Consider the following 60,948-nt stretch of genomic DNA (forward strand, 5'->3'; position numbering starts at 1 on the left):
ATAAAGCCGATCTAAAACAATATATTCATGGCAGTTATGGAGCTCTTGATTTTCAGAGAAGATAAGACTGTCATCTAAAGAGATGACCACAAATTGATCAAAAATATTCCTAAAGGCATCACTCAAAATGCTGGAAGGTAGAGGAAGAGTTACAGAGGATAAACAGTATAACTAAATATTCTAAATGGCCATACCAAGATCATAATGCCACCTTCCACTTGTTGGCTTCTGACTAAATTATATGCTCCATGCAGATCTAATTGTGTGATGATCTGGGCTGAGCAGAGACTCTCCAGGAGCTCATTAATAAGGGGAAGAGAATATCAACTGCATACCATGGTTTGATTTAGTTCCTGGTAATCGATTTTGGGTTGGAGAGAGCCATCCTTCTTGGCTACAAAGGGTGCCAGCTGGAGAGGTGGAGGGACAAATAAATCCCTTCTGCAGGTTTTCTTCCAAATATTCCTGGAGGGCTTGTACCTCTGGCTCAGAGAGCACGTAAATGTTTCTGAAGGGAAACTCCATTCTTGGGGACAATTCAATCTGTCAGTTATATCTGAGATGCAGTGTCTGCCTTCTTTTATCAAACATCTTGGAAAATTTCAGGTATTTGACAGGAACGTTTGGTGTGTCTGGGCCCGCTGCTTGCCTCTCTGGGAGTCTCAGAAGCTGGAGTACACCACAGAGTGTTGTCAACTGTAGACAAGAGATAGGGATGCATTCTCATTGGCACCACAGGGAGCATAAGAGCACCATTCTTGATTGCCAGCTGATTAGAGTGTCATGGGCAACAAGCCAAAGGGCATTAAGGACAACTAGTAACATGGGGCACAAATCACCCTGAATTGCATGATTTCTGGGTGATGGCTTCCAGGGGTGCTGTTCGATACGTTACAGGTCTTGAAGACAGGGGTGACCTGTCAATGGTCTTGACGAGCTTGGGGAAGTCGTTGTGGAGAGTGGGACTCAGATGATCCTTGACAACTTCTTGGTCAATGAAGCTAACAGTGACACCCGAGTCGACCAGTGTCTCAAAGCAGAGCTTGGGCATTGCAGGGTGCCTGACATGGAGGGGAACACAAAGGGGGTGTGGGGTGCTGGTTAGCAGTTGTCAGGATTCCAGCAGAGTGGTGACAAAGCAGCTCACAGTGGGGCAGAGCCAAGTACGGACCCAGCTCTGGCCCTGCTGCTGAGGCTGGGTCCTGGGGTTTCCCAACTCAGGTGGGCAGCACTTCTTGGCTAGGCAACCTGCCACAAAATGCCTGGATTCCCCACAGTACAAGCAGAGTCACAGAGCCCACAGCTGGTTCCTTTAGTTAGCAGAAGGCAGGGTTGAACTTTGTCCATATGCATTGGCTCAGGGCCTGGTAAATTACTTGGAGTTGCCGAGGCCAGAAGGGTCCAGTTCAGTGAGGATTGGGGGATGTGCTTCTTTTCCTGGCCTCATTCTGTTAGTCGGTCATCAGTCTTGATGCACAGATTCAATCAGGGCTAGGCAAGGTTTCCACCTGAGCTAATTCATCTTGAATAGTAGCATTGAGTCCTTGCTGGAAGTGGTGTCATTGTTCTGCCTCATTCCAATGGATATCAGCTGCAAGGCATGAAAACTTGATTGCATATCTGGCAACAGGCTGGGACCCTTGTTGGTGTGGAGGGGGGTGGGAGGGATGATGAGCAACCTATGCAATGCGCTGTTAGGACCATCAAAAATACCTGCCACTGCCTGGACAAACTCCTCAAAACATTCGAGAAGAGGGCTAGATGTCTCCAATAGTGTGGAAACCCATTCCAGGTCCTCTTTGGTAAGCAGGCTAATCATGAGCCCTGCTTGGGACTGGTCTGTGGGTCTGATAGGAGTCACAGTATGCACACCAGGATACACTGATTCAAGAAATCCTTGAATTTGGTCCAGTTCCCACAGATCTTGTCCAGTAAGGGAACTTTGGGCTTGCAGACAGTCGGTGTGCAGGTTGTGGGCAGGGGGGGGGCATAGGCACTGCCTGGGCTTGCACCTGGGACTGGAGGGCAGTTGCATGGGCCTGCATTTCATGGGCATGCACTTGGGCCTTCAGGACTGCATTCTGCTATCAAAATGCAGCAGTCTGGGTCTGCAGTTCCTGTAAGGCACCCTACTAAGTGCACAAGGCTGAGCTGTGCTCCCATAGTGGTCGTTCCAGAAGAAAGCTCCCTGTCATTAAGCCCATTACGCCTACATCTGATCTTTTGTGGGCTGCCTATCTAGTGGGTGGAGCAGGACTTGCCTGGTGATTGTGGTGGCAATTTGGGTAATGACAAGCATAGGGATTAGGCACCAGTCCAAGGGTAGAACCAGAGTGAGGGTCAAGGAGCCAAGTTGGAGGTCAGAACCAGAGTCAGAAGTCAAAACCCCAGATGAAGGGTAAGCCAGAGAAGTAGTCAGAGACATAGCCAGGGGATCAGAGCCAGGAGTCGGAAGTCAAAGTCTAAGCCAGAGTCATAGTCAGGGATGTAGCCCAGAGGCAGGAGTCAGAAACCAGAGCGAAGCAGGGAGGTTGGGGTTGGGGCTAGGGCAGGAGCAGGATGGAGACCAAGGCAGAAGTAGGGCTTGGAGCAAGTACTGGAAGCAGGCTGGAGCAGGAAACAGACCTGGGAGCAGGGTAAGCTCAGCTGTGAGCATGGCATGCACTGAGCAGCCACTGTGCTGTGGCTGCTGCAAGACTCAAATAGTAGATGGCTGGCTGCCCTGCCCAATCAGGAAGCCCAACCATTTGGAGGGGGCTCATTGGGCCCAGCTGAGCTTGCTGGGTTGCTTAGCAACCAGGCTGGAGCCAACTGTGCCCCTGACATACACATACCCAACCACACTGACCATGCAAATGCTGCTTTTTGCGAGTGCAGCACATACATTATAGTTTTCATCTTTAACATGCTTTAACTAACCAATTTTCATTATATCCCTGTGAGCTAGGTATCTAAGCATTATTATCCCCATTTTACTGATGAAGAAACTGGAACAGAGCTAAGTGACTTGCCCTAATCCACAGAGTCAGTGTCACAGCCAGGATTAAAACAGGATTGGATCTAATTGCTCAGATTAGTAGAAAATGTTGCTTGTATACTTTCTTCCATAAAAATGAATTGCATCATTGGCATTTTTAATATGAATGTTAAATACCTATTAAAACGCTATCCCAATTTGCCATGAATGTAGGGAGAGACCTAAGACTCTCTTGAACACATTATATTTTGATTGTGACTCACCTAAACTATAGATTTGAAAGTTGTTCGGGAACAAAAAACTCACCCTTTTGTTTCACAGAGATGCCTTACTTGGGCTTTCCTTTCAAATCATGAGAACAGAGGCTGAGGCTGAAACCCCAATAATCCTTTGGAGGAGAGTGATAGATAGATTTTACTACTGATGAGAAGCACTAGATGGACAACCTGGAGAATTAAGTCTTTCAGTAATTCACACAACAGGTGCAATGGGACTGTGAAGACAAGGAGGGCTCCTGGTCTCCTTGCTAACACCAAGCATTCACATAGTAGCATTTACCACCTCTGGTTGGCTAGGAGACTAGGAGACTCCATCCCATCCTCATAGACCTGGCCTCAGTTATACACACCTTTGTTACCTCCCATCTGAACTACAGCAATGCACTACACCTGGGCATGAAGCCTTCAATGCTTAGGAAACTCCAACTACTACAGAATGATATAGCATGTGTCCTGAGCAGCACAGGCTACCACAAGGATATCAGACCTGTCCTCTGATCTCTACACTGGCTTTCCAGAGGATATAGAGTCAAATGTGAGGTCTTGGTCCTTATCTTCAAGGCACCCAATGGCTTAACCCCACAATATCTGAAAGATTAACTAAAGCTTCAGGATGAGGACCATGGTCAATAACTCCACTCCTCAAGCACAATAGAACTTTCTTGTCAAAAGGGTAAAGCTTATCTGTGTAGGGGTCAGTCCTGGGGGTCAGTCTGAGACTCTGGAACAAACTGCTCAGGAGCTAAGAACCATCGCAAATCTCAGCACCCTCCTCTCTAAGTGCAAAGCACACTTCTTCAACCAGGAATTTTCTATCATAAATGCATAGCGATGTGTTAAACAAAAATAAATAATCCCAAATCCTCCCAAAACAAAACACTGCACTGCAAACAGAGTTTTTCCCCCAAGGGGATGCGATGACAGAAAACACAAACCACACATGACAAATATTAGACATGTCACTTAACATACTACTGGTAGGCAGTTGGATGAGGTGACAAAAGGTGGTATTAGAACCTGAATAGAGCAGAATAGAATGGAACAGAATCCAGACAGTGAGGGACAAGCTTTCCCACAATGCCCAGCAATGTATTTTAACACTTTGCTGAGGGGACTACCATCGAGGCAGAGAAGATAATTTTATCTCTGTGAATAGTCTTCAACCTCTTCTCAGACTGCCCCCAAAGGTATCAATTTGAGTATTGTTCTTTATTATGTAAACATCTGTCTGTTAAGAACCAGAATGAGACAACCAATTCATTTCACAAAGGCCACTGAAGAGTCTTTAGATGGTCTACGACTATTGACATGGGTTGGAAAAGAATCATAACCTAATGAGAGACTCTTTATGACATTGCTAATCCCTTGTGCCCTTCACTCCCCCAGACCTGATCATTTTAACACTTCCAACGAGGAAGGAGGTTAATGAAAAAAAGATGGCTCTTGGTACAGTAATTTTATTTCCCATCAAAGAGGATTGTAATATTTCGTAAAAGTTCAGTTTTAACCATATTTTGCATCTAACATTCATACCCCAAATTATTTATTGCTCAAGCAGCGGCTTAAGTCATTTGAACAAATTTGTGAGCAATAACCTTTACCTCATTTCTTCAGATCTTTGCAGTAATTTCATAGGTGCTAGTTCTTTTCATTATTTTCTAGCTCATCACCTTTAGTATCATTTTGACTCAGAGCTCATTTCTTTGATGTATAATAATTTGTTGTAAGAACGTAGAGCACCAAGAGACAGGAAAACCTTCATCATTCAACATGAATGTGAATTGGATTTGATGATCAGAAGGAAACCGAAAAGAATTATTTATGCTTCCTCTCAACCATTTCTCTTGCACGTAAGTCAGATTGCTACCATTTAAATTACAATGCTGGATTTATTTCACTCCAAAGAAATGCCATTTTGTTTAATACCAAAGGAGGACAAGTACAGAGGGCTCCCATTCCAGTTCCATTGATGACAATGGGAGTTTTAGGCACTGTTGGAAGCAGGATTGGGCCACATGTGTTTTAAAGCTATCTAGATGTGGTGCACATATGTGGATGTGTGTACTCATGCCTAGTGTGAAGAAGGTTATTTGTATTTTGTTACTGTTTAAAAGTAATCTTATTTCCATATTGTCTTAGCACCAACATGTGCTATGCCTACTTACATAACCTGTGACAGATTTGATGGTAAAAAACTCAGTCTTTCTATAATTATGCAACATCAAAGACCCATTTGTCCATTTCTTTCATTCCCATCTCCATGCCTGTCTCCACCCCATGCCCATACCTGTTATGTCCTCCTATTTTCAGTCTGTCAAAGCACTGTAGTTTCTTTATTCAAACCCATCTTTCCTTAAGACTAATTTATTCCTCAGTGCTCTCAAAAAGTTATTCAGTTTTCTTAGTGTCTACTCTTCACAGGATGATTAAAATAACCGAAGAGGTATTTGTCAACATGAAACACACAGCAGTGCTTCTCAGCTTGCCCTCGGAGTTTTTAGGTTGGGATATTGGTTTTGACTAAAAAACCTCAACTGAGCTGGGACTTTCCTACTTGAGACTCTCTCTCTCTCTCTCTCTCTCTTTCTCTGCATAACTTATTTCTCTGTCACAGCTGAGATCAATGGATGCACTCAGGGTGGAGCTGTTTAAAAGAAAGGGAATCTTTGTGTAATGTCATCATCATTGTCAGATATTTTGTATGGTTAAAAAAACATGCAAATCCCAATACTGAGTAATTGCTTGATCTTCCTGTGGTAACCCTTGTCCTCCCCCAACTTGTTTTGTTCCCCTCTCAACTGTCTGTTACCATCTCTTTCTCATCACATCTAAAAGAAAATTGCAAGACCATTAGAAGAGTGACCACAATTTTCTGTGGCTTCTGCAAAGTGTGTAGCACACTTTAGGGTCTGCAAAATAAGAAGTAATAATAATAATTAATAATATCATCCAGACCCACAATAACCTGTAGGTTTCTATTCTGAACTGTCATCCCCACATGCACCCACAATTAGGCACCCAGATATGATAGTAAAGGGTGAAATGTAAAAACCTAGATAAACATGGAGAGACAGATATGGAATTCTTCAGGAGCATGGAGCCATCTTTTAGGGAGTTCACATCTATTAAGTGCCTTTTAAACTATTTGGTGTGCTTTTGCATAAAATTGTATGTTATCCAAAGTCTATTAAAATAATTTTTAAAAAAATGAAATTTTGGGCCACATACTGCCTCTATCATGGACAGAGTGCAAAAACTATGGCCCTCTGTGAGCCTATAGAGACAGATGTATAGATATGTGTTTCAAGTGTAACGATATTCCAAACTGTTCTTAATATATTATACAGGCTAAAGAAGTGAAAACGAACACAATTCTGGCTCATGAAACACAAAGGAAAGAACTCAGTGTACCTAAATACCAACTCCAATGTAAAAGTTACTTGTTGCGGCATCAGAATTCTGGAGCTAAGTGAAGCACAAGATGTGCTTATTTGCATATCACTATGCAGCATGCTCATCCAGGGCAGAGCTGTTTCACAGTGCTGGCATGTGAGCTTGGAAACAAATTAAAAGGTTTGGATATTGTTAAAAACAATGAAACTCAGATAATTTGCATGTTACCATTTATAGGACTGCATTGGTAAGGACACATAGAAACAGCTAATTTTAACAGCAATCATCAAACATTAAGGTTGAGCTCATGTATAACTCAGCCAAGTCCAGTGCTACTTTAGATTCAGAACAAATAGCCCTGAAAAATAATTCTTTGTAATATACTTTGCAATGATGTGACACTTTCCATCCAGGTCTTAAAGCATTTTGAAGACTATTCTCACCACACCCATGTAAGGTAGGTTAGTAATATTATTCCTATTTTAAAGACTAGCAAACTGAGCACAGAGAAATCAAGGGTATGTCTATACTACGCGCTGGATCCGCGGGCAGCGATCGATCCAGCAGGGGTCGATTTATCGCGTCTACTCTAGAAGTGATAAATCGACCCCCGAGCACTCTCCCGTCGACTCCGGTACTCCACCTCAAAGAGAGGCGCAGATGGAGTCAATGGGAGAGCGTCAGCAGTCTACTCACCGCAGTGAAGACACTGCAGTGAGTAGATCTAAGTATTTCGACATAGCCGAAGTTGCATAACTTAGATCGATCCCCCCTCCCCCCCCCCCCCCCCCAGTGTAGACAAGTAACTTTCTCAAGGTCATACAGGAAGCCTGTGGGACAGCTGGAAATAGAGCCCAGATGCTCTGATTCCCTCATGTATTTTACCTATAAGATCATTCCTTTTAGATCCCCTGGGAAGTGGGGGGACTTTTTATACTTCTCATAGGTCAATTAAGTAAATAATTGTGTCATAAGAAATACCAAGCTGCCAAATATTATGAGGGAAAACAATAGTCCTACCATACAGGAAGTTTCAAGGAATCAAAATCTTTGCCAAATTAATATATTTCTCAGGGCTTCACTCTGTCCAGCAGCTACTACTGAAAATGAACAGCCTGTTCTCTGTATACTTCACAATGACCTAAAAAGGAAAGTGAGTGGATGTGTCAACATTTTTAAAACAAAGAACATTTCAAATCACTTCTTCTAGCTAAGAGCAAACTGACAATTTTTAAACTTGGATCTTCAGCTATATATAATGAGGTCATTATTGCACATGAATATTACTCCTCAATCAAATTGCTTGCAACCTCTGCCATAATAATTTGATTTAGATTGAAAAGAAACAATTGTAACCTACTTTTCAATTAACAGTGATTCTTTATTCTCCCATCCCCACTTTCCCTCCCAATTCTCTTTTCCTTTAATATTTATTACGGGCAAAAATAATCATATTCAGAAATTAAACATCTGGAAAGGCCTTCAGAGGTTGCTTGTCAATTTGCTACAAGTTGAATTTTGTCTCTTCGCACAAATTCAAAGGAAAAAACCAAACTCTACTTCCCTCCCTCTCTTTTCTTTAAAGCAATAAATCTTCAAAGAAAATAGAAACTGAGAATATATCTTGTCATTCTGCAGCAGCAGAATAGTGGTGATGCAGTACCATAGTGCAGTTATAATTCAAGAATGCAAAACCTTACATGGCTAGTGTACTAAATGCTATTGTCTAGTGAAAGTGGAATACCAAGGGAATATTGAAGAGGAATCACCTATTGTCAGAAATACTTGTTTACCTTTTCCCTTTCCAAGAAGGATAACTAGATACTAAAAGAAGTTTCTCTACTTGGCAATATCTAGCACTATTTTTTGGTATTTTATAGGAATTAAGATATGTAATTCATATCTGTGCTTCTATATTACTATTACTTATCTAAACATCACTGTTAATAATCACTGATCATTATTATTTATTCACGTACTTCCATAATAACACTTTACAGATAAATAAAATGGCACATCTCCCCCCCATGAAGATTTCAGTCTAAATGTTATTGATTTAACAGAAGATAAGGAGATACATATATATCTAATCTCTCTATGAGTTCATTCCCAAAAGTAAACAGATCAGAAGGTAGGCCACTAAGTAGAACTGTATATTATGGTTAATGCTCCTCTACCAGGATCCATGAAGAAATCTGGGCCAGGAGAAAAAAACCTCCCTGTTGGGGAGGAAATATGGTGTTTTCTGTACATGCTATCCTCTCTGTATCCAACTTCTACCTATATGGATGCTGTAAGCAGAGCCTGCAGCCCTGCCTGGGGTGAGCAACAGTTCTCCTTCCATGGCAGATCAGGAGAAGGGGGAGAAAGGCAACACCACATGCTATGGTGATGAGCATGGTATAAATGAAAGATTAGTTAGATTAGACAGAAGATGAACATTAGGAAGCGCTGAAGAGGATTAGATACTGCACAGGGAGGGTGGAGAGTCAAGAGCCAGATCACACTAGCATTCAGAACTGGCCGTATGGAGAAGTTGGTGGGTTGCAGAAACAGGAGCTGACGCAGGGCATACCAAAGGTTGGGCTGGATTCTGGACAGGGAATCAGGGTGAACTGGAGAAGGTCTTGAAGCCAAAGCAGGAAAGTGCCCTGCTAGGATAAGGGCTGACAGAGCAGATGAGCAGAGGAAGATGGCTGAGTCAGAAAAGGGACAGTGTAGGCTAGTGGGATGTTTCACCCTCCAGGGAAGTGAAGGAAACTCCATACCAAACTCTTTTTTAAAGCCCTTTTTGCAAGTCACTGTTTCTTATTTACAACAAGCAGAAAAAAATAAAACTTAGCTGAAAACACTGGTCATAATTCCCAACGGCTTCCCAGTCTCAACCAGTCAAGGAAAAAGAAAACATCTTCCTCCCCACTAACCCCACTGGACCCAGCTTCCTCTTTATATATGCTGCCTAGCCCTGTGATTGACAGGGATCTCATAACTCTTTTCAGGCTGTAGCTTTTACCTTGTCACAAGTGATCTCCAGTCCGCATAAGGGATTGGGACCTGACAGGCATCATTGGCTGCTGATGAGGAAAGCATGATGGGAACAATTAAGGATAAGTGGTTAAGTCACCTTTATGGCTGTTTTGCATTGCAGGAGCCATGCAAAGCAACTCCAGCATACCAGTGAATCTGGCCCTTCAAAACAGTCCAGTGTCAGATACACCTTTGAAACCAATGAAGAAATACAACTTTACATGCTGTAACACACACTTATGACAGAAATTATCAAGTTGATATAGCATTCATAACTGAGAGCAGTCAGTTAGGAGAGAAATAAATGGGTCAACAGGTATTTCACATTTGAGTGTCTCGCACTAGAGAGCACAGACCTGAAATTAAAAATCAGAAATACAACTACAGTCCCAGAAATAATGATCAAATGTGCTTCTGCTTAAAGTTCTCTAGTTTATGACCTTGGAAGGACACATGGAAATAATTCCCCTTTTAAGTCGTTCCTTCACTGCTGATGCTGCATCTGACAAAAAGAAACCATTCTGCTTGACAGAAAATGTACAAAATTAACAACTTTAAGGATGGGGTTTTCAAAGGATCCTAAGGGAGTTGGATGCCCAAATCCTATTGGAATGCAATAGATATTTGAGTACCTAAGTCCAAAGAGATCATTGAAAATCCCAACCTAACATCTCACATGGTAACTGATAATATATGAAAGAGCTGAGACCTGTTAGAATACATTGCACTGTCCTTCACATAATAATGGTTGACACATATTCAGAAATTTATTTTACTTCAAGAATAGATTATCGCATAACTGTTATCTGCACCTTCCTCTGATGCAACTGACACTGGGCACAGTCGGAGACAAGATACTGGAGTAAATGAACTAGTGGTCTGAGCTTGTGTGGTTATTCCATTATTCCTATTTGCACAGAGCACAGATGAGTATGGCCAGGTCTACACTACAAACTCAAATCGGTTATAACTATGTCACTTAGGGGTGTGAAAAATCCACACGCGTGAGTAATGTAGATATACCTAATCCCTAACCTAATCCCTGGTGTAGACAGTGCACCTCCCATCAACATAGCTACCATCTCTTGAGGAAGTGGATTAACTACGCCAATGGGAGAATCTCTCCCATCAGTGTAATGGTATCTTCACATGAAGACGAGCCCTATTTGTGTACAAGATGCATAATGCTCTCCTTTGCACTCTCTTGGTCCTAGTGCTGCTTTGACTCAGCAAGACCAGTCTCGTGAGCCAGGTTAATCTTATATGAGGTACAAATGTCTCCAAAGCACTTAGTATCTGCAGAAAGTTCCCTCCTGCATGTTGGATTATACTGTCTATGACACTGGCAAACCAAGTGCCAGCTCTTGCCAAGGCTTTAGGCCTCAGGCGAGCACTGACAAATTCATTGCTAGAAACCAGTCTGTTTCACCTCTGTGTTAGTATGGTTAAAATGAGCATTCAATTTATAACAATGTGTTTAGTTTTTAGACTTCATGAAATGCTTGTAAATTGCTGCATACATTAATCTCACTTATAATACCTTTATCACATGTTATAAAGCAATATTTAAGTTTTTGCTTTATAACTGTAAAAGATGTTTGCTCTGAAACTGTGAACCTGGGATCATCTCCTGCTCATCAGGAAGGCTACCAAAATGAAATGGACCATTGTGGGACATCACAATGCAAAGACTTTTTAATTGCCCCTTCACACTAATAAAAAGGCTACGTGCAAAAGGGCTGGTCCCATCAGCTTGAATTCTGGAAGAAGGAAATAAAAATAGTTGAAAAGAAAAATTTTCATCTCTTTGCTGTTTGGACTCTCACAGGGCCAGAGCTACAAAACAGAAGCTCAGATCCCCAGGGTCAACCTCGGTTAGCTCTAAAACACATTCAGAGATGACAGACTACTACAACTCTGTTGCCTTTTAAAAGCATAGACCATAACTCATTTGTGTATATATGTCTGCCTGCTTTAACCTTGTAATAACTCTCATTTCTTTTTCCTAGTTAATAAATCTTTAGTTAGAATAGGCTACAAGTGTTGTCTTTGGTGAGAGATCTAAGATACAAATTGACATGGGGTAAGTGACTGGTCTCTTGGGACTAGGAGCAACCTGAATATTTTGTGATCTTTGGTGTATAGCAACCAACTATCACTAAGTCCAGTTTGCCTGGGTGGCAAGATAGACTGGAATATCTGTGACTCTGTGGTAAGACTGTTATAGTGCTTTAGGAGTTCATATTTGTTACTGGGTTGGTGAAATCTAACTATAGAACACACAACCAGTTTGGGGTCCTGACCAGCTTCTTGACAGTCTGCCCTGAGGTTCATGGTCATGAACCACTCCACAAAACGTGACACTGTCCAATCTACTTTTGAACGTGCCCATGGTAGATGTAAGCAGGGTCTGAATGAGCTCTCCCCTGACATCTAGGGATGAGCTGAGGAAGAGGACTTCAGAGGCCAACCTTATTTGCATGGACACACTCACCCTGCCTGGGTTCTAAGCATGATGAGGCTGCTTTGCCCAAATGATCACTTTTGGCTGGTGTTAGATCACAAGTCACTTTATTATTGGGGCAGGGGTAAAAAAGGGTTGTTATCTTTATTGTGTGAATCAAGGGAGTCAGAACTGTGCTTGGCATGCCCTGATTGAGGGGTTCACTCAACTAAACTGCACTCACTAGGCAGGGGACAGGGATGCCAAAGCCCAGTAGAGTTGAGAGAGGGTGAAGACAGGTATTTGTATCTGGTGGTGTAGGCCTTGCCTAAGAGTCTTAGACATCATTTGACACTTCCTCTCTCTAGTGTGTAATGACAAAGTTGATTAAGACTCAATTGAGAGTCTTTTGTTGCAGGCCAATAGAGCTGAAATCACTAATAACCAGGTCTAAGCATTAGAGCTGCTTTGGGACAGAGTATCTGATGCAAAAGGCCACCCATTCTGCACGAGCAGGGAGCAGTAGCGCTGGAACCGGAGGGGCCAGGGCCTTCCCACTTTTTGAAAGTGGACAGGCCTGGCCCATCCACTTTGCACCAGGGTGGACCCTTCCCCTCATCTCACCCCCGAGGCCCCACCCCTTGGCCAGGCCAGCGTGGAGCCCGGGCAGTTGTGGGAGCTGTGCGGACCCTTCACCTGCCTGTGGTGCAGGAGGGACTAAAAGCAGCACCCGGCTTGTGTCCCCCCCCCCCCGAGCTCCCTGCCCAGCCCAGAGCAGGTGGAGGTGGAAGGTCCGTGACCCTTGCGCTGGCTCCCTGCAGCTGCCCATGCAGCTCTCCCTGACCCAGCTCCAGCTCGCAGCCCGGCCATGATAAGAGCTGCACAGACAGCTGTGGGGAGTTGTGGACCCTCCACCTGCCCTGGGCATGGTGCCTGGGGAGCAGGGGCACAGGCCATGGGCTGCTCTTGATGGGCCTCCCCGCACTGCAAGCTGGTGGAGGGTCTGCCGCAGCTCCCCACAGCTTCCTGCATGGCTCTTATCATGGCCAGACTGCGGCTCCAAAGCCTCCCCCCACACTCACCTCAGCCGGAGCCATGTCAGTGAGAGCCGCGCAGGCAGCTGTGGGGATCCTGGGTCCCTCCACCTGCCCTGGGCGGGGGGCACAAGGGGCAGGGACACAGGCAGGGGCTGCTTTCAGCCCAACCCCACCCCGGGGGGGGGGGGGGGGAAGGCTCCACAGCCCCACTCCAGCTTCTGACTTGGCCAGGGGTTGTGCCTCCAGGAAAGAGGAGGGGTGGGGTGGGGCCTCAAGGGGCAGGGTGCGCCTCAAGGGGCAGAGTGGGGCCCCCCACCCTCTCCCACTTTTGGGAAGGCTCCGGCACCCTTTGCAATGAGGATTCCTCATGAACAACTCAAATCATAGAGCTGAAATCACTGAGCGCTCATGACATCCCAGAGGGAACGGAGTGGTGGGAGGGCGGCTAGTGGTGTGGCTAGCAGCTGGAGGGCAGAGCAGCCGGTGGAATGGCAGCCAGGGGAGCGGCTGACGCCAGAGCGAGCACCTGGACAACAGAACAAGCGAGATGCCTTTCCCCTACTCCCCGCACCGTAATCTGGGTGGGAGGGGAACTCACGCAGATGCACCTCTGAATTCTGGGTCTTCACTGACCAAGGACAACAACTGTGAGTAGGGTGCAGTGGAGAGAGAAGGGAGGGGCACGTTAAAGAAACTTCTGGTCTTTGGACTTAAGAACCTGAGGTAAAAGGACACAGCTCAAAATGCTTTGGGGTGTGGGTTTTGCTCATGGTTTTATGTTTATGAATCCTGCTTGCAGCGTTTTCCCAAGCTAATGCCAGGTTACTTTTCCCCTTTTTATTAAAATTTTCTTTTCTACACTCAAATTATGTGCTTGCCCAAGGGGTGGTGTGCATTTGTCCCAGGTTACTGGGTGGAGGCTTGAGCCGGTTCTGTGTTGCATTGTTGAAAAGAACCCCCTAGATATTGAACCCGGACCTTGTTGCTGCTGACGCCAACTGGCAGAAGGGTTACATAAAAGATACCATTTTTTTGTAGTTCCAACATTTCTGATGGGATGAGGCCTAACATGGGTGGGATCTGGTACCCAAGTGGACAACAAAACATTCAAGAGTAGTCCAATGTCCCTTGGACAAATATCTTCCAAACAATCACTTGTAAGTTTAATAATTGGTTTTGTCATTCATAACTCATTCAGTAACTGAAATGCATTTTATTGCCACAAGATGGCTCAGTCTAGCCTCCCACTGAAACACATTGTGTTCTTTCTGTTTTTCATAAACAGCTTGAAACAAAATAGTTTCAAAGACTACAGTGATGGTTTTGCAGGCTGAATCTGCTTTACAGAGAACACTCACTGTAAGTGAAAACCAGGACAGGAACACACCTGAGGCCTGAGTCTCCAAAGCCCTGCACTATAGGCCTGATTCTAAGTCTAAGGGAGTCAAAGACAAAATTCCCTTTGACTTCAGTGGGTGCACGAGAGAGCCCTATGACACCAGCCCTGATCCTGCATTCCTTAGCAGCCAAAAATACCACTGACTCCTGTGGAATTTTTGAATGTAAAAGGAATTCAGAATCAAGCTCCTGAGGCTGCTTTAATGCCTATTTGAGTTTATGGAAAGGCCTCAACTGATTTCAGTGGACTTTGGATCAGGCCTCTTGGGGATATCTTCCTTACTACTGCTGTTCACAAACTCTGACCTAAATCAGAGTTCTTTGGTACACTAAATTTTTTTAAGTGCTGCTTTATAGATGACTAGACAAAAATCTATATCATATTAGGCTTTAATTAATTAATGTTATGCAAAATATTAGGCTGAATGTTATGCAACATTAATGTTATGCAAAATACTAGGCTGAAAATGACTTCACTTAGATATGCACCATCAAATGTCTCAAGAGATGAAAACTGTCATCTGTTTTCAAATCATATTGCCGCAAGAAGAGCCACAGGGAACATGACAATTCCTTGGAGGCTAGATTTCTGTGGGACATAGAAAGAAACAATTCAAGGTTGTTGGCGGCATTCACCGAGCAGCTGGAGACAGCCAGAGCGCTGGTTCTGGGCCTGAGAAACAAGCACTGACTGGTGGGATCGCATTGTCATGCAGGTTTGGGATGACAAGCAGTGGCTGCAGAACTTTCGGATGAGCAAGACCACATTCCTGGATCTGTGTGCAGAACTCACCTGAGCCCTACAGTGCAGGGACACCAAAATGGGAGCTGCACTGAGAGTGGAGAGGAGAGTGGCTATTGCACTGTGGAAACTTGAAATGCCAGATTACTACCAGTCAGTCAGGAATCAATTTGGTGTCGGAAATCCACCACAGGGGCCCTTGTCAAACAAGTATGCAGGGCCATTAATCACCTCCTGCTACAGAGGACTGTCACAGGACTGGGCAATGTACAGGACATAGTGGATGGTTTTGTAGTAATGAGGTTCCCAAACTAGGGTGGGGAGGAGTGATAGATGGCACACATATCCCTATTTTAGCACTGACCACCTTGCCAGAGTACATCAGCAGAAAGGGCTACTTTTCTATGGTAATGCAAGCATTGGTGGATCACCGGGGATGCTTTACCAACATCAGTGTGAGCTGGTCAGGGAAGGTGCACGACATGTACATCATTAAGACCACAGGACTGTTCATAAAACTGCAAGCAGGGACTTTCTTTCCCAACCGGCGAATTACCACTGGGAATAGTGATCCTAAGAGACACAGCACACCCCTTGCTCCCATGGCTCATGAAGCCATACACTGGCCACCTTGACAGCACCAAGGAGTGCTTCAACTACAGGTTCAGCGGGTGCAGAATGACAGTTGAATGAGCCTTTGGTCATTTGAAGGGTCGCTGTCATTGTCTACTTACAACAGGAGTAGTCAATAGGTGGACCACAGGCCAAATTTGGACATCCAGACACTTTTGAACGGACCCCGAAATCTTTTTATTTACTTATTATTATCATTTTGTAAAATTATTTTCTCTGGAGTCTGGACCTTGACTATACCTTGACCAAGAAATTTGGACCTTGACAAAAAATAATTGACTACCCCTCACTTACAAGATTGGACCTCAGTGAAAAAAATATCCCAACGGTTATAGCTGCCTGTAGTGTACTGCATAATGTCTGTGAAGCAAAGGGGGAAAAGTTTCCTCTGGGTTGGAGGATGGAGGTGGAGCGGCTGTCTGCTGAATTTGCACAGCCAGTTATAAGGGCTATGAGAAAAGCTCAATGCAGAGCTATATAGTTCAGGGAGGCTTTGAAAGACCATTTTAATTGTGAGCCAAAGTATGTGTTTTTCTGTAGTGTGCTCTACCTAGCCTTGTTCTTTTGTAGCACAGTATGAATCTCGCAGTGAGTTCTGTGTGTGTAGGAATATAACATTGCCAATGCACCTATTAATACTGTCTGAGAATGATGTTATGGGTTCTGTGACAAAACGAAGTAATAGGAAATTAGTGGGTGTCAGAGCTGCTCAGCACCAGCCAGCATATGTTGTGAACTAATAAAGATGAATTACATTCCAAAAAATAGAGTTTTATTCTGTAACATGAACCAAATAAAAAAAGCTTAGAACTTTAGGAACTTAATAAATTAAGAGAACACAACTTATGAAGGGGAAAGAACAGTTATTTCCATTTCAGTTACACATACACCAACTATGTCTTTCACAGGTCAGTGTACGTGCAGCTGTGATTGTCTTTAATCTCCCATAGTGCGGAGTGGTAAGGGTAGTGAAGTGGCTCCTGATGGCACGTGGAATATTATGGGGAGGTCCTGACATTGAGTTGTCTATGGGCTTGTGATGGAATATCTACCCCACACAGGCTGGAAGGGGTTACTCCTAGGAGGGAAATACCAGAGTGTCTTAGAGCGACTGCGGATGGAACCAATCAGAGGGGGGTTGTAGGGAGCAACTAAACTGTACTCACCAGGGCTCATATAAAAGGAGATACAGGGCTAGAGTCAGGTAGTCATAGCCTGGGGCTCCAGGAGTAAGGACTGTATTCCTAGCAGGTAAAAGAGGCACTAGCACCATGGACAGGGCTGTTGCTAGCACAGACCAAGGGAGAGAGAGGGCGCTCCTAGTTGGCTGCTGGGACTGACTAGCAGAAGCCCTGAAGTAAGGGTGAAGAAGGAGCTGGGGTTGCAGGGAAGTGACCCAGGTAAATGTACTGAACAGTTGGAAGGTAAATGTACTGAACAGTTGAAGCACGTGGCTGCCAACTACAAGGTCCCTGGGTAAGGACTGGAGTAGTGAGCAGGCCCAGGTCCCCCCCCCCCCATTCGCCACTGAGGGAAGTGGCTGGACAAATGGACTGCGAGGTACTGACCCCCAGAAGGGGGAAACACAGATGGTGACACAGCTGGAGGACCGAGTCATGAAGAAGACGCAGCAGCTCCTGGAGAGACTGCCATCAGAAGCAGAGACAGTGACGGGGTGCAAACGGTGGACAGGAGGGCGTCATCCTTGAGTTAATCCCCATAGAAACCAGGAGATGGCACCAGTCCAGTGGAGAGTGTTGAAAACCATGACAGGGCTGCAGAGGGAAGCGACCACAGGATTCTTGGACCTGCAGGTCTACCAGAGTCCCCAGCATCTCTCTTTGCTGCCTGAGCAGTATTAGAAAGTGTCCTAACGCGATGGAAGAAATAAAGCAGCCCTCCTGTCATAACCGTACAGCTAAGGGTAGCCTAAAATTCCTCCTTACCTGTAAGGGGTTAAGAAGCTCAAAAAACCTGGTTGGCACCTGACCAAAAGGACCAATAGGGAAAGAAGATACTTTCAAATCTTGGGCGGAGGGAAGGCTTTGTTTGGTGTGTTCTCTTGGGAAGCAGAGAAGCATCAGGTCAGAAAACTCCTTCTCCTATAAACCTAAAAGTGTCTCATATTACAAAAATTGTAAGTAAAAGCCAGACAAGGCGTGTTCGATTATCTTTTGTTCTGCTTGTGAATTTTTCCTTCGCTGGAGGGAAGTTTGTTCCTGTTTTTTGTAACTTTGAAACTAAGCCTAGAGGAAGTTCTGCTGTGTTTGAATCTTTTGTCACCCTGTAAACTTATTTTCCATCCTGATTTTACAGAGGTGATTTTTACCTTTTTTAAAATAAAATTCTTCTTTTAAGAACCTGACTGATTTCTCTATTGTCCTAATACCCAGGGGTTTGGGTCTGTGATCACTTTGTAACCAATTGGTTAGGATATTATTCTCAAGTCTCCCCAGGAAAGGGGATATTAGGGTTTGGAGGGATATATTGGGGGAATAGGAATGCCAAGTGGTCCTTTCCCTGATTCTTTGTTAAATCACTTGGTGGTGGCAGCGTACCATCCAAGGGCAAAGAATTTGTGCCTTGGGGAAGTGTTAACCTAAGCTGGTAGAAATAAGCTGAGGGGGTCTTTCATGCGGGTCCCCACATCTGTACCCTAGAGTTCAGAGTGGGGAGGGAATCCTGACACCTCCCCAGAAACCTTCAGCAGAGGATTGCAGAGTACTTCCATGAAAGTTTCATTGAGATCTCTATGGAAGATTCACAGGATGTCCTGGTACAGATGAATAAACTGCTCCACTTGGCCCCCTCTGCCTAACTCTAGAGGGAAAAGAAAAGCAGATAGCAACTCTATTTCTCTTGGTTGTTCCACTACCTTTTCTACCAGCTGTAAAAAAGAGTAAATCAACAATGTGTCCTGCTACTTTGCAGGTTCCATCTCTATGATTTCAAAGCAAACTGCACACTTACCAGAGGTTCTTTCCCCTGCATCAGGCTCACCTGTGCTTCACTGGCTGGACTACGCTGGATTCCAAAAATGGTCCTGGATCGCTGTCAGCTTGCTCCCCTTATTGCCTGTCCCCCATACTCCTCCTCCTCTTGCTTGTCCACCTCCTCCTCCTTGCTGTTAATGGTACGGGCCTGTGACTTGGGCGCCTCCGAAGTATCCACAGGGCACTTGAGGGTGGTGGTGGTGAGGTCTCTGACAAGGATGGCATGCAGCTCTGACCCCTGTCATGCAAATAACTTTTTGTACACATGTCCTATATGATGGCCCAGGAAATAAAGACCAGTGTCTTGCCAGCAACACTGTGAGTCACACTTTCATTACATGGTACCAGAAGAAAATTTAATCTTTGACAAAAATGGGGTAAATGCAGTGGCCTGAATCCCTGCTTATTTTGAATTCTTGTATTTCTTTAAGCCCTGGTCTACACTAGGACTTTAGGTCGAATTTAGCAGCATTAAATCGATGTAAACCTGCACCCGTCCACACAATGAAGCCCTTTATTTCGACTTATAGGGCTCTTAAAATCGATTTCCTTACTCCACCCCTGACAAGTGGATTAGCGCTTAAATCGACGTTGCCGGGTCGAATTTGGGTACTGTGGACACATTTCAACCGTCTTGGCCTCCGGGAGCTATCCCAGAGTGCTCCATTGTGACCGCTCTGGACAGCACTCTCAACTCAGATGCACTGGCCAGGTAGACAGGAAAAGAACTGCGAACTTTTGAATCTCATTTCCTGTTTGGCCAGCGTGGCAAGCTGCAGATGACCATGCAGAGCTCATCAGCAGAGGTGACCATGATGGAGTCCCAGAATCGCAAAAGAGCTCCAGCATGGACTGAACGGGAGGTACGGGATCTGATCGCTGTTTGGGGAGAGGAATCCGTGCTATCAGAACTCCGTTCCAGTTTTCGAAATGCCAAAACCTTTGTCAAAATCTCCCAGGGCATGAAGGACAGAGGCCATAACAGGGACCCGAAGCAGTGCCGCGTGAAACTTAAGGAGCTGAGGCAAGCCTACCAGAAAACCAGAGAGGCGAACGGCCGCTCCAGGTCAGAGCCCCAAACATGCCGCTTCTATGATGAGCTGAATGCCATTTTAGGGAGTGCAGCCACCACTACCCCAGCCGCGTTGTTTGACTCCTTCAATGGAGATGGAGGCAACACAGAAGCAGGTTTTGGGGATGAAGAAGATGAGGAGGAGGAGGAGGAGGTTGTAGATAGCTCACAGCAAGCAAGCGGAGAAACCGGTTTTCCCGACAGCCAGGAACTGTTTCTCACCCTGGACCTGGAGCCAGTACCCCCCGAACCCACTCAAGGCTGCTTCCTGGACCCGGCAGGCGGAGAAGGGACCTCCGGTGAGTATACATTTTAAAATACTATACATGGTTTAAAAGCAAGCATGTGAAAGGATTACTTTGCCCTGGCATTCGCGGCTCTCCTGGATGTACTCCCAAAGCCTTTGCAAAAGGTTTCTGGGGAGGGCAGCCTTATTGCGTCCTTCATGGTAGGACACTTTACCACTCCAGGCCAGTAACACGTACTCGGGAATCATTGTACAACAAAGCATTGCAGTGTATGTTTGCTGGCATTCAAACAACATCCGTTCTTTATCTCTCTGTGTTATCCTCAGGAGAGTGAGATATAATTCATGGTCACCAGGTTGAAATAGAGTGCTTTTCTTCAGGGGACACTCAGAGGAGCCCGTTCCTGCTGGGCTGTTTGCCTGTGGCTAAACAGAAATGTTCCCCGCTGTTAGCCACGGGGAGGGAGGAAGGTTGAGGGGGTAGCCATGTGGTGCGGGGAGGCAAAATGCGACCTTGTAACGAAAGCACATGTGCTATGTATGTAATGTTAACAGCAAGGTTTATCCTGAAAGAGTGTAGCCACTGTTTTATAAAATGTGTCTTTTTAAATACCGTTGTCCCTTTTTTTTTCTCCACCAGCTGCATGTGTTTCAATGATCACAGGATCTTCTCCTTCCCAGAGGCTAGTGAAGATTAGAAAGAAAAAAAAAATGCACGCGAGACGAAATGTTCTCCGAGCTCATGCTGTCCTCCCGCACTGACAGAGCACAGACGAATGCGTGGAGGCAAATAATGTCAGAGTGCAGGAAAGCACAAAATAACCGGGAGGAGAGGTGGCGGGCTGAAGAGAGTAAGTGGCGGGCTGAAGAGAGTAAGTGGTGGGCTGAAGACAGGGCTGAAGCTCAAATGTGGCAGCAGCGTGATGAGAGGAGGCAGGATTCAATGCTGAGGCTGCTGGAGGACCAAACCAGTATGCTCCAGTGTATGGCTGAGCTGCAGCAAAGGCAGCTGGAGCACAGACTGCCACTACAGCCCCTGTGTAACCAACCACCCTCCTCCCCAAGTTCCATAGCCTCCACACCCAGACGCCCAAGAACGCAGTGGGGGGGCCACCGGCCAACCAGCCACTCCGCCACAGAGGATTGCCCAAAAAAAAAGAAGGCTGGCATTCAATAAATTTTAAAGTTGTAAACGTTTAAAGTGCTGTGTGGCATTTTCCTTCCCTCCTCCACCACCCCTCCTGGGCTACCTTGGTAGTCATCCCCCTATTTGTGTGATGAATGAATAAAGAATGCATGAATGTGAAGCAACAATGACTTTATTGCCTCTGCAAGCGGTGATCGAAGGGAGGAGGGGAGGGTGGTTAGCTTACAGGGAAGTAGAGTGAACCAAGGGGCGGGGGGTTTCATCAAGGAGAAACAAACAGAACTTTCACACTGTAGCCTGGCCAGTCATGAAACTGGTTTTCAAAGCTTCTCTGATGCGTACCGCACCCTCCTGTGCTCTTCTAACCACCCTGGTGTCTGGCTGAGCATAACCAGCAGCCAGGTGATTTGCCTCAACCTCCCACCCCGCCATAAACGTCTCCCCCTTACTCTCACAGATATTGTGGAGCACACAGCAAGCAGTAATAACAGTGGGAATATTGGTTTCGCTGAGGTCTAAGCAAGTCAGTAAACTGCGCCAGCGCGCCTTTAAACGTCCAAATGCACATTCTACCACCATTCTGCACTTGCTCAGCCTGTAGCTGAACAGCTCCTGACTACTGTCCAGGCTGCCTGTGTACGGCTTCATGAGCCATGGCATTAAAGGGTAGGCTGGGTCCCCAAGGATACATATAGGCATTTCAACATCCCCAACAGTTATTTTCTGGTCTGGGAATAAAGTCCCTTCCTGCAGCTTTTGAAACAGACCAGAGTTCCTGAAGATGCGAGTGTCATGTACCTTTCCTGGCCATCCCACGTTGATGTTGGTGAAACGTCCCTTGTGATCCACCAGAGCTTGCAGCACTATTGAAAAGTACCCCTTGCAGTTTATGTACTCAGCGGCTTGGTGCTCCGGTGCCAAGATAGGGATATGGGTTCCGTCTATGGCCCCACCACAGTTAGGGAATCCCATTGCAGCAAAGCCATCCACTATGACCTGCACATTTCCCAGGGTAACTACCCTTGATATCAGCAGATCTTTGATTGCGTGGGCTACTTGCATCACAGCAGCCCCAAAAGTAGATTTGCCCACTCCAAATTGATTCCCAACTGACCGGTAGCTGTCTGGCGTTGCAAGCTTCCACAGGGCTATCGCCACTCGCTTCTCAACTGTGAGAGCTGCTCTCATCTTGGTATTCATGCGCTTCAGGGCAGGGGAAAGCAAGTCACAAAGTTCCATGAAAGTGCCCTTACACATGCGAAAGTTTCACAGCCACTGAGAATCGTCCCAGACCTGCAACACTTTGCGGTCCCACCAGTCTGTGCTTGTTTCCCGAGCCCAGAATCGGCGTTCCACAGCATGAACCTGCCCCATTAGCACCATGATGCATGCATTGGCAGGGCCCATGCTTTCAGAGAAATCTGTGTCCATGTTCTGATCACTCACGTGACCACGCTGACGTCGCCTCCTCGCCCGGTATCACTTTGCCAGGTTCTGGTGCTGCATAAACTTCTGGATAATACGTGTGGTGTTTAATGTGCTCCTAATTGCCAAAGTGAGCTGAGCGGCCTCCATGCTTGCCTTGGTATGGCGTCCGCACAGAAAAAAGGTGCGGAACGATTGTCTGCCGTTGCTCTGACGGAGGGAGGGGTGACTGACGACATGGCTTACAGGGTTGGCTTCAGGGAGCTAAAATCAACAAAGGGGGTGGCTTTACATCAAGGAGTATTTCAGGCAGGACTTCACGGAGGGTTCCAATAAGAAATGGTGCACCTAAGTTATTGTTCTTATTGGAACAAGGAGGTTAGTCTGGCCTCTGATTGATACATGGCTAGATTTACCTCGCTGCACCTTCCCTGTGAGTGACTGCAGTGTGACCTAGAGGAATGAGTCCCCTAAAAGGGGGAGGAGGCAAATGAGTACAAAACAAATCTGGTCTATTTCTTGTTTTGATCCACTCCATCTATCTTTTACATCTTTGGCTGGCAGCAGACAGTGCAGAAGGACTGCATGCCATCCACATCTCATGGCTGCTCGGCAGAAGATGGTACAATACGACTGCTAGCCATCCTCATCTCTTGCCTGCCCGGCAGAAGATGGTACAATACGACTGCTAGCCATCCTCATCTCTTGCCTGCCCGGCAGAAGATGGTACGGTACGACTGCTAGCAATCCGTATCGCCTGCCTGCTCACCATAAGACGGTTCAATAGGACTGACTGCAGGAGTAAAGAGAATGACCTGGTCGTCACTCCAAATTTAGTCCCTGCGCCCATGTCTGCCCAGGCGCTCCCAGCCGACGTGGCCAGGAGTACCTCGGACACGACGATGACGGCTACCAGTCGTATTGCACCGTCTGCTGCCACAAGGCAATGGGTTGCTGCTACTGTGTAGCAATGCAGTACCACGTCTGCAAGCACCCAGGAGACATACGGTGACGGTTACCTGAGCGGGCTCCATGCTTGCCGTGGTATGGCGTCTGCACAGGTAACTCAGGAAAAAAGGCGTGAAATGATTGTCTGCCCTTGCTTTCACGGAGGGAGGGAGGGAACGGGGGCCTGACGATATGTACCCAGAACCATATGCGACAATGTTTTAGCCCCATCAGGCATTGGGATCTCAACCCAGAATTCCAATGGGCAGCGGAGACTGCGGGAACTGTGGGATAGCTACCCACAGTGCAACGCTCCAGAAGTCGACTCTAGCCTCGGTACTGTGGAAGCGCTCCGCCGAGTTAATGCACTTAATGCACTTAGAGCATTTTCTGTGGGGACACACACACTCGAATATATAAAACCGATTTCTAAAAAACCGACTTCTATAAATTCGACCTTATTCCATAGTGTAGACATACCCTAAGACTGTTACTCATCTATTAACTGCACCTTGCAGTCATACCCCTCTGCCAGCACTGGGCCCAAAGAAAAGGAGAACTCTCAGAACTCTTAGTTAAACATGGGTCAGGGACATGGGAAATGGCCAGGGATGTGGAATGTGTTAATAGATTGATTCATTGATTCATTTTCTGAATGCTTTATAAACTGTTTTCTTTCGTCCTTTTTGTTCTGTGGGGGGCCCTCCACCTATAAACTTCTTACTAAGTTCTGCACTAGGAGTTCATAGGAATGCCCGGTTGAAAAGGGACCCTGGCTGCTCCAGTCAGCACCACTGACCTTAAAAGTCCGGCCCGCTCTGGCTCTGCATGGCTCCCAGAAGTGGCCAGCATGTCCCTCCAGCCCCTGGACACAGAAGCGGCCAGGGAGGCGCTGCGTTTTGCCCCCGCCCCAAGTGCTGGCTCTGCAGCTCCCATTGCCTGGGAACAGCAGCCAATGAGAGCTGCAGGGGCAGTGCCTGCAGGTGGGGGAACAGTGCGCAGAGCCACCTTGCATCACCTCTGCCCAGGAGCCAGACATGCTGGTTGCTTCTGGGAGCCAGCTGGGGTAAGTGCTGCCCAGAGCCTGCACCCTGAACCCGCTCCTGCACCCCAACCTCCTGCTCCAGGTCAGAACCCCCTCCTGCACCCAAACTCCTTCCCAGAACCTGCACCTCTGCCCCAGCCCAGAGTCCCCTCCCACACTCCGAAGCCCTTGACCACATACCCCATCCCGGAGCCCCCTCCTGGACCCCAAACCCATCATCCCTGTCTCTCTCCCACACCCCACACCCCTAGCCAGAGCCCTCATTCCCTCCCGTGCCCCAACCTCCTGCTGCAGCCCGGTGAAAATGAGCGAGTGAGCAACGGTGGGGGAGAGTGAGCAATAGAGGGAGGGGAAATGGAGTGAGTGGGGTCAAGGCCTCGGAGAAGGGGTGGGGCAGGGGCCTCGGGGAGCGGTGGAGGTGGGAGAGGGGGAGGGGCAGGGCAGGGACTGGGGCAAGGGTGTTCGGTTTTCTGCAATCAGAAAGTTGGCAACCTTAGTTCATCCAGAAAGGGTCCTTGATTTCTTTAGTCCAGAGATGACACATGAGGGTGGCGGCAGCATGCGGGGTAATATACGCCCCCAGAATTGCTGCTTGGTTTGTACTGTGCATGCTCAGTTACACTGCTGAAGCTGGCTGCCCTCACTCTTCCCCCCCACACTATCAGCAGGCATGGGTTGCCTCTGCCTTAGCCACTGGTTCTCAACTATTGCAGTTTGGAGACTAGTAAAGGATGCTGTACGGCCTAGACAACAGAACAATGGACTGGGTCTCTGGAGGGCTGGGTTCTACCACCGGCCTGCTGCATGACCTTGGACAAGTCATTTCACTGCTCTGTGGCTCAGTTTATTCATCTGTAAAATGGGACTAATGATACTTACAAAATAGTAAATATTTTCCACAAAAACATTTTTAAAGGATATTTTTTAAGCTAATATTTTCATCAAGATTTTTCAGGGAAGGCAGGGAGCAGGGTTTCCCCCAAAAAGGAAACCTCAACATTCGTTTGTTTTTGAAAACTGAAAAATGTTTGATTTTCAAAAACCAAAATTTTAGTTTTCAGTTATTTTCAGTTTCCCCAACCTACAAACCCAAATCCCTTGTCTATATGCAACTACTGCTGTATACTGGAGTAGGGGTTATTTCTCCAGGACTATGCAAGAAAGAAGTGACACACAGAAGAACAGATGGGAGCTTGACTTTTGTTATTTCTTGGCTCCAGTCATTTGACATGGCTGAGGACTGCAAAAGTTTAAAATCCTTTCCCTGTGGCAAAGTGTCTATTTACTGCACTACCTGCTGCTACTGGCTGTGCTAGTACAAACAGAAGGGAGGGGGAAAGTCAGATTCTGCTTCAAGATAGCACAAGTATCAGCAATATAGTCTGCATAGCAAGCAGCAGGACTAGCCAACCCATAAGACTACAACTCCCAGCATACAATGCGACGCATGGGGCGTGCGTGACCTAACACGCAATACCATGAGTAGAGCCTGCAGGCCCTAGCATGCGCCGCAGTTTTTGCCGCGGTGTCTGCCGGGTGCGGCCGTCTACTTGTGGCCCCAATGCCTGCTGGGACTTGAAGTCTTAATGCCGACAGTCAGCAGGGAGGGGCACTCGGCACTGCCCAGCGGCGTGGGGGGGCGGGTCTAGGCCCGTCCGTCCCAGTGCCCGTTGCAGGGCCGAACCCCACAGGTACTGGCACCGTTACCCCGCCCCTTCCCTCGCGAACCTGGGCCTAGCCCCGCCTCCCTGCGCGCGAGATGGGGGCGGGGAGCTGGTGCGGCGGCGGCGGCTGAGCGCGGCGGGGAGCAGGTGAGGAGGTGTCGGGGTCCCCGCTGCCCTTGGGGCACTCGGGGGGGGGCGGAGTCTCTGCGCAGGGAGGGAGCCGAGCCCCGGCGAGAGGCGGGGTATTGGCGGCCCGGGGGCAGGGGAGCAGGGGCGGCCCCCCGCGCGCTGAGGCGGGCGGTGCGGGGTACCGTGACCCGCTGCCCCCTGCCGGGCCGGCTAGTCACTGAGACCCTGGTCGCGGGTGGTCCCCGCCCCCTTAGGGCCCTCGGGCGCTGGGGTGAGGGTAGCCCCCGCCGCAGCCGTGGCCGGGCCGTCCCGGGGGCCTCGGAAGCGCGCCCCTTCCCCAGCCGCGCTGGGCTGCTGCGTTGCCCACGCTGCCTGGCCGGTCTCCGCCCCGGCGCTGGCTGCATGGGCGAATGAAACTCACTGGGGAATCAAATAAATCCTGTTTCATCGTCAGGTGGGTGAATGTATTTTGCGTCTGGGCTGGTATATCGTCCTGCCTTGTAGCGGGCAGGTGTTCACGTTTTTGGATGTCTTAAAAGTGGGAATCGCTTGTGGACCTGTATAGTAGGTAAAGAAGCTGCGGTCTGGTTCAAGGGGCCTGCCACTGGACCCTGATTCTGCTCCCGCTGAAGTTTTGCCATTGACTTAATGAGCTAGAAAAGACTGTTCGGACAACACACACCAGGTATGAAGGCCTAAATATGAAGAAGAAAGTGCAGATTCTGTAAATGCAAGATAGTGCTTCTTATTCCTAAAAGTTATATGCATTATAAAAAATACTCAAATTGCCTATATTCGTGGTTTTCAGCCTGTGGTTTGTAGACCCCCAGGAGTCTTTGTTTAGGGGCCCGCAAATGAAAAAAGGTTGAAAAGAACTGGCCTACATGGTATAAATTATGTAAGAAGAAAATGTTCAAATTACCAGGTTCCAGATAGTGGAGCACTCAATAGTGTGGGGGGACGGGGAGAGGAAGTTTTCTATGTGTCCTCTTGTGCTGTATAATTAGATGCATCTGATATGCCTATTTATCTGATAGATTTGGAAAATTTAATGTTAAGAAAGCAGTTTGCACTCGAATAGTGTAATAGGATTGGGGCTGTATCACAGTACCAAATGTTCATTTGCTTGATATTTGCCACATTTTTGGAATGTGTTCCAACAGTTTTGAAGTAATACAAACTACTGAGCAGATGTCAGCTGATGTCTGGGTAAAGAGCTAGTGGAGATTCTTATTTAGTTTTAAAAATGTAAATTATTCAGAACCACATGGACATAGCTAGCCTATGTAAGCACACTTTTTTATTGCTGCCACCTTTGTCTTGTTGATTAATAAGCTCCTGTATGTTTTTTTTTTTTTTTTACAACATTTTGCACAATGGCCTGAGCTTCACTGAGTCTCTGAGCAATATCTCAGTAAACTAATAAATGGCTAAATGGACAGTATCCATGTAAATTTACCCCAAATTTATTTTTTGTAAAAACAAAGTTTTATAGAACCTAAGACCAATAGAGATGTTCCTAAATTTTAACAAAAGTCAAGTGTTTGAAACCAGAACACTAGAAGTGAAATTGACTAAAACAATACTGACTTCATTGTCCAAGTAGAGAAGCACTCAAATTAAACAGGGCATAAATAGTGACAAGTAAATTGTTGTTGTTGTTTTTTAAAAAACATCATCATAAATTCTAAATAAAATTTTGTTTACAATGTATGATTTTAAGTTTTGTCATTTTTAACTCTTTTTTTGGTGTGGCTTTAGTGAAAAACATGCTGATTTTTAAACCATTAGCAGTATCCAATACATTTAAATACAAGCAGATTCTTTCTTTATGGTGTGTTGAGTTTAGATGCTTCACTTCAAGGAGAGAAGAGTTGGGTGTTGCAAACATGGAGGCAGGAGAAATTAACATCTTTGTTTTGTAGCATGCGATGATGCAGAAATTCTGGAATCCGGTTCTTTGATGGTGTTTGTTTAGTAGTTAGTCATTTTCAGACAACAATTTCAAGGGTGACTGCTCTTTTCTTTCTGTGTAATCTTTGCTTGCTGTTGGGGTGAACTATCCCAAACAGAGTTTTGGGAGAGGAACAAATCTCTTCCGAAGAACAGGGAAAATCAAGGTCTGTCTGGATAAGATGGAGAAAAGTTGTTTACTTTGTTGTAGCACTAGAAAGAGTGTGCTGAATGTTTTGCTGTATGTATCCATGAAGTAGCTAAGGTATAAATGATTCCACTGCTTTATTGTAATTAAATGTGAGAGTAGTATTAAACTTTAATGCATTAAATGGGTAGCTCATTTAAAATGATCCTTAACCGGTCATCTTCACTGCATCAATGTGAGCCTCTTATCTGTCAAAACACTTTTAGGCAAGTAGCAAAACAATTTTTTGTCTGTTTTTTCTTCTTCCTTTTCATGTATTATGTCAATCCAAGTAAATGCGTAGGAGCAATTACTTTAAGTTCAGTTGAGATTTTGGGCTGTCACATTTGCATCGTTTTCTTTTTCTGATGATTTGGTTCCATGCAAAGATTCTAGGGTTTTTTTGTATTTTTGAGCTCCACCATTAGCAAATAATAGGTCAAAATGTTTGTTTGTTTGTTTGAGAATTTAAAACTGTATAAAATGATCTCCAAGTATGAAGTAGCGTGTTCTTGCACATTATATATGTCTTTAAAGTCAGGGTGCCTGAAGGAGTTAAGAACAAAAGAACGGCCATACTGGGTCAGAACAAAGGTCCATCTAGCCCAGTATCCTGTCTTCTGACAGTGGCTAATGCCAGGTGCCCCAGAGGGAATGAACAGAACAGGTAATCCTCAAGTGATCCATTCCCTGTCACCCATTCCCAGTTTCTGGCAAACAGAGGCTCGGGACACCATCCCTGCGCATCCTAGCTAATAGCCATTGATGGATCTATTCTCCATGAATGGTATCTAGTTCTTTTTTGAATGCTGTTATAGTCTTGGGCTTCACAACATCCTGTGGCAAAGAGTTCCACAGGTTAACTGTGCATTGTCTGTAGAAATACTTCCTTTTGTTTGTTTTAAACCTGCTGCCTATGGATTTCATTTAGTGACCCCTAGTTCTTGTGTTATGAGAAGTAGTAAATTATACTTTCTTGTTTTTTCTCCACACCAGTCATGATTTTATAGACCTCTATCATATCCCCCCTTAATCGTCTCTTTTTCAAGCTGAAAGTCCCAATCTTATTAATCTCTCCTCATACGTAAGCTGTTCCATACCCCTAGTCATTTGTCGCCCTTTTCTGAACCATTTCCAATTCCAGGATATCTTTTTTGAGATGGGGCGACCACATCTGCACTCAGTATTCAAGATGCGGGCGTACCATGGATTTATATGGAGGCAATATGATATTTTCTGTCTTATTAACTGTCCCTTTCTTAATGATTCCCAATGTTCTATTTGCGTTTTTGACTGCTGCTGCACATTGAGTGGATGTTTTCAGAGAACAACTATCCACAGTGACTCCAAAATCTCTCTTGAGTGGTAACAACTAATTTAGATCCCATCATTTTATATGTATAGTTAGTATTATGTTTTTAATGTGCATTATTTGCATTTATCAGCATTGAGTTTCATCTGCCATTTTGTTGCCAAGTCACCCAGTTTTGTGAGATCCCTTTGTAGCTCTTCACAGTTTGCTTTAGACTTAACTATCTTGAGTAGTTTTGTATCATCTGCAAATTTTGCCACCTCACTGTTTATTCCTTTTTCCAGATCATTTATGAATATGTTGAATAGTACTGGTTGCAGTACAGACCCCTGAGGGACACCACTATTTACTTCTCTCCGTTCTGAAAAACTGACCATTTATTCCTACCCTTTATTTCCTATCTTTTAAGCAGTTATCAATCCATGAGATGACCTTCCCTCTTATCCCATGGTAGCTTACTTTGCTTAAGATCCTTTGGGTGAGGGATCTTGTCAAAGGCTTTCTGAAAATCTAAGTACTATACTATATCCACTGGATCCCCCTGTCCACATGCTTGTTGACCCCCTCAAAGAATTCTAGTAGATTGGTGAGGCATGATTTTTCTTTACAAAAAACATGTTGACTCTTCCCCAACAAATTATGTTCATCTATATGTCTGACAATTTTGTTCTTTAATATAGTTTCAACAAGTTTGCCTGGTACTGAAATCAGGCTTCTTGGACTATAATTGCCGGGATCACCTGTGCAGACCTTTTTAAAAATGGACGTCACATTAGCTATCCTCCAGTCATTTGGTACAGAAGCAGATTTAAATGATAGGTTACACACCACAGTTAGTAGTTCTGCAATTTCATATTTGAGTTCCTTCAGAACTCTTGGGTGAATGCCATCTGGTCCTGGTGACTTATTACTGTTTAATTTATCAGTTTGTTCCAAAACCTCCTCTAGTGACACCTCAGTCTGAGACAGTTTCCCAAATTTGAGCCATTCTTCTTAGGTGACAAATCTAAGGATCTCCCTCACATCCTCAGCTGTGAAGAGTGATGCAAAGAATTCATTTAATTTCTCCACGATGGCCATATCGTTTTTGAGTGCTCCTTTAGCATCTTGATCATCCAGTGGCCTCACTGGTTGATTAGCAGGCTTCCTGCTTCTGATGTACTTAATTTTTTTGCTATTACTTTGAGTCTTTGGCTAGCTGTTCTTCATATTCTTTTTTGGCCTTCCTAATTATATTTTATACTTCACTTGCCAGAGTTTATGCTCCTTTCTATTTTCCTCAATAGGATTTAACTTCTACTTTTTAAAGAATGCCTTTTTGCCTCTCACTGCTTCTTTTACTTTGTTTAGCCACGGTCATACTTTTTTGGTTCTCTTACTATGTTTTTTAATTTGGGGGTATACATTTAAGTTGAACCTCTATTATGGTGTATTTAAAGTTTCCATGTAGCTTGCAGGAATTTCACTTTTGGCAATGTACCTTTTTAATATCTGTTTAACTTCCTCATTTTTGTGTAGTTCCCCTTTCTGAAATTAAGTGCTACTGTGGTTGGGCTTCTGTGGTGTTTCCCCCGCCACAGAGATGTTAAATTTAATTATATTATGGTCACTATTACCAAGCGGTCCAGCTATATTCACCTCTTGGACTAGATCCTGCGCTTCTCGTTGGACTAAATCAAAATTGCCTCTCCTGTTGTGGGTTCCAGGACTAGCTGCTCCAAGAAGCAGTCATTTAAGGTGTCACGAAGCTTTACCTCTGCATCCCGTCCCGAGGTGACATGTACCCAGTCAATATGGGGATAGTTGAAATCCCCCATTATTATTATTGAGCTTTTTAATCTCTAATCTCCACTCGTTCTGCAAATGCTTCTAATACTTAATTGCTTCCAGCTCAAACCATGTAAAATGTGCCCAGATAACATGGTTATGAATGCCCTATAAATGCCTGCAATATTATATGCTCTACACTTAAGCATTTTTTTCATACTCATAATTTCCTTTCCAAGGATACTTGTCATATTTTAGTACATATTATATGTACGCAAATGTATCTTCCATTCCACCCACACCTGTAGGTTACTATGTGTTTCCGCTGATTCATAATACGTAAAGCATTATTATTATTATTATTATTCATAAGGATTTGGTTTGTATTGTGTGCTTCTGAAGCCTTTCAAAAATATATAATTGGTAACACTTCAGGAGGGAAGCTTCAATTTGTTTATGCTAAATATTAGGAATTACAAAATTTTTAAAAGTTGCAGTTTGTTTTAAGTATCTATATATTTAACCTAAAGTTATAATTTTTCCAGCAGACTAGTGATGCAACACATGGGCGGCGAGGGACGCTTCCCCTTGGGAAGGCTAGTCCCCTGCCCTGCCTCGCCTCTTTCGGCCAAGGCCATGTCCCACTTGCTGCTCTCAGGCCCCACCCACACCCTGCTGAGAGTTGGGTCGGGGCCACGAGTGGATGGGGGACCTGAGAACTCAGCCGGGGTCGAGCTCTTGGCCTGGACCGGCAGAGCTCTCAACCCTAGCTGGAGCCCAGAGCCTCTCCGCTCTTTTGCCTCTTCCGTTTGCCCAAGCCACCATCCTGTTCCACCTCTTCCCTTGCAGCTCGACCCCCACTTCACCTCTTCCGTCTAAGGCCCTGCTTCTTCCCCCTCCCCCCACCCCTGCTGCAGCCCTGAGACAGGAAAAGCTCTGTGCCCCTGCCAGGGCCCCGAGGCCATGGCAGGGAGTGAGAGCGCCTCCAGCCCCGAGACCATGGTGGGGGGAGATTTTTCTGAGCGTCCCAAATCCACCACGGCCCCTCCTTTCCAGCAGTGTGAGGTTCGGGGAGGCTTAGCCTCCACTACGCGTCACCCATGATGCAACAGTATTTAAATGTAATCTTTTTGCGGGGGGTTATGTAATGGGATGCAAGTCATACCTTAACTATCCATTCAGGTTTTGAGGCTCTGAGAGGTAGAGGCACTTCTCTGACAATGCACCTTTTAAAAATTAAAGATTAACTTTTGAGGGGACACTTAAAATGATAGCAAATTCCATGTAATGGTGTTTTAACTGTTATCTTAATGTAATTGTGGACTCCTCCAAATACAGTATTTTAACATTACATTCATTGTAGAAATATGAAGAAAGATAGTCATTTCAAAGTTTTCTTTGTTTCCAGATATTGTATTCTTGAAAAGAAGAGAATGAACCTTAAACTCTTGGACCACAAAGTATAGATTTGCTGAAGTTTTCTAATGAAGAATGGCAACCCCCTATGTTCCTGTTCCTATTCCTATAGGAAATTCCTCTTCCAACTTTACAACACACAGAAACCAAAGAAGTTCTTCCTTTGGGAGCATCTCAACAAGCTCAAATTCTTCAAAAGGGCAGCTGGAGGACTCTACCATTGGTAGTTTTAAAAAGATGAGTGTGCCTGAACAGATTGGCTCCATGTCATCTATATGCAGTAGTCCACTTGTTAGGACTAAATTTACAGCTGTGGACACATCTATTGAATACTGTACTCAGCCTATGGAAGATATTGAGCAAAATACAGACTCTGGGAGCTGGGAAGATCGACCTTCTACACCTACTATACTGGGTTATGAGGTGATGGAAGAAAGGGCAAAATTCACCGTAAGTTTGTTTCAGAGAAGTGCAATTCCTCCTGTAAAGATAATAGGATCATGAATTTGATTTCATAATGCTTTTCATTTAAATAATTAAACCTTCAGTTCCAGGATCTCGGAGTGCATTACAAATATTAATTTAGCTTCTAAATACTGCTGTGAGGTGTGAGAGTAGTTTCCCCATTGTACAGATGGGGAAACTGAGGCACGTAGGTTTTCTTTCCCAAAGTCACAGACACTCTGCATTAGAACCCAGTTCTTTGCCTTATAGATTCATAGATTCCAAGGTCAGAACAAACCATTGTGATCATCCAGTTTGACCTCCTGTATAACACAGGCCCATTGAACTTAGCAAAAATAATGCTTAAAGCATATCTTTTATAAAAACATCCAATATTGATTTAAAAATTGTCAGGGATGGAGAATTCACCACGAGCCTTGGTAAATTATTCCAATGGTTAATTAAATTACTAACTGTTAAAACTTTACACCTTTTTTTCCAGTTTGAATTTGTCTAGCTTCAACTTCTAGCCATTGGATCAGGGGTTCTCAAGCTGGGGGTTGGGACCCCTCAGGGGGTCACAAGGTTCTTATATGGGGGGGTCACAAGCTGTCAGCCTCCATCCCAAACTCCACTTTGCCTCCAGCATTTATAATGGTGTTAAATATATAAAAAGTGTTTTTAATTTATAAGAAGGGAAAGTCTACATAACAGTGAAACCGCCGCACAGCCCAAGCCAGCAAGCATGGGCTAGCCACGGGTTTCTCTTTACTGTGTAGACGTATTCTTAAAGACCTATTCATATATGTGTGTATTTGTATTTTCTTTTTCATATCATTGTGTATTTTTAAACCATAGTACAACTGTCTACAATTTTACCTTTATGAAGGACCAAATAAGCAAAAAGTAGTCTAACTCTCTGAGGAGGATTCACATAGATTTCCCAGAATTGAGACTTATCAGCTACTGAGACTATAGCAGAATTTGTATTTACCAGTAAATGAAGAATCTGCTATGAAAAACTTGAAGTACTGTGAAATTTATTATACAAGTGGAAAAAGATGGTTAAGAAAAATGTATGAAGAAGCAGAGTATATATAGGATATCTCTGGGGGAAGAATTGTTTACAATTAAATTGCCAGAAATTTCTTGCTTCTTGTCAATTTAATCAAGAAGCTGTATCAGCCTATACGGTGCAAAAAAACCCCAATATTAACTAAACTTTTCATTATTTTTCTTACACTTGGAAGTCAAGGTTGTAATCTTGGAGTACTGGAAGTATCTTCACATTGTTTTTACTAATAAAGTCATGAGTTCTTGATTCACTGCACATCTTCATGTACTTAAATACTATATATTGTAGATCACTGATACTCAGCTTATTTTCTTTTGGACAATGTTAATATTTTCTGTGTAACAGTACCTCTTTAGCTCCATGGTATTAATGCATTTTTCTATACCATTATCTCTGCCTCTGTCACTTTTTTCCATGCCTCTTTCCTCTCCCCCATATCCAAAAAGGTTGAGTCTCCCATTCATAATGAAAGGTGGAAAAGTGCCCCTTCCCTGCAGTCCACAGGGGAATAATCTTGAGCAGCCTGAAGGAGGAGTACGCAGTGCATGGGGAGAACATGAAAGTTCATGCATGTGTGGTAAAGGGGCTTCCACCCCTCAGGTCTGCTGGCTTGCCATTGGTTTGGGATGGGCGAACAGGCTAGTCAGCTGGTTCTCCTGGAAGCCCCTTCTCCTATTTAAACTTCCCTGGGCTTTTCAAAAGCCTCTTCCTCCATCGTGGATAAGGCTAAAAGGGACCAGATTCCAAAGGTAAGTGAGACTCAGGATTTCACTGGTGGTCTTTTTGCTATGGGGAAAAATGGGAAACCTGAAATCTTCAGACTAAGGTCCTCCCTTGATAACTGTTACCTCCCATGCAGAAGTAGGTAGAGACGTTCAGAAGTGAGTTGAGTCTCAAGGTTGGGCCTAGCTGGGTCTACCCCAAGTTATTGGTTGTATGTTGTAAGTCGTGAACACCAAACTGGACCCACTTAAATACCTGTTGTATGTGAGATGGGGAAAGGGCACATTAGTGTTAAAGTTTGGCTTGCTGCTTAAAATCCATCCCTTGTGCCTGTTCATTTGCATGCATGTCCTGATCAAGTGGGGTTGTTGTGGTGTAATGACACCACATCTGAGTCAAGTGATCAATGACTACAATTTTGATACTGTCAGCTCGGTCACTCTGAACTAATGTGTACATTATTGGCTGGTTTGTCATGTTCAGTCACTTGGGAGGACAAAAACTACCAGGCTCAATAAAAATGGAAGCCAAAACAGTGATTGTCTTTTTGGGAGGGCAGGAGGGAGCAGAGTTGTCCTGCAGTACCTGAACGTGTGAGTGTGTGCAACCAAATTTTCAAACCGTTATCCAGTGCAGATCTGGATCTTTTAGATGATACAGAGTTCAAAATTAATACTGCCCCAGAGCCTGCTTGGTAGCATCAATGTTATGTTTAAGAGCGAGATTGGTGTCATGGATCAGTAAAAAGTAAAGCTGTAATCCAGGCTAATTCCAGCAGATCTAATTAGTTATAGCATGTTTTGTTGATGGATCTTTGGTACCAGAGGTTTCAATTTAGGTGGAAAATACTTTGGGGGAAATCCTGGCTCCATTGAAGTCAATCGGAGTTTACCATTGACTTCATTGGAGCCAGGATTTCACCCTTTGTTCTTCAAGAGAAAGGAGTTTCCCTTTTTTGCCCTTCCCTTTCCAAGTCAATCCTTAGTTTCCCCTTCATGATCAGTGCATGCTAATTTCCATTTAAATGTTAAGAGAACTTTTAAATTTAGGGCTTTTTAATCTGTAGAATATCTTTAGCTAATATGTTTGGTTAAACTTCTTTCATTTATATCATCCTTCCACTTTCTCGAACAGGAGAGTTATTTCAGCCTTCCAATCATAGAACTATAATAGGAAGATGCCCTGCTTGTACCCTTTTTTGAAGCTATGCTATTGATTTTTACATAATAGGTTTACAAAATACTGGTAAAGAGAAGTCCAGAGGAGAGTTGGGTGGTTTTCAGAAGGTACACTGACTTCTCTAGGCTTAATGACAAGGTGAGTAACAAGTTTAAACTGGCAAGTTCTCAAATGATTTTGTGTGATCTTTCTATTGTTTTTGTTTCCTTTATTTCTAACTTTGCTTATCTTACGTTAACCTTTCTTCTGCTTCTGCTTTTGCTTCCTTTGCACATATAAGGGACTTGTTTGTTTATACTAATGACTGGAAAACACTGGGATTTATCACTTTTAGAAAAAAATTCATGATTTTTTTTCAAGTGAAACTTTTAATGCTTCATAATACACTGTGTATGTACCTGAGTGCAGGGTATTTAACTCATAATAATTAAACACTTGGATAGAAGTGGGGTAAGACTATCCAGTTTCTCTTATAAGAATGATAGAGTATTTATCTAACCTCCTCATCTTCATAGTGTCTCCAATGCAGTAGAATTGTATTGATCAACAGTATTATCTGATGCTCCTGATTTATATGAGCACCAAAAGTATTACATATGTTTATGGGAAATGCTAGTCTTCTGTGTTTGTCTTCAGAGATTTGTGAGTTAATAGATTCCATAAGTATTGATTTTTTTAATTACAAGAAGCTGATATAAAGTAAAGGCTAACACAGGAGAGAGCTTGTATATGCCAGCAACTTAACTTTGAACTTTACAGAAATAATATCCTTTTACAGTGAACTTCTGATATTTCTGCTGGACAAGTTTGTTCAGTGTTTATAGAACACAAATGGTGGGATACGTGAAAATTTAGGAGTATGGGAGTCTACAACGAGAAATGATATTTTCTCTTTATTCTCAAGAATAAGTCCTTCACATTTTGCCTTTTACTATTTGACATTTCTGTTTCCTCTTCAGTATGTTCATTGATGTTTCATTTTTATGTTTCTAAACACATTGTAATTTGTCTTTTCATCCTTGTTAAATTTTTGTTCTGTTCTTTCTCTTTTGTTCCTTTTCTCCTGATCTAACATCAAGAGATTTAGGCACATGGACCCAAAGAAGCATGGGTGCAATAATGGTTATAACCAATGTCTTGGTTATTGTCTTGCAATTTAAGTAACAACTTGCACATTGTGCGTATACAGTGTTTCCATGGAGTCCTTGTGCCTGTTGTTGTTAATTATCCTTTAGGCCAGGGGTGGGCAAACTTTGGCCCGAGGACCACATTGGGGTTACAAAACTGTATGGAGGGCTGGGTAGGGATGGCTGTGCCTCCCCAAACAGCCTGGCCTCCCGCCCCCTCCCACTTCCTGCCCCCCGGGACTCCCATGCCTATCCAAACGCCGCTGGCCCTGGCCCCCTTACCATGCCGGCTCAGAGCAGCATGTCTGGCAGCTGCACCTCCTGGCCAGAGCCAGACATGCTGCTGCGCCGCCCTGCAGGAGCGCGCAGCCCCACCGCCCAGAGCACTGCCCGCACGGCGGCGTGGCTGCGGTGAAGGGGGGACAGTGGGGGAGGAGCCAGGGGCTAGCCTCCCCAGTGGGGAGCTCAAAGGCCGGGCAGGACAGTCCCGTGGGCCGCATGTGGCCCGCAGGCTGTAGTTTGCCCACCTCTGCTCTAGGCCACCTGTATAATGACAGGTGTCAAAATATAATAGAATGTTTAAACTAGAAGACCACTGAATGTAAATTAGTTTGTCCTCCTGGACAAATTTCAGAGCCCGATCTCCATCTTCCTCAATCTATGTACCGCTTTCGCACTAGTTAAAGCATGATCATACCCTCTTCCTTCACATTTTCTCTTTCCTTGGCTGTAGTGTTGGTGGTATCAGTTCAATTGCTAGTAGCCTAGTCGTCATCTAACAATTAAATTTTGTTCGTCATGTCAAGACAAAGGCCAAGAATTGATAAACACAGAGATTTAACGCGACACTCTTTCTCTACAGGTCAAAACTGATTTGTTTTGGTGGAGAAAGCTTAATCTTGTTTTGTAGATGGGGGACTGAAGGCATTTTCTGGATGCATTACAAAAAAACATTACTTAGGATATAGGTTGTCAAAGTTGGAAACTAAGACTAAACTTTCACATGATATTGTCAAGTGAGTTTTGTTTGGAGGAGAGTGAGAGAAGGCCATTAATATAAAGCCTTTACTTTGAATTTCCTAGTTTTTTATCAGCATCATAACATAATAAAGACATTTTGTTTGTTTTAAAGGGAAAACTATTTTAGTGGATTTTTTGTCTCATTCCTCTTGCAGAGTACTTTCAAAAATTTTTTTGGCTTAATTCGGAATTTTTCTTTATCATTTTAATAGGTGAATCCTCTCAAAGTTTTAGGCTTAAAGTGCTTTACAGTAAGTTAAATTGGTACTCTAAAGATAGACAAGACTTAAAAGAAGCAGAGAGAGAAAAGTCTGTGCACTAATAATTATAGTTGTTTACTCAACATGTATGTTAATACTAATACTGTGGTCTATCGATAGCTGAGCTAAAAGGCCATACATGCAACAGGGTTCAAAAGACATGATGCAATACACAAATCAGCTTAGGCTGTGGATTGGGATGATGGCAGAACCCAGATATAGTTACAGGTGTATGTAGCCTTCAGTTTTCTAGCAAGATGAAGAGAACATTACACTTAAAACCTCCAACCTAGGTTAGTACTGAGATTCATGAGATCATTTTTAATTTCAGGGAAATTACAACTAAGGTTTCTAGTTGAAATACAGGTGATATTTATCATAGAAGTAGACCATTGGGCAATATTTTTTGCTTTTATCCTGGAATAGCTTTTAAATGTTTACTGCCCTGAGTAATTGATATGTATGATTGTAAAAACAGACACATCTATCTGCAGTAGTGCATAGGTGACTCATATTAAGCGAGAGCCCTCCCACACACCAACCACTTGCCCCACCCCCCAGCCTGGAGCCGCCTCCTGCACCCCTGAGCCCACACCTCCTCCTGCATTCCAACCCTCCCCAGCCCAGTGAAAATGAGTGAGTGAGGATGGGGGAGAGCAAGCAATGGAGGAAGGGGAGATGGAGTGAGCAGGGGTGGAGCCTCATTGATGGGGTGGGGCAATGGTGTGCGGTTTTCTGCAATCAGAAAGTTGGCAACCCTAGCAACAAATGACCCCTTGTGATATCTCAAATTTATTTTCAGTTCAAGACTATAATGCATGATTGAATAAGTAATAGTTCATTTTCATATTTCATTTGTATATTTTGGTAAAATAGTGTAAAAGTTAGTTATTTCTGACACTTCAAAAACATTTCATTGCTGTGTGAATATGCCACAAAATATTTAGCAGTGGGATTTTTGCTGGATCTGTGTATCTTGAAATGTTAATGCTCTATACCAGAAGTGCTTCATTTATGTGTCAAAACTGATTTTGATTGGCTGGCCCAAAAAAGGATGACTTGCATTCCTCTGGATTTGTAATGGCTTTTATAGATTATATCTATATAGATATAAAAATATCTCTGTGCTTTACAAACTATGTGCAACACCGATGAAATGTTTGATTCTGTAATACTTAGGATTTGCACAGTGCTTTATAACTCATAACAGTATAAAAAATTAAAGCATCAAAACACAAAAGTGAGGTGGGTAACTCCTCCCATTTTTCAGATGGAAAAATGGAGAGGTCAGTTGACTGCCCAGGGCCAAACAATGAATGGCAATGCTATGATTAGAAATTTATAGTGTAGATTAGTCATTTTATGTATGCCAAATACTCATTGTGCTTGAGTTAATGAGGGTGGAAGGGAATTTGATTCTCAAGGTAAAAGCTGTTTAGTGGCTTATCTGAGTATTTCAGTAGGTACTTTATTTGTAGTCTTCCTTCATTTGTCTTTGGTTTCTATTTCAGTTAAAAGATATGTTTCCAGGCTTTCGATTGGCACTTCCACCAAAGCGCTGGTTCAAGGATAATTATAACCCTGACTTCCTGGAAGATCGACAGTTGGGACTACAAGCATTCCTGCAGAATTTAGTAGCTCACAAAGACATTGCTAACTGGTATGTGACTGTTTTTTTGTTTTTTTTTTCCCTCATGTACTCTAACACCTGGAGTTGGCCTCTCCAGGCTCTAACAGACTAGCCCATCTATTTGAGCAATAAGGTACAGAATTTTGTTGGCAGTTTGACTTGTGCTGTGCAATCAACCATTATATAGATTTTACTGCATCTTTTTAATCTCCATAAAGAGGAAATGGTGATATATTCTATTTTAGATGGTTAATTAAAAATTGCACATTTAAAAAAAATTAAATGTAAGACAAATCACAAGGCATGTTTACTCTGGGATTATTTCTCTGTGTTGAATACAGAATTAATAAATGGCTTTTAATTTATGTTGGAATGAGATGATAGGCTTTCACAGTTTTAAGGGCCTACAGTACTACACCAAAATCACTTGCAACAATGTGCATAAATTTGAGGTGTTTAAAGTTATGTAACATAGTATTACCATGCAAGGTAGTTTTATTAGTGGTATGGCAACAAGAGTATTTCTATATTAATTCTGGTTTTCCATAATACAATAAAAATTTTCTAGAGTCCCACTGATATGAGACTTTTGAATTGAGGATAATTATACCCTCTTCTTGTGAAGCAAGAGTAACAAATACAATTTTAAGATTTCTTGAGGGAGTAATTGGGGAAGGAGAAGAGGTTGAAGTGGGTGCTGGGAGGGAGAGGTATAGATTAGAGAGCCTCTGCATGGTAGCCTACACTGAAACAAGGGGAATCTCTAAAAGAAAGGGAAATAGTGTCCATCTCTTTCACCCTCTCAGGGCTTGCACTTAGAAAGGAGCCGCCAAGTTGCTTCCTTAAACTGTATGAATGCGACCATGTGCTCTTCCCCTCAGCCCTTCATAGGTAAAAAAGCTGCCTTTTTATCTCAGGTTAATTAACATGCATTAGCTATCTTGAGATAAAAACTGAAGACTAGGCACTTCAGTTTTACCATGAGATAAACAGCCCTATGCCCCTGCCAGCCATGGCAGTTTACCATGGCAGTTTACCTCATGCTAAAACTGAAGTGCTTTTTCTTCAGTGTTTTTTATCTTGGGATAGGTAAGGCATGTTAATTACCCTGAGGTGAAAAAAGCAGCTTTTTTAGCTTTGAAGACAAGCCCTTAAGTCTTGTCTACACTTGAAAAGCTACAGCAGCAGGAAGCTGCAGCCCTTCAGTGTAGTAAACACTACCTGTGCAAATGGGAGGGCTGTTTAATTGTGCACTCATACATTCTCAAACAAGTCTTAGAGCATTTTTATAAACATGCACATTCTAAACATAAGATCTAACAGTCAATTCAAATACCATGAATTCTGGACCACTGTATCCCAGAGTGCACAGCATACTACAGAGTGCCCAAAATTTGATTGCAGACTGAGGTGACCAGTTACGTTGGTGTAGGTAATCCACCTCGCTGAGAGGCGGTAGCTAGGATGACAGAAGAATTCTTCCATTGACCTACCTCTGTCTACACTGGGAGTTAGGTTGGCTTAACTACATCTCTCAGGGGTGTGGATTTTTCATATCCCTCCCTGACCAATGTAGGTAAGCCAACTTAATTTTCTAACGTAGACCAAGTTTGTCTCCTTATCATAAATGTCTTTTTGCAGAGTGCAAAAATTTCTATTGTATGTTTGACTGGCAGGCATCTTGTTCCAAAATCTTTTTTGGGATTGGTCCTAACTACATGACCTTTTGTATGATAGCTGCGTTCCACCAGAAAAATGGAACTGTTGACCAACAGGAGAAGGCTTGTTAGTTTAGGAGACAGAATTTTCACAGAAGCTGGATCTAGCTATGGAACTTGCTCCCACAAGAGAATACTCATGGCCCTCACCACTTGCAGAACTAAATGCAGAACCTTAGTTTTTCTCAGTAAGTTCTTCCTACATAGACCCTGATGAGGTGGAAGTGTTAAACTAATCAAGCTATTCATCAAGCTGGGAAGTAAGACTTGTTTCTGTTTTTAAATAGTTGGGTGGTATTCAGATTGTAAGGCAGTGGGTACCAAATTGGTACTTAAAGTGTACTTAAATTGGCCATCATGATGGCGGTATCACAGAATCTGAATAAAATAGCTGTCCTGCTGGTCACCTCAGTCTGCAATCAAATTTTGTGCACTCTGTAGTTTGCTGTGCATTCTGGGATAGAATAGTTCAGAATTCATGGTATTTGAATTGACTGTCAGAGCTTACGTTTAGAATGTGCATGTTCATAAAAATGCTCTGAGACTTGTTTGAGAATGTATGAGTGCACAATTAAACAGTCAAGTTCTTTTTTTCCACCCCACCATCACGAAGAAATTGAATACAAAACCCTTTACTAAAAGTGTTTTTATATGAAGTAAAATCAGGAAATTTAGTTATGGCTCTGACAACTGTTACTTGGTCAAGTTGTACATCCCGGTCTTTAAATTCAGTGTGTGTTTGTTTTACAATTGCCCTTACAGTTTTGCTTGCCTCTAACTGGTTTAGTCCCACAAAACTGCAGCACTGGTTATTATGCTGTTCAAGAGTCTCTTAGGTCTGATCCACACTTAAGAGTTGTATTGAGGTAACTATTTTAATTAAGAGTTTCAGAGTAACAGCCGTGTTAGTCTGTATTCGCAAAAAGAAAAGGAGTACTTGTGGCACCTTAGAGACTAACCAATTTATTTGAGCATGAGCTTTCGTGAGCTACAGCTCACTTCATCAGATGCATACTGTGGAAACTGCAGCAGACTTTTTATATATACACAGAGAATATGAAACAATACCTCCTCCCACCCCACTGTCCTGCTGGTAATAGCTTATCTAAAGTGATCATCAGGTTAGGCCATTTCCAGCACAAATCCAGGTTTTCTCACCCTCCACCCCCCCACACAAATTCACTCTCCTGCTGGTGATAGCCCATCCAAAGTGACAACTCTTTACACAATGTGCATGATAATCAAGTTGGGCCGTTTCCTGCACAAATCCAGGTTCTCTCACTCCCTCACCCCCCTCCAAAAACCCACCCCCATACACACACAGACTCACTCTCCTGCAGATGTTCTGGTTTAACTTGGATTTAAACTTGGAGAGTGGTCAGTTTGGATGGGCTATCACCAGCAGGAGAGTGAATTTGTGTGGGGGGGTGGAGGGTGAGAAAACCTGGATTTGTGCTGGAAATGGCCTAACCTGATGATCACTTTAGATAAGCTATTACCAGCAGGACAGTGGGGTGGGAGGAGGTATTGTTTCATATTCTCTGTGTATATATAAAAAGTCTGCTGCAGTTTCCACGGTATGCATCCGATGAAGTGAGCTGTAGCTCACGAAAGCTCATGCTCAAATAAATTGGTTAGTCTCTAAGGTGCCACAAGTACTCCTTTTCTTTTAATTAAGAGTGTAGCTTTAAAAAACAAAACCAGAATAATTACACCAGGGAAAGCTCTAGTGTGCCTGCAGTTATACTAGTGCAAAGGAATAGCTACACCTGTATAAAGCACCTGTATATTGCTATAACAGCCCACACTATGGGTGTTGTACTGCTTAAACTATACCCGTATAGTTATGGGTACAACCTTCTAGTGTACATAAGCCCTTACTCTGCTGCCATGCATCTGTAGTTCTATCAAGGGCCTCACATCTCACAGTGACTCTCATATTTAATAGGCCTGTCATGCATCTTAGAGAGAGACATGTACCACTACAGAATATCCTGTAGCCAGTGGAATGTATCCCAAGCCAGGAGACCATGAGTTGTTTTCTCAGCTCTTGCACCAACTGCTGTTAATGTTTCAGCACACTTCACAACCAGCATTAACCAAGATCTCATGCCCTATCAAAGGGGTGGTAATTATTATTCACACATATTACATGTAAGATACCTGAGAAATTGCACAAGATCACATCAGGCAGAGCAGGAATAGAAATCCAGTCTCAATTATGACAGATCCACTTTTCCATGCTGACTTTCAGAAGGAATATGCCAAATGATGAGGTATGACTCTACTCCCAACACCTGGAATCCTGATACCTAACATTCTAGTATTGTCTGAGAGTGAGTTTTCCAGTAGTTACACATGTGACATGTCCTCTTCTAGAGGTTTGTCTATAGCTGAAATGGAAGAAATTTGTACTGTGGATCTGAAGGTCATGGGCTTACACCCTGCTGATGACCCATGTTGGAGAAAATGTGTATTATGACCCCTTCTTAAGTTAATGCCATTCCCAGGAGTAACAGTTGGAATGGTTTTGTATTGTAAAACGTATTTAGAAGTGAATTTGAATATTTTGCTAATGTTTTGTCATATTAGTGTTCATATTTTGGTTAATGGGAGCTTTCCTTTGAAGAAGGGGTGGCGTTGTGGTACTTTTAGAGTGTGTTTGAAGAAGTGAGTGTGTCAATGTCAGAAAACTTGCCTGTGCCTCCAAAACCTGGAAGACCCTGCCCCTGTAAGCTCCAAAAAGTTTAGAATTTGATTTAATAAGCTTATTTTTCTAGAAAGTAAGCCTTATTCTTGAAGGTGTAACATTCACACTGATTGGGGGACTTGTTGCCCCATGTCATTACTAATAAGTAAGGCTACATTTTAGTCACGGATATTTTTAGTAAAAGTCTGACAGGTCACAGGCAGTAAACAAAAATTCACAGCCCGTGAGCTATCCATGACTTTTATGATATACCCCTGACTGAAACTTGAAAGTGGGGCTGGGGGAAGGCAGCCCGTGTGCTGGGAGAGTGACCGGCGGCATGGAACCCGGGACCCCCTCTGGTGCTGGCCGGGGTGGTTGGCGGGGCCGTCAGGCTCCTTACCTGGCTCCACACTTCTTTCCTCCCTGCCCCCACAGCAGCAGAGTTTCGGTGTGGGAGGGGGTAGGAGGTTGGGGCACTGGACGGGGTAAGGCAGGCTCTGGACGGCGTTTACCTGGGGGGGCTCCCCAGAAGCAGCGACATCCCCCTCACTCAGCTTCTAGGCAGAGGCATGGCCAGCCAGCTTTTCCCACCGTCTGCAGGCTCCATCCCTGCAGCTCCCATTGGCCGCGGTTCCCAGTCAATCGGAGCTGCGAATCCAGCGCTCTGGGAGGAGGCAGCATGCAGAGCTGCCTGGCCACGTCTCCACCTCGCAGCTGAGAGAGGGGGATGTTGCTGCTTCAAGGAGCCCTCCAGGTAAGCACTGCCCAGACCCCGCCTCACCACATCCCTGCCGTCTCTCACACCCAAACTCTGTTGCTGGGTGTTGGGGGAAGGGGTCGCCCGGTGTCCCGAGACTGCCCCAACAGTGGCTGGTGCGTCTGGCGAGGGGCTGCCTGACCTGCCCCTGAACAAGGCACACCGGCCACTGCAGAAGTCGCTGAGGTCGCAGAAAGTCACGGAATCTGTGACTGCCATGACAAACTTGCAGCCTTACTAATAAGCTATGGAACCTTTCATCGGTAGGTCACCAGTCTGAATCCTTCCTGGCTCAGCAGGGATTAAAAATTATTACCTTTGAATGGCTGTTTGGAGGAGTCTGTGGATCTCTGTTCTAGCTTTGTCATCACACCACCACATATTGTGCTGATTTGCTGAGAGGCCAAGAACTGCGTGGGTCATGGAGACTGAACTACCTTTGTTCTTTTGAGAGGAAGTCTTTTCTTTGTTTTCCCTTCCCCGCCATATTAGGGTTGAGGCATGCTGGCAAAGCAGCATGTGTGGGAAGCTTGCCTGCTGATCAAGAACTTCTTTTGCTAGGGCTGTGAGGTGCCTTTCGCTAGCACTAAATTCACACAATAATTTAAAGCTGAAATGTATGGTAGTATGCAAGTTGTTTGCAAATATGCAAATTATGTCTGAATTTGAATAAAAGGTCACATAGAGCAGCAAAAAACTTAGTAGCTATGCATCTTGTCTGATCATTTTCCTGGTGCATTGGAGAGCCAGATCTCTACCTACAAAACTTAACATACTCCTGCAAATTCATGTAATGGGGCAGGAGGGAGAAAGAAGTCTAACCTGCTGAGTAGGCTGTGCTTTGTTCTTCAGAAGCAGCAACATCTCTCTTGTCCCTCCACCCTACCCTAGGGGGAGTCTTAAAGGGAGGCACTCAGTTTCCTGCTGTTGAGATTTGTAGGGTAGCTTTACACATGTGTTTGCTTCCTCTGCCTCCCCTGCCCACCAGATGCAGCATAATGCATCTCTGTCTTTCACTTGGCACTGCTGCCTATTTCTGTCTTCTTGCCTTCTTATAGATAGGCAATAGGACTGAGGGAAGAGGGAATCATGTAGTAACAGGTGGTAGGAGAAGCAGAGGGCCATGCAGGGGGATTAAGAAGGTGGCGAAAACTACAAAAGGAGAGGCTGTTCTAGATTTGGTTTTGACAAATAGGGAGGAACTGGTTGAGAATTTGAAAGTGGAAGGCAACTTAGGTGAAAGTGATCATGAAATGGTAGAGTTCATGATTCTAAGGAATGGTAGGAAGGAAAACAGCACAATAAAGATAATAGATGTCAAGAAGGTAGACCTTAGCAAACTCAGAGAGTTGGTAGGTAAGATCCAATGGGAAGCAAGTCTAAGGGGATAAACAGTTCAAGAGAGTTGCAGTTTTTCAAAGAGACATTATTAAGGGCACAAGCAAACTATCACACTGTGTAGGAAAGATAGGAAGTATGGCAAGAGACCACCCTGGCTTAACTAGGAAATCTTCAATGATCTGAAACTCAAAGATCATTCTGGGATGTATCAGCAGGAGTGTAATAAGCAAGACACAAGAAGTAATTCTTCCGCTCTACTCCGCACTGGTTAGGCCTCAGCTGGAGTACTGTGTCCAGTTCTGGGTGCCACATTTCAGTTAAGCTGTGAAATAAATTGCCTTGGGAGGTTGTGGACTCTCCATCATTGTCTAGCCGACTCTTAAAAATCTCCAAACACTTGTCAGAGATGGTCTAGATCCGTGGTTCTCAAACTCTGGGTAAGGACTCCACGTGGGTCATGACCCGGTTTTAATGGGGTCACCAGGACTGGCTTAGACTTGCTGCATCCCGGGTCTGAAGCCTGAACCCCACCACATGGGGCTGAAGCCAGAAGGCTTCAGCCCTGGCCAGCGGGGCTCAGGTTACAGGCCCCCTGCCTGGGGCTAAAGCCCTTGGGCTGTGCCCCCTCCCCTGGCCCAGGGTGGTGGGGCTCGGACAGGCTCAGGCTTCGGTCCCCCGTCCTGGGGATGTGTAGTCATTTTTGTTGTCAGAAGGGGATCGCAGTGCAATGAATTTTGAGAACCCCTGGTCTAGATAATACTTAGTCCTGCCATGAGTGCAGGGGACTGGACTAGATGACCTCTCACAATCCCTTCCAGTCCTAAGATTCTATCTCACAATCTGAGAGGGGAAACTCCCTTCCCCATTATGGTCTGAAAGGGTAGGGATAAAGGAAAGGGGAAGAGACTCTCATTTCTTCCTCTTTTCTCCCTAAAGTTCCTGTTTGGAAGGGGGATGGGACAGTGAAATTAAAGTTAAACACCATAGTAATACAAATTAAAATGCATTCCCAAGGGAGTTACAGTAAATAGTAGCCATAACTTTTAATTTCTTAATTTCTGTTAATGCAAAAATGCATAATGTATATTGTTGTACTTGACTCTAATTTGCCAAATAATTTACAGTAGAAAATCACAGGACTTCCCACAAGCTGTTCTACAGAGACACCAAGGAATTGATATGACCTATTGTAAATAGAAGTATTTATATAGCAGACTGAATACTTAGATGTAATTGTTACGCTTTTTGGTTATCCTCTTTCCACACTAAAGAGCTTTACAGTATTTGTCACATTATTCTAATCCCACATTTTGTAGTGTAATAGGATTTCTACCAAAATAATGTGAAACTAGATACTTTAAAATACATTTGGACTGAACTTTCTGAAATCAAGGGTGAAGATATTAGAGGACAATGGTGAGCTGCCGTGCTTTTATGTAATAATTCTTCCGCATTAGCCATATGCAATCTCATTCAACACAGCTCACATTTTATAAAAAGAATGGTTCAACCAGATAAAGATGGACTATAGAACCATATTAAAAGAGGGTCAGCTGTTTAAACAGTCAACTAAACAAATTTTACACATTGCTCTAATATGGTTGTTTTTCAATATGGCCCAACTTTCTGTGGTTGAATAACTATTTTTACATGTGAAAAGTGTTGGATTGTTTTTTTTTTCTAGAAAATTAATAGATCACTCTATAATCCAATCAGTCATGGCTGGAGCAAATCTAAAATTAGCAGCTGGATTAGATCCAGCCACAATTGTTAGGATTACATAGTGATTTCAAGTACTATGTGAATATTTAAAACTCAAAATTCTTAGGAAAAACTATTTTAATTGCAGAAAACTCTGGACAAATAGTTTACACTGGTCACAGTTTGAATGGGATGGAGGCTTGAAAATTAAGGCCTGTAATGAAAGTCTGGATGCAGTCTTAACTTCAGAATCAATATTGTGTCTCTCACATGGGCTCCAACCTCCACTTAATCTATAAAACAGCCAACTGATTTCCCAGAGAGGAACTGTTTACGGTGGTGTAAGGGATACTGCTGCCTACTGTGATTAAAAAGTGAGGCGATTGGGGCAAGTGGGAATTTAAACTTCATATTGGCAAAAATAATTCCAAAGAGGGAGAGGTCTCTCGAACAGGAAAGTTGAAGCACCATCAAGTGGTCATTCAAAACTGAGTTGAAAAAAGCATTTAGGAACATACTCGACAATCCAGCAATCAAATGGAGTATAGTAGTCTCTTTCCACTAGACTGGTGGACTGCAGAGTGAAAAGCTGAAAGAAGAAAAAATAGCAAAATAAATGGTTAAGCATAGGGTGGAGAGTGTATTTCTGCATTTCTAGTTGCCAGTCTTAATTAAAGTTGGTTAATTAAACAAGTAGGTGAAAAAAACTTGTTCCCATTAAGTTTTACATGTGCTCTTCCACAACACTGAACACCTGTTCCTGTGTTTCAGATTTTGGTGTGGTTGAGAGAAGGGGAAAATGGCATTCCCTGCATGCAACCTGTAGGGAGTGAAGGGGGGAATAGGAAATTAGGGACCTAGACTTGTGTTTCTACTATGCCAGTTTTAGCTTTAGACACTTAAAGGGTGTAAGGGACTGCTTTCTTGACATTGTTTTTAATCCAAGTTAAAGATGATGATGATATCTGTAGCAGGGTAAACCAGAACCCCAGAAGTCAGGTCTTGGCCAGTCAAGGAAGGAGAGAGATTTGAGGAAATGTTTTTTTTTAAAGTATTTAACTTATTTAATATTAATATTTTTTAAAATGTTTATTTTTTCAAGAAATGTACAAAAGCTATGCAGTGCAATGGGCATGCCCGGCACTCAAATTAATAATTACATACACTAAGACAAAGGAATGCAGACATTATATTATCTATTGGTGTGAACTTCTAGGTTCTGTTTTCTGATACAGGAAATGTCTGGCTTCTAAAGATGAATTCGTATTAGTTACAAATGTCATCTATAAAATATAGGTTTTAGTAATGACATAACATGTCCCACTTACATGTAAATTCATCCAGGTAACACCAAACTTGGTACCTGGAATTTTTTTACTGTGTATTGGTTAATGGATTGGGATTTTAAACCAAGATCCTGCAAATAGATCTATCTTTGTGTACCCTTGTGTCTGTGCAGAGCCCCACTGATGTAATTGAAGAAGAGATCCCTAGAAGGTTCTAGCCCTTACTAAATAGTACTGTAGTGATTTTAGTTCATCTTTTAATATTTAGTAACCAGGAGAACTTTACTGTTAAATATTTAAGGTGCCTGGGAAATAGCTAGTCAATTGTCATCAAAATGATCAATTTCTCTCAAGAAGCTCAGAAATCCTCATTTTAAACTAAACTCCCCTATATATTTTAAATTCATAACTTAAGCATGGATGTAAAAGCTTATGAGAAATTCATATAGTCTCTGTTAAGTACTGTTACTGGCTAAACACACAAGCGTGGCTGACATAAAAAGAATAGTATATAAACACTTATGTATATTGGCGTGAATAATATGAAAGCATCGATTCCTTTCATTAACAAAATCATTAGTCACTTGCAGAAACCCTTCAGTTGTGTTCATCTTTAGATATTTTTGCATGTTACTTTTACACCTCAGCTCAATATATATATATATATAATTTTTTTGTTTTTTGGTGAAGCCTTGCAGTGAGAGAGTTTCTTTGTTTGGATGATCCACCAGGTCCATTTGATAGCCTAGAAGAGAGCAGGGTAAGTGCTATATAATATCATGTGACAAGAACAAATAGTGAATATAGAACAATAATAATATTTGTTTTTAGAATATTGTAAAATATTGGCAGAATATTGTCATTTTTCCTGTATAGCTGGGGTAGACTTTCATTAATTCATAATCAGAAAGCAGTAACTGCTTGTGCTTAATTTTAAAACTGACCAACCATTTTTGAATGATCTGGGCCCATTAATAATCTTTTGTCCTCTTCTATTGATACAATGATCCCTAAATGTGCTTTGTCCTCAGGGGTTACTACCGTATACTAGTTGTTGGCACAGGTGAAGTGGGTAAGAAGATAGCTAGAGTGTTAGTGGCAAAGGTCTAGTTTAGAGTATGACAAACTACAGGATAAAGTTACTGCAATTGTATGTCATAGTTGTACAAGTTAGTTTTCTGGCTTCACAGTAGCATCAGCAAAGTCCCAATCAGCAGAAATATTTCAGGTGGTGAACAGATGGTTAATCCACGCCATTTACATTTAGTAAAAGAATCGCATGTTTCTCACATTGAGTTACTTTGCAGATAAAATAACTCTGATTCAGATTGAGCTGTCTGTTGTGGCAGCAGTCTTCCCTTGCTTGCATTTCAGTTCAGTGGAAACTTCAGCAATGCTTTTTGCAGGGAGCACATTATCTTGGTGCATTGTAATTTATACTGTCAATTTGTTTCTGGATGCAGTCTGAAGTTTAGACCTATAAAGCCATAAACAAATTGAGGCATGGCTGTCCAAAGCTATGTCTGCATTGGGGAATTTTAAAAGAATCTCACTGGTTCAAATGAACGCATATTAATGCTGGTGGAAGCTAAAATGTAGATGCAGCTCCTGCAGCCAGACCCACTTTTACCACCCAAAGAAACCTGGAACCCAACTTCTGACAATCTCTCTCTGGGTACATTATTGTGTACATCTTCAAGGATTCAGTGTATCATTTTGTATAGTATACACTTTCATTTAGAAGATGGTGAAATCAGTTTTCATGTTAACTATTTGATTATAAACTCTGAGGTAAAAACAAACCATTTATAGTAATGCAAACTAGTTGAATGACTAGTTCACGCTAATTAAACAAGCATTCTGTTCATAGCAATAATGATAGGTATCTCAAGCTTAGATTCTGGTAGCACTAATCCATCTCCTTACCAGCCTAACAACTTGTATAGTACTCTTACTGGTGTTTAGTCCCATGCAGATTTCAATAATTTCTTTGGGCAGCAGGTATGCATATACCATATTTTCCAGGGTTATTTTTTTTTAAAAAGTACTTACCCATTTAGCACAATTAACAGCTGCTTTGTTGACTCTTAATTCAGTGTGTACATTTTTCTTTCTTTGTGGACTATTTATGTGACAAACATTTAGGTGCATTAGTCTAGCTGTTCATACAGTTTTATAAGGAATTCGTATAAATGTTCTTACACTACTTGTACATGTATAATGACCAATCTCTAAACCCGGAATACTCTGACATTCTGCAAAATACAACAGAATCCACATAAATGGCTTCCTGAAATGGAACACCTGCTTAATTGGAGTCATTGTTAGGGGTTCACTGAAAATGTTCATTGTGAAGGTTTAATTGGGTGTCAAGTGTTTTCTGGAAGACTATTCCTGCTATGCACAGGTGTGAACAAAACTCATGCTAACCTGACAATTTGTTTCTAATGGCCTAGGTAAATTTACTATACCATAGGATTTTGTTTCTAATGGCCTAGGAATTTACTATACTATAGTCAATAAGATGAATTAACTTTTAAACCATGAAGTAATGTAAAGTCAGATATCTTTTAATGTATAGAAATATCTTTGAATTGGGGATACATTGTGTTTTGTTTCAAATCTATATAATTGTAAATATTACCACCAATTTCATTAATTGTTATTCAGCGATGGACTTGTATGTTGAAGCAAAATACAGTATCTTCCCAAAACATATTTTTACAGGTGACTTTTAGACCTCTGAAAAACAATAGAATTGCTGACACTATCTTAACTATAGCATACAGGTAACTTCACTAATATGAACCATATTACTTTTGACTTTAATAGGGCATAGCCCTGTCTAAAATGTTCACATTTAATAAGTCCAGTGAATCAATGGTTAACTGCATGTAATATAAACCAAAAAGTTCACCTCTGAGTTGGATGGTTTCATTATTTAGTGAGGACACACACATTATTAAATCATTTTGTGTGATCATGGGAGACTTTTGTGTGATCATGGGAGACTTTAACTTCCCAGATATAGACTGGAGGACGAGTGCTAGTAATAATAATATTAAATTATTTTGTGTGATCATGGGAGACTTTTGTGTGATCATGGGAGACTTTAACTTCCCAGATATAGACTGGAGGACGAGTGCTAGTAATAATAATAGGGCTCAGATTTTCCTAGATGCGATAGCTGATGGATTCCTTCAGCAAGTAGTTGCCGAACCGACTAGAGGGGATGCTATTTTAGATTTGGTCTTGGTGAGTAATGAGGACCTCATAGAGGAAATGGTTGTAGGGGATAATCTTGGCTCAAGTGATCATGAGCTAATTCAGTTCAAACTGAATGGAAGGATTAACAAAAATAAATCTGCAACTAAGGTTTTTGATTTCAAAAGGGCTGACTTTCAAAAATTAAGGAAATTAGTTAGGGAAGTGGATTGGACTGAAGAATTTATGGGTTTAAAGGTAGAGGAGGCCTGGGATTATTTTAAATTAAAGCTGCAGAAGCTATCGGAAGCCTGCATCCCAAGAAAGGGGAAAAAATTCATAGGCAGGAGTTGTAGACCAAGCTGGATGAGCAAGCATCTTAGAGAGGTAATTAAGAAAAAGCAGAAAGCATATAGGGAGTGGAAGAAGGGAGGGATCAGTAAGGCAAGCTACCTTATTGAGGTCAGAATATGTAGGGATAAAGTGAGACAGGCTAAAAGTCAAGTAGAGTTGGACCTTGCAAAGGGAATTAAAACCAATAGTAAAAGGTTCTATAGTCATATAAATAGGAAGAAAACAAAGAAAGAAGAAGTGGGACCGCTAAAAACTGAGGATGGAGTGGAGGTCAAGGATAATCTAGGCATGGCCCAATATCTAAACAAATACTTTGCCTCAGTCTTTAATAAGACTAAAGAGGATCTTAGGGATAATGGTAGCATGATAAATGGGAATGAGGATATGGAGGTAGACATCACCATATCTGAGGTAGAAGCGAAACTCAAACAGCTTAATGGGACTAAATCGGGGGGCCCAGATAATCTTCATCCAAGAATATTAAAAGAATTGGCACAAGAAATTGCAAGCCCATTAGCAAGAATTTTTAATGAATCTGTAAACTCAGGGGTTGTACCGTATGATTGGAGGATTGCTAACATAGTTCCTATTTTTAAGAAAGGGAAAAAAAGTGATCCAAGTAATTATAGGCCTGTTAGTTTGACATCTGTAGTATGCAAGGTCTTGGAAAAAATTTTGAAGGAGAAGGTAGTTAAGGACATTGAAGTCAATGGTAAATGGGACAAAATACAACATGGTTTTACAAAAGGTAGATCGTGCCAAACCAACCTGATCTCCTTCTTTGAGAAAGTAACAGATTTTTTAGATAAAGGAAACGCAGTGGATCTAATTTACTTAGATTTTAGTAAGGCGTTTGATACGGTGCCACATGGGGAATTATTAGTTAAATTGGATAAGATGGGCATCAATAGGAATATTGAAAGGTGGATAGGGAATTGGTTAAAGGGGAGACTACAACGGGTCCTACTGAAAGGTGAACTGTCAAGTTGGAGGGAGGTTACCAGTGGAGTTCCTCAGGGATCGGTTTTGGGACCAATCTTATTTAATCTTTTTATTACTGACCTGGGCACAAAAAGTGGGAGTGTGCTACTAAAGTTTGCAGATGATACAAAGCTGGGAGGTATTGCTAATTTAGAGAAGGACAGGGATACCCTACAGGAGGATCTGGATGACCTTGTAAACTGGAGTAATAGGAATAGGATGAAATTTAATAGTGAGAAGTGTAAGGTCATGCATTTAGGGATTAATAACAAGAATTTTAGTTATAAGCTAGGGACGCATCAACTAGAAGTAACAGAGGAGGAAAAGGACCTTGGAGTATTGGTTGATCATAGGATGACTATGAGCTGCCAATGTGATATGGCTGTGAAAAAAGCTAATGTCGTCTTGGGATGCATCAGGAGAGGTATTTCCAGTAGGGATAAGGAGGTTTTAGTACCGTTATATAAGGCACTGGTGAGACCTCACCTGGAGTACTGTGTGCAGTTCTGGTCTCCCATGTTTAAGAAGGATGAATTCAAACTGGAACAGGTACAGAGAAGGGCTACTAGGATGATCCGAGGAATGGAAAACTTGTCTTATGAAAGGAGACTCAGGGAGCTTGGCTTGTTTAGCCTAACTAAAAGAAGGCTGAGGGGAGATATGATTGCTCTCTATAAATATATCAGAGGGATAAATACCAGAGAGGGAGAGGAATTATTTAAACTCAGTACCAATGTGGACACAAGAACAAATGGATATAAACTGGCCACTAGGAAATTTAGATTAGAAATTAGACGAAGGTTTCTAACCATCAGAGGAGTGAAGTTTTGGAATAGCCTTCCGAGGGAAGTAGTGGGGGCAAAAGATCTATCTTGCTTTAAGATTAAACTCGATAAGTTTATGGAGGAGATGGTATGATGGGATAACATGGTTTTGGTAATTAAATATTCATGGTAAATAGGCCCAATGGCCTGTGATGGGTTTTAGATGGGGTAAGATCCAAGTTACCTGGGAAAGAATTTTCTGGGAAAATTTTCTGTAGTATCTGGCTGATGAATCTTGCCCATATGCTCAGGGTTTAGCTGATCGCCATATTTGGGGTCGGGAAGGAATTTTCCTCCAGGGCAGATTGGAAGAGGCCCTGGAGGTTTTTCGCCTTCCTCTGTAGCATGGGGCACGGGTCACTTGCTGGAGGATTCTCTGCTCCTTGAGGTCTTTAAACTACAATTTGAGGACTTCAATAGCACAGATATAGGTGTGAGGTTTTTTTTTTTTGTAGGAGTGGTGGGTGAAATTCTGTGGCCTGCGTTGTGCAGGAGGTCAGACTAGATGATCATAATGGTCCCTTCTGACCTAAATATCTATGAATCTATGAATCTATGAAAATCAGAAGTGCTCATTACTGGTGGCAGACTTACTGCTAACAGTAATAGAACAGTAGGCTAGATGCCAAGACTTGTACCATATCCTGCATTAAATGGCTATATAGCAGTATACTTTAGCCTTACACATTAAAACTGGAGAGAGTTCACTGTGAAATTCAGTAGGGTATACATGCAAGGATTACTTTCAGGATGAGGGCCTACTTTGTCAATCCTGTATTTATTTTGCAGTTGGTTACATAAATGTCAGTGGTGTGACATGGCAAAAGTATTTCAGTTGTGGTATGGTGTAATAAATGGTTCAAAGCCAGTTACGTCTTTTTATTAAAGACAAAACTACAACTTTTAAAATTCATTAGACAGCTCTTCAGGGGATCAATACAAAGAAAAGCAACTATAACCCTTTAACTATTGTACATTTTTAAAAGAAAAGCCGTAAACTCAGTCCACTAGGGTTACTGGCAACTAACCTTGAAATTTTCTTTTAGGCTTTTTGTGAAACTCTGGAGGAAACTAATTACCGTCTCCAAAAAGAACTTATTGAAAAACAAAGGGAAGTGGAATCATTGAAGAAATTATTAAGTGAAAAACAACTTCATATAGATACTGTAGAGAAGAGAATTAGGTATGTTGTGGCTTCATTATTTTCAAAATTTCACAGACTGATGTTAGTAGCTATCCAGATACATCAGTCAAGTGGCTGTGCAGAAGGCAGCGTTTTAAATAATGCTTTCTCATATGTTGAGGGGCTAGCTAAGGAAATGTTCTGTGTTTTGTTTTTTAAATCATTTTGCCAATCATACTGTTCCACCTCCTCTAAGATCAGTGAGAACAGGTAAGAAGGTTAAGTACAGTCCGAACTTTGCCTCTGCAGTCCTTGGTGTGTGGAATGCCTTCCTGGAAGTGAGAATGGTGGTTTATTTGGCTTGCTTTAGAAGTTTTAAAGTTCCCCTATATCTGAAAGCCTTTGACATGGCAAAATGATTGCTTGATCTGTTCTTGTGGTTTCATCTCTTGTATTTCATGTGTGTTTGTAGTTTTAACTTTGTTGCTCTGAGGTGCTTGGCATGCTGCAGCAGATAAACAATTTGTAGTCCTGTTTCAAAGCTCTTTAAATCAAAGAAAAAGTGGTGGCAGGGCTTCATAATAAAATTTTATTGTGCATATCTGCTAAAGTATGCAGCTGACCCAGGGGAGATGATGTTGAAATATTGAGAGTTCTGCAAGACCTGCTGAATCTATCATTCTGGAATTTTATTTGGAAAGGAATGAGTCCTCAAAGCCATGTTAGGTGCTTGAAAAGCTCTAGGGATGTGTGCTATGGCATATACAAGTTCACTAAAACAATGAATATGGTGTTGGATGCATGACTTGAATTTAGTCATTAACACAATAAGAAAATAGTTTGAGGAACTGTTACTGCAGCTATTGCAAAAAAGATTAGGAAAACTCACAAACAAGCCACCAGTCACAATAAATAAAGTTATAAATATTATGCTTTTTATAGCTTAAATTTCAACCAATCTGAAGATCTACTGTCCTAAGATTGTTTTCAAACAAATTTTAAATGTTTCCCGTCCAACTACAGTTTCTTCTTTTCAGAACACTCTACTTTGAAAGCAGCTTTACCTTTTTTAAAAAAAGTAGTAGGAGTAGGGATTGGCAGAGATGTATGTTTGGACAGGAATAAATTTGACTGAGGTGGAGAGAAGAGATGGAGGCAGGAATGAGAAGGAATTAATGAATAGTATGAAAAAACAAACAGCTTTGTACTTCATTAATGTTACAATTAAGTGCCAGATATATTTCACGGACGTAATATGCCCTGGGGACAATCCATATTCTCATGGCAAAATACCCATTTTTAGCCAGGATCTGTAGTACAGGAACTTGCCGCTGACCTAGTAATTTTTGTCCCACCATGCTTCAGGAAAGACCCTGTTACCTTTCTATGTTTCATTGTTAATGAAACACTATCCTACTTAGGCAAACTTGTGAAAAAAATTGTGTGTTTGTTATATCCACCAATACCACTTATTCTCTATCATTGGCAATTTTCTATGACCTATGTTGTACAGGAGGTCAGACTAGATGATCACAATGATCCCTTCTGGCCTTGGAACCGATGAAGTAGAGCCTTAAGAAATATTGTTTAACATTCATCTGCATTCACTGCTGATCTCTTACCTGAAATCACAGTCCTCTGTTTGGGGCATCAGAATCATTTTGTGATATGAAGGACAGAGGATTAGCTTCAGGTGAGGAATAAGCAGCTGGAGCTGATGAGCTGCTCCAAAACAAAGATCCTGCGTAAACTATGGAACTTTCTAATAATAAAAGAAACGAGGGGTAAGTAGGGGGAACGATAGTTGTTTCTAAACAAAATGTCTCATTTAAAATGAAGCATTAGTGGCTCTTCAAGTGCTGATTCACTACTGAATGTTTTGTCAAATATATTGGTTATATTCTACATAAATGTCTCTCTTGAATTTGCTGTAGGGATTTGTCTTTAGGAAATGGGAAAACACGCAGAATGTCAGGAGAAGAAAGTGAGTGCAGTGGTGAGGTGGAGTCTTCTGCAATAGAAGCAGATCAGGGTGCCTTGGGAGATGACAGCTGGTAAATGCAACTTTATTTTTTAACTTAAAATACATTAAGTACTTGACTGTATAGACATACTATTCATCTGTGTAGCACAGAACTGTTTACTGCACAATATTAGCAGCTGTACAATGTATTTGATATGGACCTTGGAGAAGAGGAGGTTGTAGACTTGCAGTGAGTAGTAGTTACCTAGTTTTGCAAATGTTTTGCAGATGAGAGGCATGAAATTAATACAGAGCAACAAACTGGTTTCTGTATGACTGACTTATTGATCTGTTGTTGCAGCTCTGATAAAGAGAATCATCAGACATGCTGGAGTGGCTTATTGGCTGAAAACTCTGTACCAGAAATTGAAGTTGCTGAAGTAGCATATACTGCTGATGAAGAGGAATAAATTAACAGCAGCTGTCATTACCTTCAAAAGTTTCATAATGCTTGGGACAGACTATTCATAGGTAAAAGCATGCATAGCTGTAAAGAATTTACAGCAAAGAGCAAGAATGCACACATTGATTGTTTACATAAACAAATCCTTACAAATTATTCACATAGGAAATATACTCATTGCTGCTTTGATTCAGTTTTTATCCAGCCTTTATATATTTAATATATTATACAATCTAATTAGGGCTAAATTCAGCTATGCCTAGATTCTTAAGTACTGAACACAGAAGATCATGATGATTTGCTAGCTAAAGCTACGTATATGTAGTCACCAGTCACATGTGACGTGTTACGTATTGCATGTTGCTACAGATGTGATACATTTAATGTGTTCATCTGTTTGTTTGTTTTTTCACATTCTTATATAGCCATAAATTAATGCTCATTGAAGTAAAGATGAACACAAGTTGGGTTTAATAAGACTATGGGAGCTACTATGTTTTTAAAGTTCTAAATGAAAATTTCTCTGGAGTTTTAATGCAATAAAATAAGACTTGCAGTGACAAAAGAAAAGGATTTATGAAATGAGATTATCAATGGACATTTTAATAAAACAAATTTGTAGTAGTTGCTGAAAGAAGTGAGCCATGGAAACCCAACACATGGTGTGTGTTCATCCCGTTGTAGCATGTTGTAATAATTGATTTAGTTGAGTAATGCATCTTTATAATCCTACACCTTTGTCACACTCCCACTTAATGATAAAATCAGCAATGTTGCCTTTTATCCAGAACACTACCTCTTACCTTCTTGCTAATGCATACATACTTTGGGTTTTTTTAAACATAATCTAGATTATATGGAGATGACTGAATGATTTGTAAAAAATAAATAAATAAAAGCCATATTTTTTCTTCATTCATAATTAGGTTGAATCTAGTTTCAATGTATTTTTGTTTCGATATATTGTACACATGGGAATATTGCTACAAAACATTCTATAGCCTATTTTTCAAAATGTATTAAGCCAGGTGATGCACTTTATAATAATTAACTCGTTTGTGCCAAGTTCAATTGGCTAATTTCTTTTGAGAAAGGGGAGTTGCAGGGAGGGAGAGGATTATGTTATGCTTTTTTGTATTTTACTTGTTCATTGCTACGGAAGTTAGCTATAGTACTCTGGGTAAGCTTTATGAAATCTTTCATACAGCTTGTTTCTGTTCTGTACTTATTTACTGAAAGTGCCTTGTTTTCTTCTGCTTTTCTAGTGGGAAGAATGCTCCCCCTTCTCCCCACCCCCAACCACCCCATTTCACTCACTCCTTTGTTTAATGCTGTTAATATGCAGTGTCTGTGTGCTGGAGTTTTCAAAGCTAACTTTGTATTTCAGGCTGTATATATAATCTTTATGTAGAACTGTATGAACCCTTCTGGGGAAATAAAACTACAGACATCACATCAACTTTCTTTATCTGTTTGGTAGAAAGATTTTCAGTGCCTTGTGAGAGAAAAGTATAAAAATCTATCTGAAAGACAGATCGGCAGTGTCTTATTTATGTCATACAGTTGTTCAACTTCTAGTCTAAACTCAGTCATCTTTGTACCAAAATTTAATGTCTGCATGAAAATGTAGGAATGCTGCACAACATATCGGGAAACTTACTGTACTTCTACTGAAGGTAAAATAAAAAGTGATTAAAGAGTTTGAATATCCTACTGAGATAGCCTTTAAGGCATCCAGAGAATTCAATACAATTACTGACTTCTGGTACATTTAAAATTACTTATCTTTTTTGATAACTTGTCATCAAATCCCAGCAATCACTTACATGTTTAAAAAACAGGTCTGAACT

At 42.6% G+C, this 60,948-nt stretch overlaps 1 protein-coding gene across 3 annotated transcripts; it reads left to right on the top strand.

Moving 5' to 3' along the window:
* The first annotated feature begins 26,448 nt into the window (after nucleotides 1-26,448).
* SNX16 (sorting nexin 16) lies at nucleotides 26,449-60,739 on the top strand. Of its 3 annotated transcripts, XM_077810077.1 has the most exons (9): nucleotides 26,449-26,616; nucleotides 27,164-27,283; nucleotides 33,226-33,683; nucleotides 36,706-36,792; nucleotides 40,573-40,721; nucleotides 50,877-50,946; nucleotides 56,596-56,732; nucleotides 58,607-58,726; nucleotides 58,997-60,739. In XM_077810077.1, the coding sequence occupies exons 3-9, from the start codon at nucleotides 33,309-33,311 to the stop codon at nucleotides 59,103-59,105; spliced, it is 1,047 nt and encodes a 348-aa protein (XP_077666203.1). In that variant the 5' UTR covers nucleotides 26,449-26,616; nucleotides 27,164-27,283; nucleotides 33,226-33,308; the 3' UTR covers nucleotides 59,106-60,739. The 3 variants fall into 3 exon arrangements, with proteins under 3 accessions (XP_077666203.1, XP_077666204.1, XP_077666205.1); XM_077810078.1 differs by lacking the exon at nucleotides 27,164-27,283; XM_077810079.1 differs by lacking the exons at nucleotides 26,449-26,616; nucleotides 27,164-27,283 and adding an exon at nucleotides 26,626-27,052.
* Nucleotides 60,740-60,948: the final 209 nt, after the last annotated feature.

The sequence above is a fragment of the Eretmochelys imbricata genome, chromosome 2 (genome assembly GCF_965152235.1).
Source record: "Eretmochelys imbricata isolate rEreImb1 chromosome 2, rEreImb1.hap1, whole genome shotgun sequence".
In the NCBI taxonomy this organism is placed as follows: Eukaryota; Metazoa; Chordata; order Testudines; family Cheloniidae; genus Eretmochelys; species Eretmochelys imbricata.

Bases quoted from the DNA above. Each gene is read 5' to 3' on its own strand.
- SNX16 (XM_077810077.1), top strand. From the start codon at position 33,309: ATGGCAACCCCCTATGTTCCTGTTCCTATTCCTATAGGAAATTCCTCT. The intron at 33,684-36,705 runs GTAAGTTTGTTT...TTTACATAATAG, and splicing joins AAGAAAGGGCAAAATTCACC to GTTTACAAAATACTGGTAAA. The intron at 36,793-40,572 runs GTGAGTAACAAG...TTTCTATTTCAG, and splicing joins TCTCTAGGCTTAATGACAAG to TTAAAAGATATGTTTCCAGG.